Source organism: Ostrea edulis, chromosome 7, assembly GCF_947568905.1.
Source record: "Ostrea edulis chromosome 7, xbOstEdul1.1, whole genome shotgun sequence".
NCBI lineage: Eukaryota > Metazoa > Mollusca > Bivalvia > Ostreida > Ostreidae > Ostrea > Ostrea edulis.
The window spans coordinates 17619075-17691163 of NC_079170.1; the positions used below are offsets into that span (position 1 = coordinate 17619075).

A 72089-nucleotide genomic window follows, 5' to 3' on the forward strand; every position below is an offset into this window, starting at 1 on the left:
TGATTTTTTACAATTATTCCTAGCAGAATTTGAGCTTTTTTTAGAAGATAAGACTGATTTACAGATAGCTATTACAAAAAAATCTTTCATTCTTGGTTTTATTGAAAATAATAGTCTGATACAAAACACTATTGTCTTATGGCTTAAATACTATGTGTACACAGCAAGATGCACTGAGAAGTCCTTGAGTGTGCGTGCTGCAATTTCACAAATGAATTTTTTTTTATGAAACTCAAAAATTTATTTCGTATAAAAATGGTAAAAAGGAAAAGTTTGATGCCCAATGGAATCGATGGAACCTTCTGTTTTCTTAACTTCTCTCTCTTCCTCTTCTTCTTTCTTTCTCAAACCACACATACCTTCAGCTCATATGCTTTGTTTTTTTTCCCCTTCTTCTCTGGATATAATATTATTGTATATCTGATATACCGGTATGTGTACAAAAATTAAAAATTATAAAAAAAAAATTATTGTTGAATACCCCAAACCCTGGAATTGACCAGGTACGATCCCAGAATTTAATGTAAATACGTTACACTAGAGCTTGTTCTGCTTATGGTCAGTTTTGAAATCGAGGCAAGGCACTGACAAACAAGCTGATGGTAAAGGGGTTCCAAAAGTCTCGATTGAAGTCAACATTTCGCAAATTCTATGGTCGTTATAACGATCTAGTTCGTCAATACAACCTATCATTGGGTCAAATGCTGTCTGACGTGTTTCATACCGATTGTTAGGCCATTCTTGACACACTGATTTTGACTATCATGAAATAATGGAGGACGAAGTTTTGTAAAATATTTTTCTTCTTCCTGGGCTCTTGAGCTAAGAACATATTGAGCTCCTGGAGGCGCTTGACAAGGCGGCTGAAATCTTCTGTATTTACATCCACCGTTCAGTACTTGAGTAAACAATTATCTGAGAAAATTTTGATACAGTTTGACGTCAAAGTGGCAAAGGTTAAATGCACAAAGAGAATATTACACGTACTTTCGGATTGTTTGATATGCAACTCACAATGCATTGATGAAAAATATAACAACAGCGTGAATCCTTGGAAAAGTTCGTTTTTATATCCCATCTATGCCCGACTCTTCACTGGCACAATTAATTATACAATAAAATAGGATAAATCGAAATAAACAGAAAGCCACGTATCAAAATGTACACCACATCAAATACACATACAATATAAATATATATACACTGTATCATTTGAAACTTAGCAGAAAGGTATACCAATTGATATTCAAGCACTTCAATCACAATTTTTTATGAAGTGATCAACCGAATATGGTGTGTAAAACGTTGCTACCTAAATTGTTTATATTTAATAAATGAGAAAAATAAGTTTTAAGACAGTCTAAATAATACAACTTACCAAAGTTATGAACTTTAGACTTGATGTTTATTATTTGTAAAGTTGTAAGCTCTAAATCAAACCTTCTGCGGTGTCAGATAACAGCAATATAATCAATAGCGCCGACTGAAAAAAAACCAAAGAAAAACCCAACATACCCTGATGGCAAAATAGCTCCAACTATAACAACAAATTAGGTGTCTGAGCTCTTCAAACCCACTGGACAATATGAAAAAAAAAATAACCCTGGTCTAAAGTCGCATGACTATAAAACGCCACAGGTGCTTGTGGACAGGACTTCCGGTACCCCCCTTCTTTTATTTTTAAATGTTCAATTCCTTGGGTATTTCAGACGTATTTTTGATAAAATATGTAACTTCAGAGTTTATCTAGTTCAATGGAATACACAAATCTCGCATAGAAACCATTCAAAAATGTCATATCACCGATCATAATATATGATCATAGTCCTGTCCACAAGCACCTGTGTAAAACGCACAAAACCTCACCAAACCTCTTGGCGGAAAAATACTAATTACATCAATTAATTGGAAATTAGATAAAATCAAAGCTGCTTGCCATCGTTTTGGCATATGTTTTAATAGAAACTTTATTATACAATCTTATCAACTGCAAATTTAATTCATTTCAATCATAATTAACAATTATTTACAAAATTTTCACACGGCTACATAATTATATGCTTACTCAAAAATTGTTCATTCTCCATGTTTTTCTTAGAATGCAAGATACTGAGTATATGACCTTATATACAACCTGTCATTGGGTAAAATGCTGTCCGACTTGTTTGACTACGGATTACTTTGTTTACCCGATCGAGAAATAGGACTCACGGTTTTCTAAGCCCTTATCCCACCTCTGATATGTCCAGGGGTCCGTGTTTGCATGCCCAACTCTTGATTTTGTATTTATAGGACTTATGAGATTGATCACTGTTCGTTATCTTCACTTTTTCACCATAAATTTCAAAGGAAATTGCCAATTTAGGTTTTGGGCTACAAGATCAACGTTAATGTATTAAGTATAGTATTGACTTGACTGGGTCACAAGGTCAAAGTCAATGTAATATGTACATTGTATGCCTTTTTCTGTGTATTTATTGTTCTTTGTTTTAGTTTGTTTTTATTGTGTTACATGTATAGCGCTTAATTAGATAATGCGCTATATAAATGTATTATAATAATAATATATCATTGACCTGACCGGGTCACAAGGTCAAGGTTAATGTAAATAAAAAGTATATTATCGACCTGACTGGGTCACAAGGTGAAAGTTAATGAAAGGCGAAGATAACGAACAGTGATCAATCTCATAATTCCTATAAGCAATACAAAATAGATAGTTGGACGAACACGGACCCCTGGACACACCAGGGGTGGGATCAGGTGCCTAGGAGGAGTAAGCATCCCCTGTCAACCGGTCACACCCGCCGTGAGCCCTATATCCTGCTCAGGTAAACGGAGTTATCCGTAGTCAAAATCAGTGTGCTAAGAACGGCTTAACAATCGGTATGAAACACGTCAGACAGCATTTGACCCAATGATAAGCTGTATTGACGAACTAAATGTAATAAACACATTATTGACCTGACTGGGTCACAGGGTAAAAGTCAATGTAATAAGTTTATCATTGACCAGACCTTTCTGAGGACCGTGTTGTGCATAATTGTCAATGTATTATCTTTTTTATTGAATGAAATTATTTAATTCTGTTAATTTTATTCATTAATCATTGGATGTAATCAAAAGTTATATTCAGTAGAGCTCTACCGTTGAATTTAGATTTTAGAAATTCATTATATCAAACTTTGAGAATCATTTACTCTGGGGATATATTTAGTATCTGAAAGGGAAAACATGAATTCGGAAAGTGGTGCTATGACGCACAGAAAGCATTAAAAGCCCTTTGATTGGCAGGTACGAGAGCAGGAATTTTAGGTTATAGGATACCCAAGATTTTGGACGCATTAAATGAAGTAGAATTTTGCTGTGTTTACTTGGGATTTTCTATAATTTGATCAAAGAACTATTTTAAAAATCGGTCATAAAAGCATGATATGCACCAATAAAAGACGTTTCTGAATTATTTCAATTTTTAGGTAATTTTTTTCCCCATTAAATTTTCAAGTAAAGATTCGTGAATAATGCAAATTTCATTAGAAAATGTTAAGGTACACGTGGGTTTTTAGCAACATTAAAACTTTTTATAAATAGCTTTACAAAAATTCTATAACATTGGGGGGTTGGGGGTTGGGGGGGGGGGTTGTCAGGTTGATCCGAGGGCACCCCCCCCCCCCAAAAAAAAAAACCCCAGGATATTTCCACCTTTCCGTACGTGGGATGTTAAAAATGAGAAAATACATTCGCTATGAGATAATCAGTAGTGACACGTGTATATTTCAGGATGCTTATGTTTTTCGTTTATCTTTTAGTTAATAGTACACGTGGATTTTAATTTATTAGTTACCACTAAATATTGTACCCACACAGTGTGCACTTTAACGAAAAGATGACGATACTCGTAATTTTTCTCCCACCAAGACAAACAACTGACATCAGATTAAGATGACTTCAATCTGCTCATGAAGCGCGTAAAGAAAATTGATTCCTGTATGAGAAAATTCTATTAAAAAAATAAAAAACACAATCATTAAATCGCCTCAGTCGATTTAGTGCTTACGAGACACGGTGATAGAGACGGGTTTAAAAAGATTTCAATCTATAATAACATCACTTTCTCCGCGTCTATCAATTATTCTGTGGAGATAAACAATGGATTCTCTGTTATAAATGGCTGATTTGATAAAGGCCCACTCCTTTGACCAGCTCGTGTGCATGGGGTTTCATCCGTGGGTCAGTGAATTTTGGATCTAAGTTTAATGAGGTGAAATTGGGGAGTGGGGGATACAAACAAAATTTGTTACAGTTAGCATTAAGATTTATGACGGGCGATACAGAATGGACTACCTCAACCAAATTAATTTGTGTGTGTGGGGGGGGGGGGGGGTATCCCGCTTTCACCCGCCCTCCCCATATATCGGTCCAGCTTACCCGTTCCTCGTTAGTTACTGCAACCAATATTTCTGTCAGCAGAAATAAAGGATACGAATACATGGATTTTACTAGTGGATCTGACACGGGGTAAATGGATAATTACTTGCATAACCCCGAATCGCATAAGCAGTACCAAATAAGTAAATGATTCCTGTATACAGCTTCTGATCGCTTCCCCGACTGCCACTGATAAGAAATACAAAAGAATATGATGGATCGAGTAAAACTAATGGTGGGGAGGGGGGGGGGGGTGTTCTCCGGGGAATTGTACACGGCAGACAGCCCTTCAAAGTCCAAGACCACGATCTCTTTCCATGTGTGCGAAAATGCCGTAAGCAATGCAATGTATGCGGAAACAAAACTATAATGAATGGTCCAATTTGTCGACGGTGAAAACATGAAATATGTGCAGGGCACGATTTTTGTGTGGAAATTATCATAATGTTGAGATGACATGAAATCATGTAGAAATAGTGCAGCTTTCTATGAATTTGTGTAAGCGTTGTGTGGTAGAGTTGTTGCCTTGGTCTATTCTAAGAAATGTTTACTAACAAATACGTGACATGCAATTGCAAAAGATTTTTCTTTTTGTTCTCAGAATGCTGCTTTACTAGTATTCCTTGAATGAATCAACCACGCCTTCTTTTTCAAACAATAGATTGATCATTGGTAGACTAGCTGTTAATTGGCAATGCAATAAAGTCTGTGTACGCCGTCATTCATACCAGCTTATCAGCCCTGTAGATTACACGCGCTTTCCTGTGAGTGTTTTAATTCTTTAACAGCCCTGTAAATTACACGCGCTTTCCTGTGAGTGGTTTAATTCTTTAACAGCCCTGTAAATTACACGCGCTTTCCTGCGAGTGTTTTAATTCTTTAACAGCCCTGTAGATTACACGCGCTTTCCTGTGAGTGTTTTAATTCTTTAACAGCCCTGTAAATTACACGCGCTTTCCTGTGAGTGTTTTAATTCTTTAACCAATAAGAACACGACATGTACAGATCAAAGGACTAAGCTAACAAATTCAGAATCCACTTGAAAATTTTGATGATGAATGTCATCATCAAAATTTTTAAGTGGATTATGAATATTTTTTTTTCAAAAGGGATGGGTTTAAGAATTTAGAAGGTACCTTTTCCGCCCCAAACATGCAATGGAAAAATATCCCTTTTTTTCAGGGGAGGGGGGATTTCCCGCAGACTGGAGTAGGTTGCAACCTCCATATTTTCTCCCTTCTGGGTCCGTTAATATCATACACACACAAAATACACTCCATGACAAAAAGACTATTCAAGAAATTGATGACACCCCCTCCCCGCAGTACAAAGTCGATCCTTTGTTCACAATTGAGGTATATGGTCTGTTAGCCAATACAATAACAGGATATCTGCAATATGGAGCGCCAAATTAACATATATTCAAATAATTAAAGATATCTTTACTTATTTCACGATATCGCCAATTCATTAGATGCGCACGACAATCTCTGCAAATAATTCATGGAATCTGAATTATTGCGTGCATTTATTGAAATATTGATTACACTACTTATTCTGCTGAATTGATGCGCGATAATTCGATAAATGCGAGCATTAACTGAATGATTACTCTCTCGAATTGAATTCATGCGCGCATCAATTGAATTCATGCGCGCAATGATTGAATTAATGTCAATAGATGTGCACAGTAAATATTTTAAAGAGAGCAGCAATTTAATTTAACTAACATACCCACATTTAATGATTTCTTTAAAAGAGTTGCTATGCGCATTAATTCCTTATGCAATATCGTTATAAATGATCCATGATATCTTCAACTGAATAAAGAGATGAAATCATTTATACGGAACTCTAAATTAATGTTCGCGAGCAATATTTCCACCACATTGATGCGAGCAATAATAATACACGCATCATCAATTAAATTAATGTGCGCATGAAATCAATAATTGAATTGATGTGCATATCAAATGAATTGAAGAGAGCAATAATTGAGTTGATACACGCATCAACTCAATTATTGCGAGCAATAATTGAATTTATGATAGCTTCAATTATTTGACTCCATGTCAATTTGGTGTGCATATCACAGGAAATGCAAAGCGCAAGATAGACGACGTCCCCTCTCTGTGAATTTTCGTTTGAACTTGCAGAAACCCGTGTAGAGACACGTGAAAAACGACCCTAGATTATGACAATTTGAATGACCTAAAACCCTCATTTTTTACGTGACGGACAAGCTCTGTGTGTGGAGAATCTGCAATAATTTCATCAACATTTACATCTAAGCCACTGAGTCTGTCGCGGAAATAACAAACACAGAGGAATGTTTTCACTTTTTTGAAAATCTTTTTTTATTTTTATTGATTTTTGCATTTTATATGGTTTGAAAACAAAACAACGACGATAAAACAGCAAACTTCTGTTCTACGGGAGATAACTCTCCTGACAGAACAAACAAATCAGATTTGCTGTTAATAATGAAGACACTATATGCTTACATTAACTTACTGAACTGTAACATCTGTATTTTGTTTCTGTCCACTTAAAACTCAGATCTTTTTAATGTGAAATCAAATACTATGATTTGGTGAAAATTTCAACTGTATCAAGAACCCTCCATACCCTTACATATTTAAACAGAGATGTAAACATGCATAATTCCTAAACATGGTTCAGTTTGAAAATATGTTTCATCATACAAAAGTTCTCTAGCCTACGCCTGTATGTGTGGTCTTGGGTAGTTTTTGCACGATTCATATCCCTACAAATGTTTGAAATTGTTCAAAAATGAGGACATTCACATCAGTGACCCCAACTACACGTAAGGCCCTGCTGTCCTACACACTGTTCATCCTTAGTCCACGTGAAACATTCGCATCTTCTAAAAGATCAGAAGTTTTCAACTGTCCACAGAAAATGCTTTGCTTTTCACAGCTTGATGAATATGAATGAAAATATGTTGCAGTCACAAAAAAATTTCTATTAAAATTCTAGATGAACTGGATCATTGACTTGTTTGTGCCTGTGGACCAAACATTCCAAATATAGAGCCTATCGCTGGAGTTTGTGGCTGTGGAATCTCTGCATGAGGATCTTCAAATAGTTTCCGATTCGTATCATTTTCTGCAAAGATAAAAATCACCTCCCTTTAACACTTGTGTCTTCTTTTTTTTTTTCGCTCAGCAATTTTTCGTATTTTAGATTATACTTTTACTAAACAATAAAAATTACACTTAACCGAAACGAAAGAATTAAAATAAATGCACTCTTAATAGAGTTCATCCTGCCATATCATTTTCATATAATTTCTAAACAAAAACAAAATTATTAACAGAACAACAATATCCTTCATAAATTCAAATGAAACATTAACTGGAATTAAAATTGAAACGAGAAAGGGGAGAGAACATATCACTCCGTATCACCTATTGAAACTCGAATTTTCTGAAACAGTATAAGATAATTGTTATCTTGACAAATTATATAGCCATGCCAATATTTCAAATTGTTACATCATGTAAACGTTCATAATTATTTCCGTTATTGGTGCAGAACCAGTAAATAGTTACATTTCACCATACATTCACAGTTCTACAAAATGCTGTTCAAACTTCGTAACAATGTATGCATGGACCACACTAATATCAACAGAAAACCTGACCATTCTAGATTATCAGATTAATGTCTTATGAGAAACTCAATATTCTAGTTCCATCTACATTTTCTAAATTTCTGGCTATTTTCTTATAATCAGTCCCCCCCCCCTTACTTTAAGATTTCTTATGTATTCCTTTACAAATTTCCACACCAATTACTTGGAACAAACTAATCTCCCACTTTCAGATTATCAATATCATAAAATCTATGAATTTTGAACAAAGAAGTAAGCTATGAAGTCCTAGAATTTTGAACAAAGGCACATGGCACTAACACCCCCCCCCCCCCCCCTCCCCTTCCCAAATTTGACCCAATATTTACAAACAATTCAACATCGATTAATTGCCAGTGATTGTTATGTCTTTTGGAGGAACATTGGTTCCATGAAAATGCATATCCCTAGCAATTCTCAAGCATATTGTCTAATCAAGACATCAGAAACATGTCACTACACTAAAACTTTATCAATCAAATGCAAACACAGAAATTTACTGACAGCTTTCTGATATTTAACTGCATGTAAACAAAATGACAAGACTTTCAAAAGTCTCTTGCTTTTCATATTTGATATCTTTTGTAAAATTTTCCATTGTTGATTGGATGCAATTTAAATCTTACAGAAAAGGCATCAAATCTCTAGATTTTGAAGATTTTTTTTTAATCAAAGTACTATAAAGAAACTTAAGGTGATACCTCATGACATTATAATCTTTGTATTGCTCAAGGATTAGAAGAACTCTAAAGAAGATTCTTAGAGCTGAAAAGTGACTGACAATGCACAGGAGAAATCTCATCATGAAATGAAGAGTGAATTATTTTGGGAAAGACTTGCTTTTTTCTTGCCGATACTTCTTGATCCGGTGGGTGGTTACGACTTACCTCTGTAAGCTTCTTCTCCTGCCCAGCGGTTCATCATTATGCTGATTCCCTCAATCATTCCTAGCAGCATTCCTCCTGGAAAATTAAATCCCTCATTTAGACGGTGCCATTTAAAATTTAGACTGTGTAATTTAACATTTAGGCTGTGTAATTTAACATTTAAGTTATATAATTAATCTTTTTAAATTGTGTGATATAAAATTAAGGTCATGAAGTATGAAATTTAGACTGTGTAATTTAACATTAAGTCTGTGTAATATAACATTAAGCCTGTGTAATTTAACATTAAGTCTGTGTAATTTAACATTAAGTCTGTGTAATTGAACATCTAGATTATATGATTAAACTTTTCAATTGTGTGATATAAAATTAAGGTTATGAAGTATGAAATTTAGACTGTAATTTAACATTAAGTCTGTGTAATATAACATTAAGTCTGTGTAATTTAACATTAAGTCTGTGTAATTTAACATTAAGTCTGTGTAATTGAACATCTAGGTTATATGATTAAACTTTTCAATTGTGTGATATAAAATTAAGGTTATAGAATAAAATTTATGCTATGTAATTTAACATCTGGGATATATATTAATTAACTTTGATTATGAAACTTTAAACTTAGGCTATGTAATTCAACATCTAGGTTAGACAATTAACTTTTAAATTGTATGATAATAAAATCAAGGCTATGAAGTATAAAATTTCGGTAGTGCAATTTAATATTTGGGCTATATTTAAAATCTAACTTTTAAACTTATTTAAAATTAAGATTCATAAGATTATGAAATTTAGGCTGTGTAATTTTTCATTTTATAGGCTATTTAAGAAAGATGAAAGTTAGAAGGAATATTCCTTTTATATAACTCACGACTAGTCAAAGATTTACAATAAATGTGTGGAAATTCCACAAATCACTTTTAATTCCCATTATAAGTCATTTCTCTGACATATCTCAACCCCCCTCCCTCCCCCCATAATTAAACAGTTACTGTGTATAATTGCAAATATAAGTGTGTGGTATTTTTTCCACAGCATATTGGAGGAATTTGTCATTGACCCATGGTATAAGTCATACAAAATTGTCACAAGAATCCGATCGTTAATTTCAGATCAAGATTAATCTCAATTCTAATCCATTTTTCATTTGATGACACAAATTATGTTCATGCATGTTTTTCTTACTTTACCAAGAAAATAAATATTTCTTCATAGTATATTGTCTTTACTTGTAATTGGCCCCTCTCATATAATGAATATAAAGAGTTATATTCTCTTTGGCATATATTTTTGGACTATCAGTCTCAATCATATTAAATGACAACATATTCTTGGCAAGAAAAATACCTTTGGCAATAGAATGCGCTAAACTGTCAGACATGAATTTTTTGACCAAATAAATTCCCTAAAATCTTACTTATAAGTCATAAAATTACATATGACAAATATAGTTCTTACCAATCATTCCAGATCCTGTTGCAGCCCAATAACCATCTAGGATAGAAAATATATATGTTATTTCTGATGTTTTATCATTCATGATTATAGAGTGGTCACTGAAATAAGTATGTTGTAACAACTATGATTTATAATAACCACTCATACAATATAATAACCACTCATACAATATAATAACCACTCATACAATGTCATAACCACTCATACAATATGATATCCACTCATACAATATGATATCCACTCATACAATATGATATTCACTCATACAATATAATAACCACTCCTACAATATCATAACCACTCCTACAATATAATAACCACTCATACAATATAATAACCACTCATACAATATAATATTCACTCATATAATATAATATCCACTCATACAATATAATAACCACTCATACAATATAATAACCACTAATACAATATAATATTCACTCATACAATATGATATCCACTCATACAATATAATAACCACTAATACAATATGATATCCACTCATACAATATAATATTCACTCATACAATATGATATCCACTCATACAATATGATATCCACTCATACAATATAATATTCACTCATACAATATAATATTCACTCATACAATATAATAACCACTCATACAATATAATATTCACCAGGAATGTAATGGCATGTCATTCATTTACAGTTTGTCCATTCAGCAAAATAATCAAGTACCCATCTGTACAGTTATTAAAGATAGAAAGTCTTTCACTTACTTGGTAGGGCTAGGATAAAACCTGTGGCAAATCCACTCATAATGGAATTCCATGGGTCTTCTTTTCCTCTGATATGTGCCAATGAACAGTCTGAGGTTGTGAACAGTAAACCCCACATAGAAAAACTACCTGCAATGCACGATAAACCCATTATCCAAACTTAAAAAGGATATCATGCTTTCATTATCTCCACTATCTTTCACTCCAAAGGCTGAATGTAAATTGTGAGTGTATGTACAACGCCTAGGTGCCTACTCTTTCACAGATTGCACTAAATTTCATCCGACTGATTTTAAACATTACTAGCTTTAACACTGCACTTCCATGGGAATATGATGACAAGTTTAGTAAATGTGTGTGAATAGTTACTAAGGCCTCAGGTAAAGGTTGCAGGTGTAGGCCGAGTATGCAACATTCAAAAGGGAGGAGGGAACAGACTGTGAGACACCAATTTCATAGGTTTTCTATTTTCCCAAACTGTTTGGGACATATGAGAAAAAAATAAAAATTGATTTCCTATCTAATGGCCTGCTAGATTTTTTTTTAGATTTAACCCTACATTTTTTATGACCTTGTGGTAATGACCCTTATGTATGATCGTCAATAGCCAAGATGGTACACATGTACCACATGAACTAAAGATTTCCATCTGATTTATCCTGCTTTATTTTATTTTGACATTTGATATCCTCACAATAAGACGTAAACAACACACACACATACCTGCTGTCCTTGGACTGCTTGTTACAACCTTGGTAAGTGCACCTCTTAATTTGGTTCCTTTAGCCTAAGAAAGTTAGAGGACACATAATAATACAATTTAATGGAAAAGACAAAGAAAAGACAGAACAGACAGAACAGACACAGAACAATAACACTAAATAAAATTGGGCGCAAATGCAAGTGATGAAACAATGGTGCATATAAATTTAAGTGCATTAGTTTCATAATGTTTTCCTGCAGAAGTTTGTGATTTGATAACTGCTCGTCTTTGTCTCCATGGTCAGTTAAGTGTAAACATACAATAGTATTGATTTCCAACTCCAGTATTCATGTAAACTACTGCTACCTTTCCTTGTCATAGTGCAGTTACATCACAGAAGGTGCAATGCCGACCACGCCATGTATCCATGCCTAGGGTATATTGTATTACGGACAGTAAAGTGATACTAGTAGAGTCGTTTGAGACCACAAAGATTCTGGATGCATTGAAGAGATTTCATCATGTCCCTTGTACATTGGGTGAAACTTTTAAAACTGTGCATGAATATATACTTCATTTTCTTAAAATATTTCTTGCTTTAAAATAAGTCATGTAATTTAGTAAAATGTGTTTATAAACTTTAAACAAGACAGATGTCAGTATGTGAACCTAATAATGATATTACAGTCTAACACAGATGTTGACTAATGTGAAATCTGTAAACTGTACACATGTTTTGACACCAAACTTCCTTTTGTAAATCACAATTTTTTTTTTTTAATTCCAAATGTCATCTAAATTAAATCTGTATTGTATGCAGCATGTCTGGATTCATCAAGTTTCACAGTATAATTGAAATTAGATTTGATTACGTTCACACAGGCTACACATATCAAGAAAGTGTAACTATTGAACATTTTTCTGAACATTGGCCTCAGACTATACAGTCTTAGCATTTTAATCTAATAAAAACTTACTGCATTTCTGAATCCCTGGATAGTATGAAACACACTTCCTCCCACAGCCCCCAGGGCAAAAGCTCCTCCACAGTCATCCACTATTCTGTAGGGACTGTAAGAAAATACAATGATAAAATCCTACCAATAACATTATTCAAAAAAGGAACAACGAAGTACTACTTTCATCATGTTGACCTGCAACCAATCTTCGCAGTGAGTATTAACTGCGTTTCACTAAAATAAAAACCCTCACCAAGATTCCATATCCATTTCGTAAAACCTGTTACATATGAACTTCAGCTGATATTAAACAGAACTACCTGCATTTTGTAACGCAACAATCTTATGCAACAACACCCCCCCCCCTCCCCACTGATGTAACATGTGTATCTAACATGTTCGTAAATGTTTCCTCCACTGTAAATAAGCAATCAAACAATACAATGTGTAAAAACATGATTTAAAATTTTAAAATACCATGGATCTCGAACATATTCTTCCATAATCGTGCTCTCCCAGAAACTTCTATCACATTGAAGTTCACCGGAAGTTGAAAAAGGTCAATGTGTTGCTACGTCATGCTGAAAATATTCGTACCATGAGGTTCAAACATGAATAAAGATAAAGATAGAGTAAAAATAACAATAAGCTAACGTTTATTAATGTAAAAATTGTAACATGAATCTTAGATTTAATAACGCAATTTGCTGGTGGCTTATATTTATGAGAAATTAACTAGTCCGACTCGAATTACTATGAATTATCAACACCAGTCACCAAAACAAAATGAAAAATGAAAGTAAGGTTATAAAATGGATAGTCAGTTTTATTAAGTGTAAAACAGCAGATTTTCACATTTCTATGGATTGATAAGAGCGAAATGCCTTAAAATTCAGAGTAAAGCTTCATATGAATACAAGCTAGGAAGACTGGAGCGAATAGATGTTATCAAACTGACGTTGCGCTGGCTTTCAAGTGTTTGCGGATTCTGCAGGCTGAGCAACAAAAGAATGTGAGGAGGAAAAAAATGGAAACATAATTATTGATAACCTTTACAGAGAGAATACTGTATCAGCGATGGACAACAGGAATTATCTATATTCGGCATACGCTGATGGCATTTCTCATCCGAATCAGTTTCAACAAAATGAAAATAATTTTGTGAAGCAGGAGTACCAGGGCCCATGGGAAAATAATGTTCCATACGTACCAGACAGTTATTATTCCGGTCAGAATCAATTTCAACCCTCTGGATATGGAAGTGTGGCAAATAATTATTACGCTTATCCCACACAATACTCACAGCCAACACCCGAATATCACGAATACGGCACAAGTAACTTTGTGAACACCGCCGGCTACCCACACAACTACGGAATGGGAAATACTCCTTACCCTGGATCTGTGCCCATAAATATAATGCCAAATAGTTTCTCCGTAGACCAGTTTGCTTCTCATTACTATCCAAACACTGAGTATAGCTATAATCGTCAAGCACAAGTGTTCAACAACAGTTCTTACATGAGTGAACCCAGGGAAACAAATTCAAACTTTGGAAAGTATAAAACCAGCAATAAATCTTCTCTTGCCAAACCATATACAAAATCCAATAATCAAGAAATCTCCTTGCCACCTGATCCATTTTATGGCAATTGGTCAGCAATAATAACTCCTAAGGACTTGGATAACGGTGACAGTGGTGTTCCAGAGACCATTCTAAACTTTGAAAGAGATGACACATTGAGTGAAGTCGGAAATGCATTGTTACAAACGCAGAGAGTGCTGTGTGAAAATCTTCAAGGCCTTACTTTTGATGAGCCTGTTGCCCATGTTTACAGTCCAGCTGTTTATGCATTTCAAACTTTTAAAGAGTTTATAAGGAAATTTTGCAAATCGGAGAAAAAAGTTCTCTTTGTGGGGATAAATCCGGGGCCATGGGGAATGGTTCAAAGTGGTGTATGTTCAATTTGATATTGATTAAAACCTATATAAAAACCTATATAACAGGGCTCGAAATTAACATATGCCCGTCAGTCTGTGACTGGTTAAAAGTCTGGCGGACTGACTGGCATTTGTCTGATGGGACTGGTTAATTTTCTAAAGCATCATTTTGGAAAATATAAAGTTAATGAAATTTTATTTACACATTTGGCATGCTTCGATCTGTAGATATATGAAGATGTAATATATAAATCCCACATTTAAGTGAACATTGAAATATTGTCTGAGGCATATTGAGTTAAATTTCATTTTAATAACATTAACGAAATATGTTAATTATTTCTGGAAAACTCTGTTGGACTGGTAAATTTTTCTGCGGACTGGTTGAAATTATACCCTATCAGTCCGGCTGGACTGGTGACATAAAAAGTTGGCTTCAAGCCCTGTATAAATACCTTAATAAACAAAATAGTTTTAAAACCTTGTAAAATACTACCGTATGATTGTGTACTTATACATGTATTACTGATTTTTAAATTAGTATATATGCTTGCAGTAAATTTTCAATGTTAAAAAGTAAACATTTATAGTATTGTATCGGTTAAATTACCAGATCTTTTTTTGATAAGGTATATGCAAAGGTATGAAATTGCAATTTGATATTTTTGTACATTAAATTTCAGGTACCTTTTGGAGAGAGAACCTTTGTTTGTGATTGGTTAGAAATCCAGGGGCATATCCTGAAACCAGCATGGGAACATCCCAAAAGACCCATTCTAGGACTAGATTGCACCAGATCTGAGGTACAAACAAAATGATTTTTGCTGAAAATGCCCCACCCTGATGGCCAGTTTCACTCCCAATGCAGTCCCCTTTCATCCATTCCACCACATAAACAGTTGAATTCCAGGGGGAAAGAGTTAAAACCAACTCACATGTTGTGGTTTACTGCATCATTTTACCTCAGGCCAAAATAAAATATATGTTATGTGTTTGCTATATCAATGTATATCACTCCCATAAAAATTAGGTAGGGTTGGTAGGTAAAACAAAATTTGATGATTTTGAATCTTCTGAACTGTAGATAAAATGAGAAAAATAATCCTTCATTATTAACCTGTGTGGAATAAGGACATTCCCCTTTGGCGGACAAGATTCACTGTCTAGGATTCAGCGAAACCTCATCCTAGACTGTGAATTTTGTGCCCTTGGTAGAATTTCCCAATCCCACACTCATAATAATGAAGTCTTTTGGATACATTTCTAGTATGAAATGATATAGTTATTTCCTAACTTTGTGATCTAGGTTTACAATTGTCTTACTCTAGATCTGACAAAATCTCCATTGTTGTTGTACAGATAAAGTATATATTACTGAGGGAGTTATCAAGATTCAGTTCCCCCAGGTCAGGACTATTTCCCTTGGTTTTATATTAAATATATCAACTTTTTCTGTATCAAATAGTTTACCAATTTTTTCATGATACCCAGTGAATAGAATTCCTACAAAAGATATATTTCTATCATGTACAAAGTTTATTTAGATAAAGATTTTGCAAAAACCTATGATGTCACATGATGGCGCGGAGCTGCTGTAATGTCTCTCTATTATTTAACATACATGTGTAACTGACAATTTTATATTTAGCGTATGCCATTTATGCAAAGGTAAAAGGTCAGCTAAGAAATTCATACCTACCAGTTGTTTTCATTGGTTAAATTCAAGGAGGGAATTAGCACATGGATTTTAGTGAATCTGCTCTTTTTAATGATTTACATTTATACATGTATAGAGCAAAATCAATAAAGGTAATAGATAGTAATATGAACTGTTAAAATGTCAAAGATTTTTTGAATAATTTGTTTCAGGTCAGTGGCAAGAAACTGTGGACGCTAATCAAGAATTTATGTGGACATCCAGATAATTTCTTCCAGCACTGCTTTCTACATAACATTTGTCCTCTGTCGTTCTTGTCAAAAACGGGCAGCAATATAACACCACCTGACATCCTCCCTGCAGAGAAGAGGAATCAGCTGAATCAGATTTGTGATGCTTCTCTCACAGATGTGATTCGTCTTCTGAAGGTGGAAGTAGTCGTGGCAATAGGACGGTACGTTGAAACCCGTGTGAAAAACATAATGAAGAACGGAAACTTGCCGGAGTTCAGGGTGGAGTGCCTGGCTCACCCAAGTCCACTCAACAGGAAAGCAGGGAATCGGTGGGCTGAAATTGCCGAAGAGCAGCTGAGAGAGTTTGGTGTGTTGTCATATATCAAAAGAGGTAATGAAGTATCAGAAATAAAACCTGAATTTACAGAATCTCAGACTTCTGAACAAGACTCATTCATACAGAGCTCCAATGTTGGGCTATCTCCATCTCTCAAGACTTGCGCAGCAATAGAACCCTTGTCTGGTGGTAGACATTCATATTCAGAAACAGCCTTTGTGAAACAGGAGTCAAGTACCAGTTGTATTGAACAAAGGTCATTTTCAAGGTCAACCTTTGTAAAGGAAGAGCCAATTTTTGATGCACCCTGTACAGAACAGTTTTCATCTTCATTTACTTCCATACTAGGTCAAAACCCATTGCCAGAAGCTTGCTTTGGGGTACAAGAGCCGTATACCAAGACACCATTAGTGGAATCTGGCCTTCCGTGTGATGGCGGATCACTGGGACCAGGTTTAGCTTCAGAATTTGGCATTATCGATCAAAATCCCACATCAGAGACCGCCACTTCCGACCAAGATTCATCCTCAACTCACTGCTGAATAACATACATCTTTAGACACCCCTTAATAGTTAGCCTGTAGAGAGGTCCTCGGTGTTTTGACCAACATTATTGAGCTTGTTCTCGGAAACTACGCTTCGTAAGTCAACAGATTCTGTAGAGAGTACCTTATACATGTATAATGTTTCGCTGGACGATGTGAAAAGAAATTAGATGTCAATAAAATCTCATGTAGGAAAATATTGTCTATTGTATGATATATGATTAATGAACAATGATTATTTTGTATGCATAGAATGTGGTTTTTATCTTTGATTTTGTGTACACCTGACCAGAACCATTTCAAAGTTCATGGTCTTTTATGAATTGTAAGTTTTTTTAGTTGATAAGATTGACAAATTCACCTCAGGGAATACTGATAGTACTGTAAAGGTGATCAATAATTATTTATGTATTATTGAATTAAGTATTTTATTTTATTACAGTATTTCAAACTGAAATGGCAGAAAAATGGCCTACATTTTTAAGACTGGTATTGAAAATACTGACAATCATGAAGTGTAAATATATATCCAAAATATATGAATTTTGCTTTTTCATGAATATGAATGTACAGTGTTGGTTGTCAATATTGCAAATGGTTGTCTCAAATTTTTTGTAGGAAAAAATAGATGTAGTTTTGAGTGGTATGTTGTGTGTATCACTGTATATAATATGTATATCTGTATATAAGTGTATATACCATATTTCTGATCAAAACAAATGATTCTATATAATGTATGTAGTAGCTAGCTTGACACTGTTAGTGTTAATTTTGTTATGTAATCAAATGAGTATTTCTGAGCACAGAAAACTATAATTAGTTGTCAGTACATCTTTATGCGAAGGGGTGAATTTTGATCACTTGAGTTTTCGTACATGACCTAATGCAATCTGTTGTTGTTCGGCGTCTCTTAACATTATCAAATTCCCAAAAGGGATTAAATTTGTGGCCATGCCCCATTGGGGGTTGAGGAATGGGGGGAAAACTTTAAAAATGATGCAGTCTTTAAATATATATTCTTTAATACATAGACATCTACATTGCAGCAGAAAAAACTGTGTGTATAGTCATAATGAGAAAGATGCCTCTGCCAAAGTTGTAAAATTCATGAAACCAAGGTCTGCCATTATTGTGCTTATGGGGGATTGTATTACTTATATGATGAAGATGCTTTATAATCCTTTTCCTCGATTCTTGTACATCAATCAACCAAACCGAGTGTATGATAATAACGAGGAGAGACTTCTCATTTTATGAAATTCTTGGCCCCTAGGTCTGACATGGATTCTGGTGCTAGGTGGGACTCGGTGGTGTATACAGTAAAGATATATTATTTCTTTACAATCTTGGTCACCAGGTTAATGATTTGAGCAGGAAAGTGTCTAAAATTGTGAAAGCATTTGGCCCTTGGGCTATGGTTTCTGGTCCTGGCTTTAAGGATCAAATAGTGAAAATTGATTAAAGCTTTTAAAATCTTCTTTTCTTAGTAACATCTAGCCAACAAATTAAGTGTAGACTTCTTTGAAAACAGAATATACAGTGGTTAATAGGAATCATCATTCTGTCTACCTGTCCATCTTCTGTTCTTTTGTACTTGGTGTCTGGACCACATGTTTGTAATGGATAGACTTTAGAAAGATTGCCTATAACTGAAAAAAAAATATCATGATTCTGAAGCAAGTGTCACTGGGCCATGTCAAGGTCACAAATTATTTTTTTTTAAATATTTATTGTTAGGGAAAGATCATATAATATTTATATTTGAAAGATATTAGAGGGTTATAGTTGACACAGAAGGTCAAGATCACGCACCATTGACCAAGGACATTTAAGCTGAGTCCAAGGTCTGTAGTAAAAATTTCAAAGATATCTGTTCAGGCAACTTCAGTCTAATTTAGAAACGATGAACCTCATTGATTGAATAAAATTTCACCATGAAAACAGTCACCTGAAGTCACTCAGAAATTGATTAATTGATTGTATCTTGTTTAGCATCTCGAGAGAGAGAATTTTTCACTCATATGGAGATGTCACCAAGGCCGACGAAGGGCTTCAAATTTAGGCCTATGCTCGGCGCTTTTGGCCATTTAGCAGTGAGGGTTCTTTAGCGTGCCACACCTACTGTGACACGGGTCATCCGTTTTTAAGGTCATCTTTGAGGACCCGTGTTTTGATTGATGCAATACTTTTGATGTAGGTTTTGTTGTGTTATACTCAGGTTACTGTTAAGGCCCATGGGCCTTGAAAGTTTTGTTTTAAAAACTAATATGAAGAGTACTATAAATTATGCAAGTGCTTATTTCTTGTCTATTAGTGTTATATGTTGAAAAGTAAATAATTCAGTACCAGTATTGCATGCAATGAGTGTTTAAAGAAAACACTTCTATTTCCCATTTATTCTAGTCACTTACATATACCGATTTTTGGTATAGTCCTAATAAAAAGAAAAAAATATATCACGATTAAAAAAAAAAGTTTTTGCATTTAAATTATATAAATTTACTTTTTTTACAGTGAAATTTTTGTTAATGTTTTTGAGGTATTTTAAATTCGTTGGTAAACTTTTTAATTAAATTATTTTGTGACTTGTACTGAATTTTTAGAAATTTTTATGATTTATATTTTGCAGAGTTGTTCTCTGAATTACTATATGCTATAAGAGTTTAGTAAAAATGTATCTCTATGTCAGTCAAACAGTATCAATTTGACCATGCAATTGGCTAACAGAGAAACAAATAAAATTCAAATTGGAAGATATTTTGAGATTTGGCTCATATACATGTTATCATTAGAAAAATCTCCCAAAGGATGTTTTAAAAAAAAATCATCAAACTATAGAGCTCTTAATACAAAGAAATTTTCTCATGAATGTTATTTTTATTACTGTTATTTTTATAGCATTTGTAATTGTTAGTATTTATTTTTTCTTATCTTGCATGTTTTATGTTTAAAAAAAAAGAGTAGACTAATAATTCTGCTCCTCTACAAAGTATCAAAGCTAGGGGGTCAGAATAACAAGTAGATCTATATTTTAATTTGAATTTAGATTGACATACCATAGGTATCGTATATACTTTTATTTGAAATCAGTCAAACCTTTAATTTGTATATATAAATTATTCTAGCTTCCAGGAAAAATAAATAACGTATGCATTTATAGAACAATAAATTTAATACTTTATTTGAACGGTGTTTGTGTCAGTTTTGTAAATGATATCGGGATCGATATTCCTATGACTCTTTCGATAAAGGAGGTAGTAAAAGCATAAAGTACCGACTTCCTGTTTACGTATTTGAAGACGGACAAGTCCGACAACAGATAAATGGTAATAGACATGTAGAAGATGTCATTATATGTTATCAGTTAATCAATACACGAGTAGATCGTCGTCCTCTAGTCTTGATGAGAGGAAAGACATCACACACGTTATGTAAAAAAAAAAAAAAAAGTTAATCCAATAAGATGATGTCATAATCACAGGGGGTTGCTCCCGATAAAAATGTATAATTATACGTTATAAACGATTGTAGTTAGTTAAAATATAGTATTGTTTACAATGTTTGTTTTAAACGGTAGCAAGCCCATGTGATGATTACCTACGATATTTCATTGAAAACATCTACAATTTACATATTGGGTCTGCAGGTTATAAACTTTTTCAAGTTTTTGAGCACGGTTTACATACTCAAACTATGTACTGAGTACTACTCTAAATCGTACCCATGCTAAAAAATGATGGTTAATATGTCTTACGACGTGACCGTGTTTGAGGGCGAAGCAGAAAGTATTGGCATTAGTATCTAGATCCATAACAGGACAAAAAGTATCCCAAAGTTAGCACCTAACGTGTGAGGACAGAGCTCAATCAAAGTATTCTAACTTTAGACATTTTTGATCCGCCTATTCATTGAACATGGGAAACTATGCATCTGATGTAAACAGTGCATTGTGACATCATATTCAACGTCGATGTTTAGCAAATTCACAAACATAGGAGACATGATACAATCGCGTTAATTGAGGGATGATTATATATGATTAAGAAAATAAGATTGACATGCTTTAAATTTATGGATTTTATGTAACATCTCAGAATGACATGAACTTGGTTACATGAGATTCAAATTGGAGAAACATGTCCACACCAGGGTTGGGGTCAATTACATTGAAATGTAATTAATTAAATTACATTTTACTTTGCTATTTTCTTTAATTTAATTAAATTACAGTAATATATTTAGAGCATGTAATTAAATAAATTACAATTACTTTGCAAAAGTAATGAATTAAATTACAAATTACTTTCTCAAATTTTATTAGAAAACTAGTGGTAAATTGTATAATCATATGATGGATGAATAATAACACATTACAAATTTATCTCAGATTACTGTTTCATTAGGCTATTACATTTTACCATCATCATGCAGTTTGTCAAGGGTGCTATCATTTAAACAGCATCTGTCAGGCTGAAAAGACTTTGCCTGCAACACTCTTGAATTTTAAAATTTTAGATGTTAATTTTATGTATGTGTATATGTTTTAAAGCAGGACCACAATGGAAACTGAATATATGCTAAGTAATGGTTATCTTCTAGCATCTGAGTAATATTCACATTATCAAATAGATGGGTGGTCCTTCTGTCACGAGTGCGAGGATGCTAGAAGATGACCGACTTGTCACACATATTTCAAAAGCTTCTCATTTTACATTTATTGAACCATACATTCAATACAATGGTAGATTGCCATATACCATCGTCGGATGATGCATGTATATATTAAATTTAATACGCTTTACCCATAAAACAGCAAAACTAACTTAACGAAAACTGATTATCCCTGTCAGTATCAATCACATATTGGTGGCTTCATAAATTATTTTTCAGGAATTTAATTCTATCAGTGTATTTGTACAAATGTTTTAAGAAAACATGTATAACACAAATATTAAAGTAGGAAAAGGATTAAAGAATTGCATTAGCAAACAGAGAGAGAGAGAACTTCCTGTCTGCTTCAACGCCCCAGACATCGATCGGTGCACGCTTTACCCGTGAAACAGCAAAAGTAATTTCACGAAACCCTGTCTTGTTTCTATTGTGTAATTCTGATGTTAGTACCGCCCATGCGATAACAAGATGGGAGGAGCTCGTTTTATCACATATGTGATAACAAGACCCTGTTGATGATAACCAGATACAATTCCTGAACAACAAAAGAAAATCACTGTAAATATGTGACAATTTATGTTATCCTGGATAAATAAAGGCTATTATTATTATTATTATCATGATTATAAAATATCAGAATACTGGAGGTCTACTAGACATCTTCCTTGTTCAGGAACATTCAAGAATGATATGGCTTTGCCAATTATGTGAATTGTTTTATAGCAATTATATTACCTGAGGCTCTGAGAACAATAGAGGTGGCTTGAATTCACCTGTTGAATTTTGTCAGTGAGATTTGATCGACTTTTAAAAAACACACGCACTGCCCTTTGAAAGAAAGAGGCAGAGAACAGAGAGAGAGAGAGTTTGAGAGTTCTTTGCAAACCACAATGTATACTGGTCTGTGAGATTTGTACAGGTCAAGCTTGAATTTCACTTACTAAAGTACAGCGAGTTTGATCAGCTTATATAAAGACAGACTGGAGAGAGAGAGAGGAAAGTATTTTGGTTTTAAATACACATAATAAAAAATTGACTCAAATTAAGTGTCAAATAGACTTAAGCAATATTGCAATAATATCATGTTAAAACGAATCTAATGGTCCTGGATTGTAATTGAAAGTAATTATTAAATTACAGGGTGTTTTCCTCATGCAATTAATTAAATTACAATTACTTGTAATTAAAATATCTTCAATTACAAATTACATCCAATTGCTTAAAAAATGTAATTAATTGCAATTAATTACAATTACTTTTTGAATTACCCCAACCCTGGTCCACACGCTAGTATTCAAATCGACACCATTGGGACCAAAATTTTCAAGCTCCATTGGACAGGTATGGTTTAATTTTTCATTAGTTTTAATATTTTTCTTTTAAATATGTATGTACGTGTTACCTATAGGGAGAGCTCCGCCCTTTGGGCCGTGAGAGGGCTTTGCCCTCTGTAAAACTTTAAATTTATAAAATCATTCTCACACTCTGACTCATATGGAGTACATGCTCAAAATTTTTTGAGTATGCTTTGAGTTCAGAGTTGTACTCAAAACAAACATGGCTGGGTATGAGTACGGTAAAAGTTTTATAACCTCCAGGCCTGGTGCAGCACAATCTCCATAGTTAACTATGTACTAATAGCTTTATTTTTAGCTCACCTGAGCCGAAGGCTCAAGTGAGCTTTTCTGATCAAAATTTGTCCGTTGTCTGTCGTTGTTGTTGTCGTTGTAAACTTTTCACAATTTTATCTTCTTCTCCAGAACCACTGGGCCAATTTCAACCAAACTTGGCCAAAAGCATCCTTGGGTGAAGGGCTTTCAAGTTTGTTCAAATGAAGAGCCATGTCCCTTTTAAAGGGGAGATAATCACAAAATGCAAAAATAGGATGGGGTCATTTAAAAATCTTCTTCTCAAGAACCACTGGGCCAGAAGAGCTGAAATTTACCTGAAAGCTTCCTGACATAATGCAGATTCAAATTTGTTCAAATCATGGCCCCCAGGGGTAGGATGGGGCCACAAGGGGGGATCAAAGTTTTACATACAAATATATAGGGAATAACTTTAAAAATCTTCTTCTTAGGAGCCACTAAGCCAGAAAAGCTGAGATTTACATGAAAGCTTCCTGACATAATGCAGATTCAAGTTTGTTCAAATCATGGGCCCGGGGGGTTGGATGGGGCCACAATAGGAGATCAAAGTTTCTATTGGACCAGTTGAAGCAATAGTCATAAGATGACTGAAATGTGTAATACATATATAGTAATTAACATACTTACAATGGTTATGAATGTTAGCAATCAAAACATGAGCATTGATGTATATATTCTTGCAGATACCCAAACTATTCCAATGGTTGATAGGGGCTGGACTATTTATAGCAGTGTGGCTTGCCTTTGTTTTGGAAAAGGTTGACATTCAGTGCACAGAAATACAGAAAAGTGTCATTTTAGTTGTAAGTAACCGTCTTAGAGAAGTTAGCCACAGAATACAGAAAAGTGTCATTTTAGTTGTAAGTAATCGCCTTAGAGAAGTTAGCCACAGAATACAGAAAAGTGTCATTTTAGTAGTAAGTAATCGTCTTAGAGAAGTTAGCCACAGAATACAGAAAAGTGTCATTTTAGTTGTAAGTAATCGTCTTAGAGAAGTTAGCCACTGACCCAAAGACCAAGTCCAGTAAAATATATACAAAACTGTCAGGCTTGTCATGTAAAATATATACAAAACTGTCAGGCTTTGATGTGCTTTTCATCAATATCACTGATTAAAATTTTGAATATTACCATATATTAATATAAATATATGGATACTCTGAATAGCCAGAGCTCAAAGTTTTTGTTGAGACTGAAGTAAGAAAGAAAGAAAAAACCCCGGAAAGATCTGCTTATTTAAACAACAAAGGTAGTAGAAATGGTATTTTATAAGTTAGCTACTTAATGCAGAGGTTTCCTTTGATCAGACACATTGGAAACTATGACAACATTTCCACACAAAATGGACAGTGTCAGATTGATGAATTCTCCCGTCTTGTTTTTCAGTCTCCTGTGTTAGCAGTGGGAATATTTGGGGTAAGTGTACATATTGTTACTGTCGCAATTATCATGATAATCTACTCCAGAGAAATGGAAATTCACGAGACCGGATGATTTTCTTCTTCTTAAAAGTCCAACATTCAAAATATATGAATTTGACTCATTTGTCCATTTTGGAAATTAAGAATTTTTTTTATTTCAATACCAATCTAATAAATCTATGCAAACATGAGCCAAAGTAGACTCAGATTTACTATTTTGTAAACATATTGTACCTAAAATGAAGTTAAAATGAATGAAGTTGTCCATTTCAAATTATGTGTAACTATTACAAAGTTATATGAGCTATATGAATTGGATATTATTATAGGAGTAAATAAAAATTTATGCAATTTTTTCCACCAAGATATACACACTAATTGTGCAAACTATACAATTTTAACTTGATCAAATTAAAAAATAGTCAGGCTTACTTTCTGTTTATTTCTCTCCAAGTCGAATAATAAACACCCCATTTATGATCACATGACATCACAATCAGCATTTAAAAAGTAAACTACATGAGAATGCAAAAGCATGGATGGCTCACCTACATTCAGAGAGAGAAAGAAAAAGACAGATTATGAATGGGTTAGGGAGAACCACTTTGATTGATGGATGAATGATGGAGAGTTAAGTTTCATGTTTAACATAACGAAAAAAGGTGCGTGTCAATAAACATTTGAAATAACATAAAGTTGTTTCACTGTGACCTTTGGCAAAAAACAAAACAAAAAAGACAACAAATGTTTGGAAAACTACTTTCAAGATATCCTAACAATCCAATTATACTGGGCTAAACCCTCTTAGGGAGAGGGCTTACATAGGCTATGCCTGCTGCCCGATCCCATTCACTTTGTGAATAAAATATAGTTTAAATCTAAAAATACTGGGCTCATACTTTAAGTTAACAAAATAATATGCAAAATTACGTAAATATAAGAAAAGGCAGTTCACACAAAATGTTCTGGATAAATTAGATCATCTTAATGTAAACCACCCAAAGGAATATTGGGATTTGGTGTCATTAATCAGAGAATGATGGCAACAGAGAAAAGAATGAAAAATGCATAGATGGGGGAACATGGTATAATTATTTCAGCAATTTTTTCAAATCTCCAGAGAAGCACACAGATAGGCTTGAAGCTATTTGAACTAAAATCAAAGAAATTGAAAACACTTTCAACTTACTCTCATTTACTAAACTTGACAATCAAATATCCTCTAACAAATTAAAATGGCAATTTCAAGTCTAAAATCTGGGAAAAGTTCAGGATTTGACAATATCACTTACGAAATGTTAAAAGCAGCCCAAATTTACATGACCCCATGTTGTATAAAACTGTTTAACAAGGTTTTTACCTCTGGATTCTATCCACAGAGATGGGAAGAAGGGTACATAACACCTATATTTAAAACAGATAATCCACGTCTACCCCCCAAATTTATAGAGGTATAACTATTACTAATAACATCGGAAAACTTTTCAAAATGATACATCACAATAAATTAAATAACTTCCTATTAGATAATATTGTCATACATGAAAGCCAAAACGCAATTTACAAGGAAAGCCAAAACTTTTGATCATTTATATGTTATGAAATGCTTAATTGATATTAAATATATCAATACTGGACAGGTAATAAACGCCTGTATGCCTGCTTTGTAGATTTCCATAAAGCATTCGATACGGTAATACACGAAGGTATATAAATAGTTTATTTTACAAAATTATATGCAACATGAGAATTGCTAATCAATTAAGTACGTTGCAATTGAAAATATTGATATCATGCCAGCCAAAATCATGATCGTGGTCATCTTTGATATCATGGTGGCCAAAATCATGATCCTGGTCATCTTTGATATCATGCTGGCCAAAATCATGATCGTGGTCATCTTTGATATCATGCAGGCCAAAATCATGATCGTGGTCATCTTTGATATCATGCCGGCCAAAATCATGATCGTGGTCATCTTTGATGCAATTAATTTATGACCGTGGTCATCTTTGATGTAATTAATTTCAGGTTGTCTCTGCTGTGATAGTTTTATACAGAGTGGCCATATTTAATAATTGTGACGATGCTGCAGAAGAATTAAAACAGGTAATGTAATATTTCTATTTGGCTAAGAATCAGTTCCAGGATTTCTTCTACCTTTTCTTGCCTTCTGATGTTGTTATCAATGTTAGAATTACAGACAATAGTTATAAATATGCACATGTGAGCCTTTTAACTTGGATAATGCTAAACTAGACATTAATTCACAAGTCACTTCAATCCATTTTCTTGTTTGAATATTATCCCCATTAAGCACAGTTGCACACAGTTGCAGTTTGGATATGTGTAGTAAACTTGTCCTTGGTTTTTTGTTTTTGTTTTTTGTTTTGGTATGTTCAACTTCATGTTCTATTCTTAGCTTTCCTATACATTGAAAGCTGAATTTCCTAATCAAAATCTGTCGTCTGTCTGTGAACTTTCACATTTTCAACTTCGTCTCGAGAACCACAGGACCAATTTAAACCATTTCTTTGCATAAAAGGGGTTCAAGTTTGCTCAAATGAAGGGGTATGCTCCGAGTTTTACAAAGGGAGATAATCAAGAAATAGAGTGACTGACATGTTTGAAAAAAATCATCCCCTCAAAAACCAATGAATCAGAAAAGCCAATTGAAAATGTGTATGAATTTTTCCTCAAAAATTTGTTCAAACCCTGGGTGGGATCACAATAGGATTCTTGGAAAGTTTTCTATTTCTCTTCTTCATTTAGAATTTAAGGTAAAGTGTACAATTTTAAGCATGATTGTGAAGAGTAGATATAAGTTTATTCACACCATGCTCTGTGTGGACATAGTGGATCCATAATTGGAATTAAATGTTTTACATTGGAAGATGCAGTTAGTCAGGTGAGTGATGTGGCCTGTGGGTCTATTGTTATCCATTGATTTGGTCTTGTGTACAAGATTTGTCATAGTTATCAAGCTTGAATGGTACCTTGGATATTCAAAAGATCCTTGTTTGCAGAGGTCAAGATCACTGGAATGAAAAATATGAAATTCCTTATGTGCAAGATTTCTTATTAATCTTATGTACCAGTATTTAATTTCAAGTACACAAAGATTTAGATTTCCTTTTCGTTTTCATGGTAAGATTTAGGTCAAGGTTACTGGTAGGGAAATTACAGTATTTTGGGTATACAAGATTTAGTATAAGTGGCATGATCTATTTTTAATGTCATATGCAGGCATAGCTAGGGTTTTGGCCAGTCTGACTGTCTGTGGTAAGAAACTTTTACCTTGGTCATATCTTTTACATGTGTGTTTCTGGTGGCAGGACCTTTCCATTGATACCAAAATCTTTGACCTTGTGACATTAACATTGACCTTTGACCTACTTTTAGAAAATTCGAATATAAGCCATATCTTTCATATCGTAAGAGGTAGTGCTTTTATCTTTAGCATGTGCATTTCTTGTGAGAAGACATTTCCAACAATAGCAGATTTGTTGATCTTTTAACATTGATCTTTGACCTAGTTTTTTTTTAATTTTCAAAAAGCTTTAACCTTGGTTTTATCTTTTACACCATAAGAGGTAAAACTTTCATATTTGGTATGTGTATTCCTTGTTACAAGACCTTTCCATTGACACCATAATCTTAGACCTGGTGACCTTTGACATACTTTAAGAGAATTCGAATATAAGCTATATCTTTCAAATCATAAAAAGTACTGTTTTTGTAATAAGCATGTGCATTTTTTATGAAAAGACCCTTCCAGCAATACCAGATTTGTTGGCCTTGTAACCTTGACCTAGTTTTTGGAAATGCTAACAAAAACTACAGTCTTACAGTTCCAATTTGTAGTAATCCGGAGGCATCTGTGTTTTACAAACACATCTTGTTGTGCACTCAAATAGACCATGATGAAAAGAATTAAGGAGCAGTGAAAGTACCTTGTATTATTTTTTTAAATGTTTTGTTTTTTACTATTTATTGATTATTTGTAATAATTTCTTAACAATCCTGTTTCACTCTTTTCAGCAAATAAAGGATGCTAGGGAGGATTTATCAAAGAAAGGACTAAAGTTCAATAACACATAACAAACAGAACAGGAGCCTCATTCCCAGTCATTCGCTTTGTTACCTTCCATCAATAAACTAGAAATCAGTCTGAGGTGTGTCGTTTTTTGCCTCAGGTGCTGTAAAGTCTTGCCATGAAAAAAAAATGCTTTGTGAAATTGCTTGAATGGCCACTGTACGTATATATATATAGATGCTTAACAAAATGTTAGAACACAATCCAAGCATTGCATAACCTTTCTTTCTGGGCAGACAGTCTGTCGACTACAAGGAATCTCAAGTAACTTTCCAAAGGGAGACAATTCAAATATACTGCCACACTGTTAATGTAATATAGCTGTGTGAGGAATGATAGAATAGAATGTGTTTATTGAAACCAAGTTAGGGCCCTTGAGGGCATACAAATAAAGAGCAACATACATGCTCGTTGCCTGGGTCAGGAAGCATGACCATATACCACCGGTGCTTGTGTCCTTGCACTGGCTTCCAGTTGATTCCCGTGTTGAATACAAGATTTTACTACACACATACAAGGCACTAAACGGATTGGCACCGGCCTATATCAGCGACCTCATGACTGTTTACGAACCAAAATGATCTCTGCATTCATGCAATTCATGATTGCTAGAAAAACCCCGCGTTCGTACAAAGACCTATGGAGATCGAAGGTTTGATGTAACAGCTGCCACACTATGGAACAGTTTACCAATAGACATCCGTTCGTGTGGCACTGTCAAAAGTTTTACGACAAACCTCAAAACATATTTTTTTAGGAAATCTTATAGCCATATTTTGTAATATATTCTTTTTTAAAGTAAAGGCTGGTTTGTCGCATGAACTCGTAATGTTTAAATTGTTTTATTTTATTTGGATGTTATATTTTATGCTCTGATTAATCTTATCATGTTTTACATTTTACATTGTTAAAACACTTAGAGTAATTACAAATTATATAATGCGCTTTATAAATGCCGCACATTATTATTATTATTAAAAAGAAAGTCAAATTGATAGTAATAACATGTCGACATAAAAAAAGAAAGAGAAAGTATTGTTTTCTGAGGTGTAAAGTGGATGATTCACGAATGGGTTACACTCGAGTTTGGAGCTCTTCACAACAGGTTGGGCTGTGATGCGATGCAGATTTTAAGTGCCTTGCTTAGTGCATACAGTAAATTTGGGCATTTTTGCTGTAGATAAATTTTTGGCACTTTTGTAGGTCTGTCAAATTTGCAAAAATTAGTAAAAGTATTCTTAGAAAATATGTATCTCATTTAGAAAAAGGTAATATGATATGCAAAAACAAGATTGTAACAAAATTTTTCGCATTTACAGTATTCAGCATGAATGCTCTCCTGTTTTTTGCCACGATGTGTAACTGATGCTTCAGGAATGTCCTAGTCTACATGAACTGGTATCTCTGGATTACCATCTGAGATCAATTAAATGAGAGTTGGACAACGTATATGCAAACACAACATTAAATCACATGATTGAAAAATTTCCCACAACATGCGAAATGAATTTGTGCTTTCTGCTACAGGGAAAGTTGGAAAGTATTAATTCAAAATGGTCTGGCTGATATTTCAAGTCTTGTTTGAGCTTCAGTAAAGAAACCTCCCACGAAAAGTATCATTAATTACAAAAGGAAGGACCTTCAACCTTAGAAGGGTCGGGGTCACCAGGTCACATACTCTACGAAATGATTTCTGGAGCACATCTTGTATACTGTATAAGCAATAAATTTTTATATCTCACATAAAGAGTTCTTTCATTAAAGAAATACCCTATTGTTCATTGGGTTACAGGGTCTGGATCAAAATGGTTTCTGGAGAGTGTTTTGGAAACTACAATGATCATTTTTCATAACTGGATTACCCCAGTTTTTCTGAGGTCATCAAGTCAAACAGTAAGAAATGCTTTCTGAAACATACATCACAGATGCCTAGCAGTAAACAAAGTTCCATGTCACAGTGGACACTGTCTAGTAGTAAACAAAGTTCCATGTCACAGTGGACATTGTCTAGTAGTAAACAAAGTCCCATGTCACAGTGAGTACTGTCTAATAGTAAACAAAGTCCCATGTCACAGTGGACATGTCTAGTAGTAAACAAAGTCCCATGTCACAGTGGACACTGCCTAGTAGTAAACAAAGTCCCATGTCACAGTGGACACTGCCTAGTAGTAAACAAAGTCCCATGTCACAGTGAACACTGTCTAATAGTAAACAAAGTCCATGTCACAGTGGACGCTGTCTAGTAATAAACACAGTCCCATGTCACAGTGGACACTGTCTAGTAGTAAACAAAGTTCCATGTCACAGTGGACATTGTCTAGTAGTAAACAAAGTCCCATGTCACAGTGAGTACTGTCTAATAGTAAACAAAGTCCCATGTCACAGTGGACATGTCTAGTAGTAAACAAAGTCCCATGTCACAGTGGACACTGCCTAGTAGTAAACAAAGTCCCATGTCACAGTGAGTACTGCCTAACAGTAAACAAAGTCCCATGTCACAATGAGTACTGTCTAGTAGTAAACAAAGTCCCATGTCACAGTGGACACTGTCTAGTAGTAAACAAAGTCCCATGTCACAGTGGGCACTGTCTAGTAGTAAACAAAGTCCCATGTCACAGTGGATACTGTCTAATAGTAAACAAAGTCCCATGTCACAGTGGATACTGTCTAATAGTAAACAAAGTCCCATGTCACAGTGGACACTGTCTAGTAGTAAACAAAGTCCCATGTCATAGTGGACACTGTCTAGTAGTAAACAAAGTCCCATGTCACAGTGAATACTGCCTTGTAGTAAACAAAGTCCCATGTCACAGTGAGTACTGCCTAGTAGTAAACAAAGTCCCATGTCACAGTGGACACTGTCTAACAGTAAACAAAGTCCCATGTCACAGTGAGTACTGCCTAGTAGTAAACAAAGTCCCATGTCACAGTGGACACTGTCAAGTAATAAAGTCCCATGTCACAGTGAACACTGTCTAGTAATAAGTCCCATGTCACAGTGGACACTGTCTAGTAATAAACAAAGTCCCATGTCACAGTGAGTACTGCCTAGTAGTAAACAAAGTCCCATGTCACAGTGGACACTGCCTAGTAGTAAACAAAGTCCCATGTCACAGTGAACACTGTCTAATAGTAAACAAAGTCCATGTCACAGTGGACGCTGTCTAGTAATAAACACAGTCCCATGTCACAGTGAGTACTGTCTAGTAGTAAACAAAGTCCCATGTCACAGTGGACATGTCTAGTAGTAAACAAAGTCCCGTGTCACAGTGGACACTGTCTAGTAGTAAACAAAGTCCCATGTCACAGTGAGTACTGCCTAACAGTAAACAAAGTCCCATGTCACAGTGAGTACTGCCTAGTAGTAAACAAAGTCCCATGTCACAGTGGACACTGTCTAACAGTAAACAAAGTCCCATGTCACAGCGAGTACTGCCTAGTAGTAAACAAAGTCCCATGTCACAGTGGACACTGTCAAGTAATAAAGTCCCATGTCACAGTGAACACTGTCTAGTAATAAACAAAGTCCCATGTCACAGTGGACACTGTCTAGTAATAAACAAAGTCCCATGTCACAGTGAGTACTGCCTAGTAGTAAACAAAGTCCCATGTCACAATGGACACTGTCTAGTAGTAAACAAAGTCCCATGTCACAGTGAACAATGTCTAATAGTAAACAAAGTCCCATGTCACAGTGAGTACTGCCTAGTAGTAAACAAAGTCCCATGTCACAGTGAGTACTGTCTAGTAGTAAACAAAGACCCATGTCACAGTGGACACTGTCTAGTAGTAAACAAAGTCCCATGTCATAGTGGACACTGCCTAGTAGTAAACAAAGTCCCATGTCACAGTGAGTACTGCCTAGTAGTAAACAAAGTCCCATGTCACAGTGAGTACTGCCTAACAGTAAACAAAGTCCCATGTCACAGTGAGTACTGTCTAGTAGTAAACAAAGTCCCATGTCACAATGAGTACTGCCTAGTAGTAAACAAAGTCCCATATCACAGTGGACACTGCCTAGTAGTAAACAAAGTCCCATGTCACAGTGAGTACTGCCTAGTAGTAAACAAAGTCCCATGTCACAGTGGACACTGTCAAGTAATAAAGTCCCATGTCACAGTGAACACTGTCTAGTAATAAGTCCCATGTCACAGTGGACACTGTCTAGTAATAAACAAAGTCCCATGTCACAGTGAGTACTGCCTAGTAGTAAACAAAGTCCCATGTCACAGTGGACACTGCCTAGTAGTAAACAAAGTCCCATGTCACAGTGAACACTGTCTAATAGTAAACAAAGTCCATGTCACAGTGGACGCTGTCTAGTAATAAACACAGTCCCATGTCACAGTGAGTACTGTCTAGTAGTAAACAAAGTCCCATGTCACAGTGGACATGTCTAGTAGTAAACAAAGTCCCGTGTCACAGTGGACACTGTCTAGTAGTAAACAAAGTCCCATGTCACAGTGAGTACTGCCTAACAGTAAACAAAGTCCCATGTCACAGTGAGTACTGCCTAGTAGTAAACAAAGTCCCATGTCACAGTGGACACTGTCTAACAGTAAACAAAGTCCCATGTCACAGCGAGTACTGCCTAGTAGTAAACAAAGTCCCATGTCACAGTGGACACTGTCAAGTAATAAAGTCCCATGTCACAGTGAACACTGTCTAGTAATAAACAAAGTCCCATGTCACAGTGGACACTGTCTAGTAATAAACAAAGTCCCATGTCACAGTGAGTACTGCCTAGTAGTAAACAAAGTCCCATGTCACAATGGACACTGTCTAGTAGTAAACAAAGTCCCATGTCACAGTGAACAATGTCTAATAGTAAACAAAGTCCCATGTCACAGTGAGTACTGCCTAGTAGTAAACAAAGTCCCATGTCACAGTGAGTACTGTCTAGTAGTAAACAAAGACCCATGTCACAGTGGACACTGTCTAGTAGTAAACAAAGTCCCATGTCATAGTGGACACTGCCTAGTAGTAAACAAAGTCCCATGTCACAGTGAGTACTGCCTAGTAGTAAACAAAGTCCCATGTCACAGTGAGTACTGCCTAACAGTAAACAAAGTCCCATGTCACAGTGAGTACTGTCTAGTAGTAAACAAAGTCCCATGTCACAATGAGTACTGCCTAGTAGTAAACAAAGTCCCATATCACAGTGGACACTGCCTAGTAGTAAACAAAGTCCCATGTCACAGTGAGTACTGCCTAACAGTAAACAAAGTCCCATGTCACAGTGAGTACTGCCTAACAATAAACAAAGTCCCATGTCACAGTGAGTACTGCCTAACAGTAAACAAAGTCCCATGTCACAGTGAGTACTGCCTAGTAGTAAACAAAGTCCCATGTCACAGTGAGTACTGCCTAACAGTAAACAAAGTCCTATGTCACAGTGGACACTGTCTAGTAGTAAACAAAGTCCCATGTCACATTGAGTAGTAATATATATAATAAAGCCTTTATTTATCCAGGATTATATATTTAGTGATAACGCTAGTTTTCAATATGGTCCTGCATATAACATACATACAGACAGATATTAGTAAAATAAACACAGATTAAAAGAAGTAGAATACATATAAACTTAAGAAATAATTATGAATGTAAGATAAATAGAAACAAAATGAAGCTTAAAAAGTATGGTGATAATCTCTAAGATAATTTCTCTTAAAACACGCAACACTCGTTCAGTTTCTTATATTTTGACTCAAGGCATTCCACACTGTGCTCCCTGAAATGCTGAAAGATCTTCCATAATATTCTGTTTTTGTCTAGTAGTAAACAAAGTCCCATGTCACAGTGGACACTGTCTAGTAGTAAACAAAGTCCCATGTCACAGTGAGTACTGGGAAGATGAAGAAATCTTTCGTGTGTTAAGATTACCGGCGTGTCACTGTGACAGTCTTGTGATGCTTCACCAACAGCTGGTGACGTCCTTTTATGAATGCAAAATTCAAATTATAACAGAAGTTTTAAATGCAGTGCAGTTTTCATCAACTGCACAAGTTTTACAAGTAGTGGAGTAATCTTCAACTGCACAAGTTTTACAAGCAGTGGACTATTTTTGACTATATGAAAGGTGAAGATAACGAAGACTGATCAATCTCATAACTCCTATAAAGAATACAAAATAAAGAGTTGGGCAACCATGAACCCCTGGATATACCAGAGGTGGGATCAGGTGCCTAGGAGAAGTGAGCATCCCTGTCGACCAGTCACACACCCACCACGAGCCCCATGTCTTGATCAGGTAAATGGAGTAATCCATTGTCAAAATCAGTGTGCCAAGAACAGCTTAACAATCAGTATGAAACATGTCCGACAGCATTTGACCTAATGATAGGTTGTATTGGCAAACTAGATCACTTTAACAACCACAAAATTTATGAAATGCAGACTTTAAATGAGACTGTTGAAACCCCTGTAACATTGTACAAGCAGTGGACTATCTGCAATTATAAATTTTACAAGCAGTGAAGTTATCTTCCACTATACTAGTCCTACAGGCAGTAGACTAATCTTTGACTAGAAGTTTTACAAGCAGCAGAAGGAACTTTGACTGTGTGTCTTTAAAAAGTAGTGGATTATCTTTGACTGTTAGTTTACAAGCATTGGAATTATCTTCGATTGGATGATAAGTTTATCATGCAGTGAAGATATCTTTAAAAACTGTATGATAGGTTTAACATGCAGCATAGTTGTTTTCAGAGGGTTTCTAAATAAAAGCGCCATTCAACCAACTTGCATACCTTTCAACATCAACTATAATCAGGAGAATTGGTCAATATCTAATTCCTTTACAGTTGAATACAATCTCCTAATACTTCTCACCACCAATATGATCCTACGTGACATGAAGAAAAGTACATCAGTCAGATGTAGTAAAATGTTTTATTTTCTAAAACTATCTCTAATGATCTATGCTATATATATAAATGGGAGCTATTTTTTTTAGCATTCACATGGTCTTTGTCCCAAGTACATTTACAGAAGGAAAAGAATTTTTTTTTTTTGCACAAACATTAAGTTTACAGCATAAAATTTATAATAAAAAACTTTAAAGGGACATAACTTAACAACATTCACATTTTTTTTTTGTCTACTATCAAACAACAAGCAGAATTGCCAATAACTATGTATATATATTATAAATATTTATATAATGATAATGAATGTATAATATATATCGCAATAACAACACAAAAAATTCACACAATAATATATATAATATTTACAAATAAAACATACAGTGTATACAAAAAAAACAAACAATTCAGCAGATAATATCCTACATCGTTAACCTAAGAAAATCAACATGGAGAGGTACAAAAGTAACAAAATTAGGTAAAACTGACGGTCTTTACAGCCAACATAATAACAGATAAAAATCATTTAAACTAAAGCATTTTAATAATAAAAAAAAAATTCTAGAAAAAAAAAAGAAATGTGAAATCAACCTTTTCTGTCTGAGAGAATTTATTTTCTGATGACTTGCATTTTACTCAACAAAAGCAACCCCCCCCCTTCCCAAAGTGACAAATTCTCATAAAAAAAATAAAATTGTTTTCTAACGAGTATGTACGTAACTTTTGGTGACTACCCATAATGCCTTTATGATAAGAGAGGTAACCTAAGAAATAAAATACTGGTGATAAACCCTGAGAAAAAAATATATGATGTGAAAATATTTACTTTTCAGTTAATTGGATTCGAAGACCATGTTGCAAGTAAAACAAAACAGTTAAAAGCAAACCTAGCATTCCATACTGCAGGCCAGTTTTTGGTGATCATAAGGATTCAATGTGAATTTTTCCGAGTGCAAACAAACACCTACAATACCTTTTTTGCTTCCATGATAAATGTGAGAAGTGTACATTTGAAATTCAAGATGGGGACACACTAGATTTAAGAACAGACACATGCATTATGACTAACATTTTGATTAACAAAGTACAATGTAAAAACCAATTCAAAAAGATATTTTGCTGAGAAAAACTATTTTGAACCTGGCAGGTGATCATTGTTCTAGTTTGTTCAAATAAGCAAAAAAAATAAAAAATAAAAAAAATCCACCTGCAAAATGATAAAACACAGACAAGACTTATCCATTAACGGTGCTGTTTTGTTATTATAAAGATACAAATTTACATCAACTTTTCACGAATAAATACTTGATGTGTGTGTATATATATAAAATGTATTTCTTACGAGTCACCAGGATACAGTCATGTCACAAATGCACACACTTAGACAATACAACCAGTATAAATTGGAGATGGTCATTTTGTACACATGAAGAGTAACCAATCAAATATGAAATAGTGAAACAAAATATTTTTTGTGAGCGTGAAAAATGATGAGCTTTAAAATGTGTGTATATGGATATAAAACAATTTGTTCCAAGATTTTCCGACATTATGCAAATAAAAAAAAAAAAAATGCTGAAATGATTTCTAACATTGCACAAAATTATGCACCAAAACATAGTATGTACACCCCTTACTGTTGTACTAATACGTACAGTCTTAAAATTCTTTAGACATTGTTTTTACAGTAGCCTTAGCACTAAAGCTTTGTGTCTGACTTGCAGCACCTGATGATAAACTGTACAGAGTATGTCATGGTTTTAAATGAATAAGACAAGCATTCTGATAGGTCATCACATGATCACAGAGGTCACATGATTCCAAGAACCTACAGACCATATGAACATCACAAGACAAATAGTTTTCCCCATTAGTTCAAAAGCTGATTTCACATACTTGTACAAAAATAGATAATTTAAAGCCCATGAAAAGATGAATCAGGATGAGATCGCACTGTTGATTAACATTTTGAATTTGCAATAGTAGTATCCACATAAGACTTTAAAATAATTGACCTACTTTTGCTACCAGAGGCACGTAAATGTGCACACATATTCTGTGTCTACACAGATTTCATAAAATACTGAATCTATCCTATATGCAATGGATACAAAGGTTTATTGCAGATAAATAGTTGTATACAATTCACATATCTACCTTTTTAAGTACACACTTTTATGCTGCTCCCGCAGTAATAATAAGCATATAACAACACCTACTGAATGATAGGATTTCACAACACATTTTTTATACAAGTCTAGGGGGGGATTTCACTTACACACAAATTATACATGCACTTTTTAGATAGGCCTTGGGTATTCTGTACAATCCACACGGTCAATTCCTCAGAGATACAATAATAATTTATACACTCTATCTACACTGTATCACAACACAAACTGAAATTTTTGTGAAACACTTATATACACAACATCCTTTGTTTAGGTCAACTCGGACTTTCTCTGACAGCTCTATCGTATCATATAAACCGTCCCTGTTACTTTTCCAAAGAGAGGAAAAATCAATGCTTTTCTTGAACTCCATTCACTGCACTTTTTTCCCCAGTACACTTTCACTAAGTATTCTGGCCTCCAATCATTTTGAGAATTCTCCAACTGAATTTTTGAAACTACTTAACTATGTCTCATGATTCAAAGTACCGATTCATCATGTTATAGAGCATTGGGTGTCGATACGGATCCTGCATAGGTATCTGACTGTCAGAAGCAGCAGCTGCAGCAGTGTTGGGGCGTGGCACAAAGTCTCTTTCCTGTCCCATCCCGGGGGTGGAGGAGTGGGTCAACTTGGCTGATGCAGCGGCTGCAGCAGCAGCATAGGGCTTGTCATTCATAAAGCTGTACGGACTGTTTTGGTGATAAAAGCCCCGAGTGTAGTCCCTCTCGAACATTGCATGTTGTGACGGAACTCCATGAGTTAAGAACGGGCTGTTGGTAGTGTCTCCCACGTGTTGTGGATGATATACAGGGTCTCTGCTATACATGTATTTATCAAAGTTAAAAGATGGATTCATGGACCTGAACATGTCCGAGGAGGAAGATGGAGGCAGAGTCCTGAAGTCTCCCATTCCTGTGGCTGTCTGCCTATATCTCTCATCAAATGTCTTCTGAGCCGTTTGTGAAGAGGAGCGAGTGTAATCCAGTGGAGGGGCGCCAGGATAACCGTGGCTCCCAAAGTATCCAAACTCAAATCCTGGAAACGTCTCGTGAGGGAGATCTGGTCTCTGTGTCTGTGATAACCCTGGGAACATGTTCCTCTCTGCCACAGTACGCCTAGATGTGTCGAACATGAAATCTCTTCCTGGGAGGTAGTTGTCTTTTGGAAAGAGAGGGTTCGTAGTGGACCCTGTCTGTCTCTGCAAGTAAGACGCCTGAGTCCAGTGTGGGTGTCGGACATCTTGGGTCCATGAGGTATGAAAGGGGTTACGGGCCATGGTTTGAGAGACAGCTGACGGTGGAGGAAAAATCTCCTCCCTGGAAGGAACTGTAGTCGGGCGTCTAAGGAGAGATGCTGGGTTGTTTGCTGTGAGGGCAGAATCAGCCATTCTATGAAGGTTTTGTAAAGCATTTGGGTCACTTTGAGTTAGGAATGGGGTTGTCATTCTTTGTCGCTGCAGAATAGAGTCACTCTCAGAGAATGCATATGATGAACTAGTTGTTGGAGGAAAGAGTGATGGATTTTCTCTTGATCCAGATAAGTAGGAGTTCATCGAGGACAGGCTGTCATATACATTATCAGGGATTCGCTCTGATGAACGACTTGGATTTTCAGACCTCTGCTGGAAATGCTCCTCTTGTTGTCTATCACATGCCAAAATCTCCATCCTCTTATTTGACAAGTCTGCTCCTTTACTATGCATGGAGTCACGATCAGGAGTGGTGGTAAGGTTCAGAGGTGGGACTGAAGAGCTCAAATTCAGGGGAGGTAACTCTTTGTCTTGGGGCGATGTGGGAATGTTGATATGTTCAGTAGGTCTTTCCACAGACGGGTTGAGTCGGCTATTGTCATCTGATGACCTCCCACCAGAATCAAACTGCTGGAGATACTGTCCAAGATAATCTTTGTCAACCTCAGGCATGGCCGATTCCGATTGTGACCCATAGCCGGTGTTGGGTTGTGATGCTTGAGGAGGATTACTGGCCACTGATGGTGGGAGCTCCACAGATCCCGCCTGTGGGTAGCTGATGTTACTAGGCACAGGATTGGACATCTCCCGATCTTCATTTTGAGAGTCGATGGAAAGATCCCGTTTAGCTGCTTCAACACTGGAGTATCCCTTAGATGGTGGGGACATGACATCATTTTTGTTTTCATTGCTGCCATAATTGGGAACACTATCTGGTTGCACAGACTTGGGGGGAGTAGATTCATAATCTCTTGGTGTGGATTCATAATCCCTGCCAGGAAGACTCTGCACACTGTGGTTCTGCACTGATTTAGGTGGAGTGGATTCAAAATCTCGGCCAGGAGTGTCTGTATCCTCAGGCCCCGATTCAATATCTCCCTCATCACTTTCTACCACAGGGGGAGGTCTAGGAGCAGGCGGTGGTTTCAAATCATCCTCAAAATCGGTATCAACCCCACTGCTCATTCTGTCACTGTCTACCTCACTTGTCCTCTTTTCTTCATCTTCTTTCACTGGCTTTGTTTCTACTGGCTCCTCCACTTTCTCCTTCTCCTTTTCCTCTTCACTCATTGGCTTTTCCTCTTTACTCATGATTACCTTTTCCTCTTCACTCATTGCCTTTTCCTCCTCGATCTCTTTTTCCTCTTCCACAAACTCTTGAGGGGAATCTCTTCTGAAGGACTTGGATGAACCTGGACTTTTACTGCCTCCTTCCTCTTCATTGAAGCCTTCAATTTCTGTAGCTTCCCCATCATCCTCGTTAGCAGTATTATGTTCCAGCTCACTGTATATAATAGTATCTTCCGCTTCTGTTTCCTGACTCTCAGCACCTTCTGTTTTCTTCCCACCCTTCGTCTTCTTTTCTTCCGTCTGTTTTTCTGTTTTCTTTTTGCGTACGTATTTGCGTTTTTTCTTTTGTGGTGACCTTGGCTCCTCTTCTGGTAAGTCTTCATCTACCGTTGGTTTCTTCTTTTTGGGTCCACGCTTCTTTGGTATCTTCACAGCTTCTTCTGGTGATTTCAATTTATTTTTAGGTTTCGGACCTGAAAGTAAAAGAAAAGAAAATCACTATAAACTACCAGACTTTTAAATGGCAATATCAAATACACTAACTACCTGTAAGACAATCTTTAAAACAGTGGGGCCCATGAGCCATAATGCTCACCAGGGTTGTCCTCAATTTGATGTAAACAAATTCTTAAAAAGTTTAAATACCATTTTCTGACCCCATATTGAATAAAATGTCCTAAGGTGCAAGATCAAAAGATCGATGTAGAATAAAAATCTAAATTCAAATAGTTAGGAGGAGGGGGATAAAATCTTCTGTAAATTTCTGTCATCTTACATCGATTAAACTTTAGTGGAAAAATAAAAGACAAGCGACTTATAAAAACCACATAATAAAATTACATTTTACTTAAAATTTAGACCTAACAGTTTTAATGTACACTTTCAGTTGTGAATAAACAGTAGAAAAGTTACACAGAGTATTACTCATGTTTTTACTTGTTAATCGATTAGTTTCAACATTCATCATATTTAGTTTAAGGGGAGGGGGGAGGTCTTGGTGAAAACTATGCGAATGTAGGTTTTTGTCAGACATTGAACTTTTGATCTCGCCCCTAAGAAACTACCACATAAGGAGACTTCAATACATGTTAATTTGAAATATCTCCTATTCTATTACTTGTATCTTCCAATGTAAAACTCTTAACCCTTTCTGTTACCCCACTCTAACCCAGAGGCTGTGCTTTAATTGACAAATTCTAAATCACATTGACCAATTAACACAGTCGACTTTCCTAAATTTCAACCCTTTTTGTGGTCACACTCTGGTTCAGATTCCCTAAATTCCAACCCTTTTTGTGGTCACACTCTGGTTCAGATTCCCTAAATTTCAACCCTTTTTGTGGTCACACTCTGGTTCAGATTCAGGGTTTCAACAAACCTGAGGGTTCTGACCAAGCAATGTCATCATCTGATTATTTCCCCAATGATTCAAGAAAACTCGACATCCACAGAACCACAATAAAAGTTTGAGAAATCTCAAGTCCGGCAATAGGAATTTCAACTGACCAATCTGAAGTGTTGCACTAAACAGATATAAGTGTTATTTGTGTGTGTGTGGGTGGTAACATTTATTATTTTGTTTTCCAAAGTAACTTATTTAATATGAAAACTATTTCATCTGAAACAAAATGTTTTCATTAGGATTTATTTATTTTAAAAATTTAACAAAAAGTATCACTCCCAAAATAAAATCACTTGCTCTTATTTTTATATTGCTGAATTTCATGTAAAAGCTTTTGATCAACAATCCATTCACAAATTCATGTGCTGGTGATTTGAGGTTTCCAAGTCACATCTCGAGATCAAGTACTCAATTAAAATAAGGAATCTACTGCAGTTTTCTCTTGGAAAGTATCCGATTCCCTTCTACTAATGAATGCTATGTGCAAATTCTAATTGAAATTAGTCTACTGCTTTTGGAAAAAGACTGTAACTTTGGAAAATTTGACAAACAACATAAAAAAAGCCAATAAACTATTGCATAAGTTACGATAATTCAAAAAAAAATATCATTAAGTGTTAATCTGAAAATTGAATACTGTACTAAATAAATAACTAAAAATGTTTAACTATGTTTATAACCATGATTACTTTATTTTTCGCATGTTTTATATCCCACATTAGTGACATAATCAGAAACTCTTTTCCCATACAATTATTTGTTTACCTGGTTTTTTCCTTGGAGGTTTGACAGGGGCTTTCTCTGAGTCAGTCTTCTCATCAACAGTGTCTGCGGCTGAAACGAATAAAATAAATTCTTGAGTCATGTATCACTTTCTAGGTTATGGAAATAAAGATTTTTCATGCCCCTAAATTTAGTTTATCCCTCTGCATCTTTAAAACTTTATCATGACTTCTGAACTACACAAGAATCTGAAACTTCGTATTTCATTAATTGAAAAGTCAAAGTAATAGCTAGGCAGCTCAAGTTTTTAGTTAAAAGATCAATTTTGCCAGTATAGGACTTGGCAAAAAGTTAATTGTCATACTATTTCATGAACATGTCTCTTTTCTTCTTTGCTTCACTGTATGAACATGTTGTGAATTCCAAAACAGTGATTAACATAGAGCTCAAGTTGTATCAATTGGGATCCCAAATCTCCATCATACTCATGGAATTGAACATAACAGTCTTCAATTTTTTATTGTATCAAACTAACTTAGTGTATTTTAGTCTCTGATTGTTTAAATTCAAATTAGGGAGTGCAAGTTATTTTTGTATAATATGGTTTGGTATGGGGATGACTTCAAAGTCAATCTTTAAAGGGCAGCGAAAATATGCGGTGCATGCATAGCCTATACATATTTTTTGTTATGAAGTTCATACCAAAATTCACCTTTAATAACTATGTTTACCATTTTGATCAATATGCTCTGTAAAACTAAGATGTCTGCCTTCAGAGCTTGACGCTTCCTTGTGGTTACTAGGTGAATCATTGCACAGAGCAAGTGATTTGCATTTTTCAGTATTTATGTACATTTTGATAAACACTTTTGTCTTTTTCAATAAAGTTCAAACCAAACCAATATCCAAAAACATGCTAGAAAAGATTACCTGGTTCAGGCTTGGGTTTGGGCTTCCTTCCACGCTTGGCCTTTGGTTTGACGGATTTGACTGATTTCTCATTGTTTACCTCCTCCCATTCCTCTGGTTTGGAGTTCTCCTCATCCGGTTTCGATACGGAAGATTTGGTTTCGGTAGCTTTCACCTTTTTCTTCCTACCTGGTGATTTCTTCGGTTTCTGGGTTTTGGCAGTGGTTATTTCTGGTTCATCCTCCTCCTCTTTCTCATCCTTTGTAGTTTTTGGCTCCATCTCATTTTCATCTTTGAGTTTTTTACTGTCTTTCTGAGTATCAATATCACTGAGTTTGTCCTCATCATCAAAGTCCAAACTCTTTGAAGTCACATCTAAAAGATCCGATTTTGATGTATGTGATAAATACGAGATCTTCTCATGACGTATTGGTGTGGATGTTTTATCTTGTCGTAAAGGCAGCAATACTGAGTCATCATCAAACTCTTCATCAGACCGGAATTCATACAAGTCCATAGGATTTTCCGGTTTTAGTTTAGGAGTCAAAGGTTTAGTATCAAAACTATTTTCAGTCCTCTCCAGCAGATCTGTGTGGTTTTCCTTGAACTCAGAAGACGAGAGGATTGGCTTGCTGTCTGTCGACGATGCAGTGACATTTGTATCCACCGTCTTTTTAGCTTTCTTTGGTTTTGGAGCAATTCCATGAAACTTGTGTAGGTGATACTGGAGCGAGCTTTTCTGTCTACAGGTGAAGCTGCAGAGATGACAAGCCACTGGCTTTTCATTCGTATGCTGCCTCATGTGCACTTTCAAGTTATCTGCATGCCTGAAACCCTTCCCACACACCGAGCAGCCAAACTTTCGCTCCCCTATAAAACACAATCCATAGAATGATTACTGATAAAGAAGACAATAATCAGAAAAAGACAATGTTTCCAGTCACTCAGTGAAATAAAACAAGCCCCTGCTTTTCATACATAAGACACACACTTGACATTTCTTTAACAGATGTATCATTCTGCAACTTACATTTTCTAATGGAATCTTAAAATGTTTCAGAATATATGCAATTTGCTAATCTTTAATTACGTAGTATTAACTCTGACAATTAACAAGTTTTGAACTCAGAAAATTCCATTCCATGGATTAATAGCATTACTTTAAAGTCATCAGATTCTCTATTCCAACAACAACAAAAAAAAAAGCACATCAAATCCATGGCTAACTTCAGATTTATGGTGGAAACAAATTGTACGAACTGAAGTATTAAATTACAATGAACATGAATATCAGCTGTGGGTGTCAGAATTCACACCTTTTATGTACCGTACAGTATCAAATCATGGCAACTGCTTAAATATACTGACCTGTGTGGGAAATTTTGTGTCTTTGCAAATGACTCCTTTTAAAGAAAGTAAATTTGCATCCCTCAAAATCACATGGAAATTTCTTATCAGTTAGGTTGTGATATTCTTCCATGTGATTTTTCAAGAGTTTTTTGGATCTGAAGTCTTTTGTACAATCATTGATATTGCACTTAAATGGACGAGCAGGGTCGTGCACAATCACATGACCCCTTAAAGCTGCCGAAGTTTTGAAACGTTTAGGACACTGAGGACACGGGAAATTCCTCACATCCGAATGAAATTTCAAATGCCGTTTCAAATTGTCTTCCGTGTGAAATTTCTTTTCACAGTTTTCAAATGTACAGGGGAACTCTTTTTTGACACGTTCTGTATTGTGAATGTTTTTTAAATGCTTTTTGAGATTGGCTTTGTAATTTGATTTATATGTACACTGTGGACAGTTGAAGCGTTTGGGTGCATCTGGATCATGGCGAATGATATGAGATTTTAATGACGATTCGTACTTAAACTCTTTCTCACAGAATTTACACTTAAATGGCACAGGTCCTGTACACTCCTCCATATGTTTTTCTAATGATATTTCATGACAGCGAATATACCGACTGCATTTTCTACATAGTTTATAATCTGCACGATCTTTATGCTCTTTTAAGACATGCTCCTTGAGAACCTCCTTGGAATCATAAACCAAATTGCATCGAAGGCAGACGTATATCCCATGAGTCCTTAGATGTCTCCCTAGCATGGCTCGCTTGGGAGTGGCATACTCACAATGTTCACATTTAAAAGTGGTATCAGGGCTTTGTTTTTTCATTAGAGTTTCTATGTTTATTGATTTTTTGGGACCGGACAGTTTTAAGTCCATCATATGCTTGTCCTCCCCTTCATCCTCATCCCCCGATACATCAAAACTAGAATCCAAATGGTCTTTTTCTTCATCGCCCTCATCTTCTTCCTCTTCCATTTTTGGTTTCACTTCCAGACTTGAATTTTCGGTTTCTTCCTGGACATTGATACTGTCTTTCTCCTGCTGGTTCTCCTTTTCATCCACACTTTCTTTTTTCTCCTCATCCTTATCCACTTTATCCCCTGTGGTTTTTCCCACCACATTGTCTGTTCTAGGAATATCCACACACCGTCTGATGTGCCGTGTATTTGCACTCTTACTTCGTGACAGATGTCCACACAAAGGACAAGCAATCAGCACCGGATCCTTTTTCTCTTCAATTTCAGCACCATCTTCTTCCTCTTTGATATCCTCAAGATTTTCTTTACTCTCCAAATTTTTCTCCACTTTTTTCTTTGGTGGTCGCTTTTTCTTTGGAGGTTTCACTTCACTTGTAGCACTATATTTTTCCTCAGTGTCTTTTTCTGTCACAGTATCCACCTTCCTTTTCTTTGTCACTTTCTTTTTCTTAGGAGGACTTTGTTTTTCATCGTCCACCTTTTCTATATGATCAGTCTCTACATCATCACCATTAGTTTTGGTTTTGACTTTTTTCGATCCCTTTATTTTTTTGGGTTTCGGAATTAAATCAGAAGTGACCATAGTATTATTGTCTTCTTCTTCATCATCAAATTCACTATTCAACTCCACCTTTCTTAATTTCTTTGGCGGAGGTTTTGACTTTGGCATCTCCACTTTCTCAGCAGAAATGTCTAATTCAAAATCAAAATGTTCATCCTCAAACTCGTCATCATCATCCTCATTAAAGTTGATCTTCCTCTTCTTCACTGCTCTTGCAGACCTCTTGCGACTTGGGCTACCATCTTCAAGATTCTGGAATAGTTCGTCTTCATCACTGTGATATTTACGATTCTTTTTGGGTGTCCTTTTTGATGCTCGAGGAGAGACTGACGATCCACTTTCATCAGTTTTGCTGTTATCACCTAAGGATAAATCAATGGCATTACAGTCATTTGCCACTGTTGCATTTGCTTTCTTTCTTCCTTTAGCAGTCTTATTTTTGATAGTTTTTACTTCAGGAGAATTTTGTTTCACTTTCTTTTTCACTGGAACCTTCTTGACAGTCTCCTTAGGAGACTTTTTCTTAATATTGTCTATCACTGCTTTCTTTTTGACAGGTTTTGACACCTTCTTTTTCTCTGTAGTTGTGAGAGCAGAATCCTTCTTCTCAGGCACTGGCTCTTCAGGATCACTTTTCTTTTCTTCTTCATCCACTCCATTTTCTGTGGTTTGCTGTGGTGAGAGTGGAGGATCATGGGTAGAAATTCCTGAGTTGTCAAGGTCACTGAGTTTACCATCAGATGAGATGTAAGAGTCTGTCGGGATGGATGAAAGAGATGAAGAAAATGAAGAATCTTTATCATCTGCTTGATTTTTTGGCTCACTACTAGGGAGTGAAAATGGCTTGTTAGCCACTTCTGTGATCGTAACTGTTCCTGTTGTCAAGGAAACCTCTGTTTTATAACTCTCCGTCTGACAGTTGATGACAACATTTCTCTCAGCACTAAAGTCTTGGATCACATGATTATCACATGATCCACTTGGACGGTCTTCTTCTATACATTTTCTGGCATTTTCTTCGTCTTCTCGCAAACTGATAGCAGCAGAATGAATTGCAGCAAACTTTGCAGCGTCATTTAGCTGTCTGATAGCTGAATCCCTGATTCGTGGCTTATCAATTCGCTTGGGTTCTTTGTATGTTCTCATATCTTCTTCCTTCTTTATCCCATCATACAAGGCAGTGACTCAGATATATATCAATTCGTCTCTTCAGCTGTAATACAAAACAAATACACACTATAATCATTAGTGTTAGGTAATATTTTGATAAGTGCTAGTCTCCTGCTGCAATTAAACTTTGTTGCACTACTTGATGCATAAAAGATAATGAAGCAACTCATGTAGTCTATCTTCCAATAAGGGAATAAAGTGATCTAAGTATTTAATACATAATCTAGGTTTTCTCCCTTAAATGTTCCTTTATCAGTAAAAATTTCCAAAAACCAAAATGGGGCCTTAGACTTCAACCATGATCCTTAAAATTAAATTTCCTCCCTTCGTTTATACCACTTTGCTCAAGAGACAAAGGAGATTATCATAATCGTATATCATACTGAATGGTTTCCAGTATCCCCCATCACTTGTAGTGATAAAAATAGAATAAAACATAAAATTTACCATTCGCTCATTTAAGAACTTTCCACTTATACTATAAATATGGTATATTAAGGTTAATGTGTGGTTTTTGTAGTTTCTCAAATTTTAATTGCATTCATGTACACTGTACACTGAAGAGAAAATGTAGAAATAGATATTTTTCTGTGTGGTTAAAAACTCTGAATGTTAAAGTAATGTGTTTTTATTCACAACTATTTCTGATGAGTATCAATCAAATGATGTATAATAGGGATTTTCTGTGGTTGTCCATATTTTGCAGAATTTTTCAGATAGGTAAAATCCGCAAAAATTACAATCTAAAAAAATATATATCAATACTGTGTATAGGAATAATACAAACGCAGAAATTCAAAATGCAGAATATAATTTGATATCTAAAATCTTTTAGGGATCAGATTGCAAAAATTTCCTACCACAAAATAAACGTTATATTGTATATAATATATCAAATAACAAAAGGTATCAATTCATTACAATATTCCTTACATTTTAGGATATATCCCAAATTAAAGTGGGAGAGAATCTATTGGACAATTCGCAAAGGACAATTTACTTTAGATCCTTGGTACATTGGCATGTTATAAGAATTGAATTGAGACAACACATCTACCATTTTCCAGCTAAGGATATCTTAATAGGTAAATGGAACTTATGCAGCTGACCTACGAAAACTCCTAGCATGTAAACTTTATGACTTACACTTTAGACCTTGAAATTTTTCAGAGAAAAGTTAATGAAATTTATGTTATTTGATAAAAAAAAAAAATCCCACCTCTTATATCAAAATTTAAATATGATGTTGGGCAAGGTCTGTATATAAATACTACATAAGCTAGGAAATCAAAGATACTCAGATACTTTAAAATTGATTTACAGCCCCTAAAACAATGCAATGAATCTAAGGTTAAGAGAAAAATGGTTGCACAATTGCAGAAGAATTATACCACTGTGGCAGATGCACTCAACGTTTAACAACCAGAAAGAGCCAGTGATACAGCTATTGTACAATACAAGTTAGTTCTCATGCCATTTATCTTATTCTAAAAGTTATGCGAACAATGAAATAAAAGAATATTTTACGAAAAATCCGAGGAAAGTTCCATTAATATCTGTGTTATGTATTAACATCCTATCAAAACATTTGAATATTGTCAATATATTTATATCAAATCCATCAAAGACAAGAACTCTTAGATATGCATTGTAAAGCACCTTTGAGCGTACATAGTGTATGAAAAGGGTGCTATATAAATATGGTATTATTTTAGATATCTCAAATACCATAGATACGTCAAAGTGATTCGGGAGTCCCAACCACATATTCTTTAAGTATTTTACCCTCAATATCTCGAATCCTCGGATACCTTGAAGTTTTTTTCCTCAGTCCCATCGAGTTCAAGACAATGCGGTTTGACTATTTCAGAAATAAAAAACTATTACCTTTTTCATTTTAGAAAGGATTTTGGTTTATTTAAGGTTGTTCGCATTTGAATTCTTTCTTCTCCATCCTGGAAAATAAAAAAATATATATAATTTATGTACTAATGAAATAACATCACGAACATTTTCATATATTAACAAAATCTTAATTAGTATGGATTAATAGCAACATTTCATATATCAAATGTAAGAAACTTACTACTGTAAATAGCAGAAATTCAATACTTTAACTAAATGATTAAACCTTAAATACATTTGCTTGATAATGTGTCCAAAAAGCACCACACCACTCACTTTAAAGCATTGTAAGGGATGAATTCATTTCATCAATTTAAATGTATTGAGTAATTTAATTTTATGTACTATAATCCCAGTAATGATGTGTAGCTATTCAAAATTTATTTCAAACTTGAAGCTTGTAACAGTGACAGATTAACAGACTGAGAGATTTCTGACATGGCAATCTGACTTACATTTTGACTTAAGTTAATAAATTCACATGTAAATATTCACTATTGTTGTGATATAATACAAATACACACAGGTGAATTTCTATCCATGTGTACATCAGTGACCGGCCACCTACAATACTTTAATGCTGCATCACTCTAGACAACATGAAAGTAAATTCTACAATGCAAGTTTCACACTCCGCCAGGCATGTCAACATGCCTGCTTATTGTTAAAATATTTATCTAGGGCAATGATGTTTTGACGACCAAATTCTCTATTTTTCGAATTATATATCGTCCGTGCGGAATGGTGATACGGAGAAACAAAACGATGCACATCAAACGCATGCAATCAAATTTTGTATGATATCCATAATCATAAATTTGTTGGTCGATATTCGAGTTCGAGTAAACATGGATAATTAGTTACAGAGTGCATCCCTGACATGGATTCGGAGCGTGCATATGGAATTCAGGTCACGCGGGTATCATTCTCGGCTCATCATGGTTGGAACTACGATATCATAAAAGCAACCAGTTGCAAAATAATAAACATTTTTCAGCATTATTACAACAGACATACCTTCTCCAAACGGCTAAATATAGCAAATTCTGGAGTGCATAAACTGAAAATCTTTTTCATGATTGGCCAAGAAGTCACAAAGTTTGACCAATGAAATTAACCAACACAAGGGTTAAAATCGAGGCTAAGTCGTTCTTAGTTTACTTTATACCCATTTGATTTTTATAATGGGGTAGACTCTTGTCCATACCAACACATGAACGACTTTGTAATTTCGGCGATATAGGAGAAATTGAAGATGAATTTTATTTTTTATTACGCTGTCAAAAATACAACCATCGTAGGGTAATTTTTGTTGAAAACCTGGTTAACTGTTTTCCGGGGAAATTAGATATGAAGCTAATTTTTATTTTATCATTAAATCTCAAAACGTACTTAAGATATAGATACGTGTGAATGTAATTTATCCAGAAATTACTCTTCAGCTATATGTTCATGTACTTATATGCAATTTACGCATATCTGTGTGAATGATATCTTGATGAATATGTTGGGCCTTTGTCATATCATTGTATTAATTTGTAAAACTTGATATTAATGGAATACATTTCGTTTTCATGAAAATCAAATGTGCCATAAAAATTACCTTTTCAACAGCCAATTTCTCATATGTTGAGCTCTGGAGAAAAAAAATCATAAGTGAATTACGTTCTTATGTGAAATAAATTTGCTATGTGAAGGATTTGAACATATAGGGGTGTCGATAAGATTTTATGGGAATTTTAATACTAGATGATTTATCTTTTAAAGTTTATCTGTAAGAGATTTTATTTCCTTTTGGGATTATTCATCATATATATATATATATATATATATATATATATATATATATATATATAAGATAAGATAAGTTTATTCCAATTTTGGGACCAGAGGGCATAATAACAGTAAGACAGTTTAAATAAAGAAGGAAATTCGAGGGGAAAAAAAGTTTACAACATTAACTACACACACACACACACACACACACACACACATATATATATATATATATATATATATATATATATATATATATATATATATATATATATATATATATATATATCCAAATTGTGTTTTTAAAAAAATCACAGTGTCCGGTATAAAATATTAAAAGAAATAGAATAAACAGTACACAAAGTTAAAAATTTAACGCAAGCGCTTTCATTTTATAATCCTCAGGCGTTACATTTTAAAATAGTTTTGAAATGGTTTGACGTCATAAAGTCATGAGGATTATAAAATGAAAGCGCTTGCGTTAAATTTTTAACTTTGTGTACTGTTTATTCTATTTCTTTTAATTAATATATATATATATATATATATATATATATATATATATATATATATATATATATTCTAGATCTTTAGATTTTTCTTAAAAGGATTTTTATTTTTGTTTTAGGGGAAACAAAATATACCCCCCCCCCCCCCAAGAGAATTCTATATTATATAAAATTCTCTAAATATTTCATTCAAAATCTACAGGAAATTCATTTCAAGGGTTATATATCAATTAGTTACAGACGCACGATTAGAAAACACGCAGGATCCGCGGGCACTTGATAGGAAATAGACTTGAAGAGGTGATCCTTATCTGGCAAGTGATCCGTCGTGAATGTTGGAGTCTGTTATCTAAACAAAAACTTCAATAGTATGCGAAAATCGATAGTACATGTATCGTGCTCTCTCTCTCTCTCTCTCTCTCTCTCTCTCTCTCTCTCTCTCTCTCTGTGTGTGTGTGTGTGTGTGTGAACAAAACGTGGAATTCTTTCTTTTTTTAAAAGACCTCGCTTGAATATGTTTTTGTTAATTGTTTCAGGTATATATATTTGATCTTTGTGTGATGTAGAAAAACCTGCAAACGTATATACCAATCACCGATACAGCGTTACTGGTCTTCCACATTTGGCTTCTAGAAAATCACTTTATTCCGAAACAGGAAGAAAACTTTTCAAAAATAGACGCTATTTAAGGAGGTTTACTACATTGTCATAATGGCTGACTTCCTTTTGAAACACGAGTGAAAATAAATATCAACAATATTTATATATTTCTTCTAATCAAATCGCCTATAGGTGGGTAGTTCAGGCAGTTAGCGTGTCGAATGCAGAACTATAGATCGCGGGATCGAGTCCAGTAGGGTTTTAAATTTTTTTTCCAGATTACTTTCTACTAATATTGTATTTTTGGACTAAATAAAGTATATTTTAAAGTTTTCAATTTCAAAATATATTGTTGTACATATCCTCCACTTTTCATCCATATCAAATGTCTCTGTTGTAATATTCCTCCTTAAAAAAAAAAATGATTACCATGTTCAAAATTCATACAGGTGAGATACCAGATGATTTACAAGAAATTATCTCAAGCAAACGTGCTCCAAAAAAATCAAACCGCAGGGCCTAATACTCTTAACAAAAAAAAATATACTATTTCAAAAGGCAGGCCAGAATCAAGGGTGGATGTATCCTGGGATTTCGTTGGGGGGGGGGATCCCCAGGGCCAAGAGGTCTGAGAGAAACCTTTAAGCCTGCAGTGAGACAAGGGCAAAGCTTGTGGAGGGGGGGGGGCACAGAGGACCACCCACCCACCCCCGGGAAATTTTGGGTTCTTAAGTAATTTCATTTCAAAATATAGCATAGAATAAGCTGTATTTTGATACGCATAATTCTAACTGAATAAAAGGTCTACAATACACAAATGAAAAGAGAAATGGTTACACTTTATTCCATAAAGGTGTCAATATTGAGTTTACTTACTTTATTTTCAACATAGGATGCATGTTTTTCCGCCTTAGAATATAAGTACTATACACACGCTGCATGAATGTAACAAGAGGCCCATGGGCTACATCGTACACCCGAGTAATCTTGGCCATGTCGTTGTTCAGCTGCTGTGATTTTTAAATGGTTTTTTTTATCAATCTTTATTCCCATAAAAAATGTTGACCGGCCCCTACCTAGCTTCAGAACATACATAACTGAAAACTAATTTTCATAACACAGAGATACCTCAACACCAATATGACAACATGATCTTGCTGTTCTGGATAAGACTAGGGTCACGGGGTCATTGATCGTGGTATGATGTCAATACCCTGCCATAAGAAACCCAGTATATACAGAATATGAAAGCTCTGTCTTAAATAGTTATGGGGATATTAAACAGGTATAAGAATTTATTTATGAAAGGTAGGTCAAACTCCAGGTCAAGGTCAAGCTTTGCAAAGTAAGAAGGTCTTGCCATGAAGAACCTATATATAAAAAAAATATGAAAGCCCTATACCTCAAATAGTTCAGGCCAAACTACAATGTCAAAAAATCAAACACCATTATGTACAAGGTCTTGCCAAAAAGAATATATATACAAAATGTGAAAACCCCACCTGAAATAGTTCCAAATATATTTAATGAGTTATGTTTTTTTAAAAGTAAGTCAAACTCCGAGTTCAAGGTCACAAGGTCAAAGATCATGGTACCAAATGAAAGGTCTTGCCATAAGAAATATATATACAAGATATGAAAGATCTATAGAATAGTTCAGGACATATTTTATAGGTCAGATTTTTATTAAAAGTAGGTCAAATTTCCAGGTCAAGGTCACAAGATCACACACCATTGCATCACATGAAAGGCCTTTTTGTAAAAAATGTGTCTACAAAATATGAAAGCCCTAACTTGAATAGTTCAAGAGATTTTAAAAAAGATTTCCCCCATATATCAGCATATTTAACACTTTGATCCCTCATTGTGGCCACACACTACCCCCAAGGACCATGAATTGCACAAACTTGGATCTACTGTATGTCAGGGAGCTTTCCTGTAAAATTAAACTTTTCTGTACCATTAATTGGTTCTTGAGAATAATAATTTTAAAGATTGTCCCTATATATTCACATGTAAAAAGCTTTCACATATCTAAACTTTTCTGACCCAGTGGTTTTTGAGAAGAAGATTTTCATAGATATGTGTATGTAAAACTTTGATCCCCTATTGTGATTCTACCAGATCCCAGGGAGGGGGGGGGGGGGGCATGATTTGAACAAACTTGAATCTGCTCTATATCAGGAAGCTTTCATGCAAGTTTCCACTTGGGGGAGGGGGGGGGGCATGATTTGAACAAACATGAATTTGCACTGTCGGGAAACTTTCATGTAAATTTGAACTTTTTAGACCCAATGGTTCTCGAGAAGAAGTTCTTAAATAACCCCACTCTATTTTCGTGATTATCTCCCCTTTGGAGGAGGCATGGTCCTTCGTTTGATTAAACTTGAATTTCCGTCACCCATGAATGATTTATACCAAGTTTGAATGAAATTGGCCCAGTGGTTTTGAAGAAGAAAATGAAAATGTTAAAAGTTTATAGATAGACGGACGGACGACAGGTGATCAGAATAGCAAGTGACCTGAGGTCATCCCCCATCATTTTTATTGGTCAAACATATTTAAAATGGTTGAGATGCCAAATATAGTCCTGTTGCACACGACACGATGCATTGGGCACCAACTTTTCCCACCCACTTGCCCCTCAAGGTGAAGAGGAAAATACCGAATCTGAAGGACACCACCTATCATACTCCAAAAGATTATTTGATATGATAAAAAAAAAAAAAAGAGTTTGAGGATGTCACAATTTGTGATAATGGTATGGAAATAATCCCTCGCTGCAAACCGTTCTTTGAAGATAGATCAAGAGTATGTGCAAATAAGTTTATAATCGTGCTCACTAATATAGCAAGTAACATCTACACTCATACACACAACAACACTCATACACACAAAAACAAAACAAAAATATAACAAAACAAAAAATATGAATTTACAGACGATTACACGTGTACCCGCGTAAAGCTAAATGTTACGTTATGTTGCCTTATGTAAGAAAACCAGCAGACTTGTCTCTCGAATTCGAAATATGTTACACAGGATGGCGAAACAAAATACGTTGACTAAAGAGTTACCACACTTTACACAACAGTCGTTGGCTGTCTTCAGACACGTGGTGACACTTTGTCCATCACTCGCTCAACGTTTCTGTAGCCGTGAACGTATTTTCTGTATTTCTATAGGTCGTTCTCCAACGCTGTTCAAATATCTCAGAACGCCATGTTATACATGTTGCGAGCACCTGCTCGAGCCATACAATAGCACACACAGCTGGTCACCTATAATTACACAGTAACAGTTGGGGTTTTTACATATACATTATATACACTGAAAACTTGCATATGTCGGATATATTGTGTAATACAAATAAACTGGTTACATAAATTTAAAAAGAGTAACAAAATTTCCTAAAGTAAACAAAAATAAACAGTTCACACTTACCGCTGTCGAAATGCTTAAAATTGTGTTCTCACTTTCCACACAGGAACATCATTCGAACACCCGTTCTAAATGTACATACAACGCAGGCCCAGTAAACCACACAGGTAAAACTCTCGACCACACAGGTCTATCATTTTCACACATTGGGCGGACACACCTTCCCACTTCCACGGCCTGGTCAGAACTAACACGTAAGCATTTACAAACCGGTCTGACAGCCGTGACCAGCTATCCGTAACGATTATATACATACATATCCTCTCTGGTCCCTATGGACTCTTGAGGCCGGCCAACATCCCTCGCCATCTTGACCTGTCTGCTGCCACGACTTCAGCTCTCTGCCAAGTGGTCCATCCGAGATTGTTCCTTTCGCTTTCAACTGTCCTTCGCCAGGTATTCCTTGGTCTTCCAGTTCTCCTCTTCCCTTCTGGCGTCCATGTTAGTGCAATCTTTATATTTCTGTTGTTGTTCCTTCGCAGAACATGGCCAATCCATCTCCATCTACGGACTTCGATGCTGATTGACAATGGTATGGTATTTGTCCGTCTATAGAGATCATCATTTGAGATCTTCTCTGGCCAGTAGGTGTTGAGTCTTCTACGAAGGCATTTGCGCTGGAAGGTATCTAATCTTTCCTCGTCTTTTTTAGTTGTTCGCCATAACTCTGCACAGTACAGGAGGACAGATATTACATTGGTGTTGAAGAGGCGCAGTTTAGTATCAGTTTTGAATTTAAACGACTTCCAGATCTTGTTTAGTGCACTGAAGGCTGATCTTGCAAGCCCGAGTCTTCTGGTTATATCAAATTCGGTGCCACCAGTTTTGTCCATAGTAGCTCCAAGGTATAAGAAGGAATCGGTGTCTTCTACTTCCTTGTTATCGATTTTCACCTTTTGATTGGTTTTGCAGTTCATTCTCATTGTCATTGTTTTCTTGGCATTGATGTTTAGGCCGGTGTATTTGGCTACTGTGTGCAGTCTTTCAGTCTTTTCTTGCAAATCAGCGAATCGGCTGGATAATAAGGCGAGGTCATCAGCATAGTCGAGATCTTCCAGTCTGCTGGTGAATTTCCATCTGATGCCTCGATTTCTGTTGTTTGTATTTCTCATTATCCGGTCAACAATGATAATGAAGAGGAATCCTGACATGACACAGCCTTGTTTGACCCCAGATTTTACCTCGAACCAGTCCGATGTTTTGCCATCTTCTAGCACGCAGCATCTGCTTCCATCATACATGTTCTTTATGATATTGATGAATGTTTCTGGTATGCCATAGTGCTTTAATATCATCCACATTTTTTCTTGAATGATGCTGTCGAAGGCCTTCTTGAAATCTATAAAATTAATATACAGAGGGGCGTTCCATTCCTGGCATTGTTTTAGGATGTTTCTTAGAATGTAAACTTGCTCTGTTGTGCCCCTCCCACTACGGAAGGCAGCCTGCTCGTCTCTCAGTTCTTCAACACCTTCCCTAATTCTATCAATGATGATTCTGGAGAAGACCTTGGATGGTACTGACAGCAGGGAAATTCCTCTATAGTTGTCACACAGTGTCAAGTCCCCTTTGGGGGGGGGGGGGGTAATTTGACAATCAATGATCGTTTCCAATCCAATGGCACTTCCTTTTCATCTATAATTCTATTGAACAGTTTAAGTAGATGTTTGGTCGAGGTCCCAATGCTTTCCTTAATAAGTTCTGGATTAATGTTGTCTATGCCTGGACTTTTTCTGGTTTTAAGTTTCTTAATAGCTTTTTTGATTTCATCTGCTGTTATATGTGAGGTGTTGATTGTCTCGATAGCGGGAGAACTGGCTATTTGGCAGTCTTCTGGTAATCTTGTATTCTCTACAGGAACATTTAGCACTTCTTCAAAATGCTCCTTCCATCTGTTCAGTGTATCTTCTTCTTGTATTAAGAGTGTGCCATCTTTAGATCTTACTCCGGTAGCTTTGTTTCGTTTGTTATTAGTTATTTGTTTGGTAAGTTGATATAGCTCACTTAACCTGTTCTGTGATGCTGCTTCCTCTGCCTCGAAGGCTATATCGTCAAGCCATTTCCTTCTATCAGCTCTAGCTTTGCGCTTGACCTCCTTCTCCTTCTCCTGATATTGCTCTCTCTTTCGTTCTTTAATTCTTTCAGAGCTAGCTTGATTAATTTCTTATTTTATTTTCCTTCTTTCTTCTATTGCTGTTATTGTGGTATCTTGAATCCACTCTTTCTGTTTTCGTTTCTTATACCCAAGGATGTTTTCAGCACTCTCGTTGTATGCATTTGATATTTTTGTCCAATGACTGTCTACGGAGTCTTCGTTTTCGCTTAAATTCTGAAAGCGATTTTTCAAATCCAATTGGAATGCCCTACATACAGTGTGAGACTTCAGCTTGTTGATATCATATGCTTTTTGTATGCTCTTACTTTGTTTTCTGTTTCTGTTCAGTTTTAGTTTCACTTTGCAGACAACTAGATGGTGATCGCTGTTTGCGTCTGCCCCTCTCATCGCTCTTACATCCTGCAATGATTTTTTATATCTACCATTAATGATGATGTGGTCAATTTGGTTCTTATCCCTGCCATTTGGTGACTCCCATGTGTACTTGTGTATGTCTTTGTGCTTGAAAAGTGTTCCACTTATTACACAGTTGTTAAGTGCACAAAATTCTGCAAGTCTAGCTCCATTTTCATTCATAATTCCAACTCCATTGCAGCCCATTACTCTTTCCCAACCAGTATTAGATGTTCCGACTTTGGCATTTGTGTCACCCATGATGATAATCACATCATGCTTTGGGACTGCATCAACTTCTTTTTGTAGTTACTCATAGAAAGTGTCCTTTTCATCGTCATTGCTATCATTTGTTGGACTGTAAATTTGTATAACTGTTAGTTTAACAAACTTTGAGAAGAATCGTGCACTTATGATTCTGTCATTGACTGGTTTCCATGTTATCATGCTTTCTCTGCTGGTTTTGTCTAGTATAAGGCCTACTCCATGATGGTGTGAGTTGTCAGACCCTGAATAAAGTATTGTTTCCCCAGTTGTTGTTTTCACTTCTCCAAAACCAGTCCAGCGCATTTCACTGATGCCCACGACATTGATATTGTAGCTCTTAAATTCCCTCACAATGTTTGCTGTCTTGTCTATTTGATACATAGTTCTTACATTCCAGCATCCTAATTTCAGATGTTGTTTAGGAGTTGTTAAGGACGGTCTCTGCAACTTCTGACGCATGGCTTCCTTGCGGCTTTCACCAGGTGTCGTCATTTGTTCAGGTTCCCAATAGAGGCATGCTTCATCAGGAATCCTGCATGTTACATTGGCACATCCTTCGATAGCGTTGAATGTTGCTTCGGTTTCCGCAATCAGGTTCTTTTTGCGGAAGGGGGTGATTAACCTCAAGTCCAACCCCCTGCTCAATGTTTGGAGGACCAACACGGTTTAATTCAGGTTTCCTTCCCTAGGTAGATATCATGATGACTGATGGACTCCACCAAGACCAGGTTTTTATATCAGAGATGTCCTTCTCTTAGAAGAGTTGCCAACCAAGGTTAGTGACCCTCATCTGGCCATCTATTTAAACCATAGACGGGGCAAGGTTGATGAGTGCTAGGGCGTGTCCACGCGCCGGTGGGCCTACACACTACATCTCTGGGGTCCTTGCTGCTCCGAGATCCCCTTCCATTTAGCCTTGGGTGCTAGTTCCAAGTTACCATGTGTTGCCCCGGGGAGGCACATTAAGGAGTCTTGGTAGTGTAGAGGCTATGTACTGACAAGACAAGATTGACGCTTTTGCTACTCGTCCTTTCACCTACAAGTAGGCTAGTCAGCGGCAGTAAGGATCTAGAGACGTTCGATCCCGGCTGCACTAGACGCGTATCACTACCCTGTGTTAAACTACCAACACATGTAACGATTATATGGTGAGAACAAACTATGGAATGCCAGAACAAGCATAATAAAACAAACTCAAATTGTGACAGAGGAAAAAGAAAAAGCGACAGATCGACGGACTAATCATCAAGGGTAACAACAAGGAGGAGTAAGCATCCCCCTTCGACCGGTCACACTCTTGTAAAGGGTCAACTGAATATAATTATAGTTTGTCTGGCGCCCAGTTTTTATTGGTGGAAGAGAGAACCCAGTTACAATGTACCTGGGAAGAGACCATCGACCTTCTGAACGTAAATTGGGCAACTTTTTCACTTACCGGCGCGAGCGGGATTCGAACCCGCGCCGAGCAGAGGTGAGAGGCCGTGTGATGCTCTAACCACTCGGCCACGGGACCCCCTAATATAATTTGTAGTAAAAATAAATATGTAAAGAACGGCCTAACAATATTGGTATAAAACGCGTCAGATAGCATTTGAATTATACTACTACGAAATATATTGCTCGTGTTTCTGTATCTAGTGAATTCTCGATCTCTGATATCGTCAAGTACGAGTGGAAAATTTAGAGGGGGTGGTGGCACAAATCACCTTCGAACTTTCAAAATTTTCTCCAGTATGGGAGAGGCACCCCATCTCGACCCCCGCAATCCTGTTTGGTTCAGTCCTTAATTCCAAAACCAACATACGTTGTCACCGGGCTTATATATCACAGTTGGACATTTTATTGAACAACGGCAAACTAACAACACAACTTTATGACAGACGAGATGACTTTAGCTTCTCCATCGTCAGCTTCCCATATATCCGTGTAGCAATATTCCATATCACTTGTATATGGTGTTCATGTCTCTCAAATGATTCTATACTGTAATACGTGAGAGTATGTTCTGCATATGATCAATTTTTTAATCGCGGGACAGGCTATTGACAAATAAGTGGAAGTAATAGGATAAATATATACCTCCTGTTGAAAGTGAGTAGAGTACATGTAATTTATCATATATTTCACCATTTCCATGAACGATATTATTTCATGCTATTATCTTTTTTCCAAACTGAAAAATATAATATAGTAATTCTGAGCATATGTAAATCCATAAATGTAAAAGAAAAACAACCTTATCAGCTATATTATGATTAATATCATGTAAAGTATATTTCTAAAATATGCATGTACATGTACAGTGTATAATTGACACATGTAAACACCGATTCTCTCGGCCAGCTCTACACACTAGTGAATACATCTTCACTTTCCAATGTAGCAGTGCACGTGGAATTGGAGAGACTGGAAAACCTTTCTCTCCACTTATTACCGATCGAGCAGTTAAAGGCAGAAGGAAATACCAGCATTTCCGTTTTACATCAGAAGAACCATGGAATGGGGTGTGTCCACTCTGACGAGAAAATGGTTTTCTTGAAAAGGAATGGATCGCCTTCATTTAATGCCACAGCTCTACCAGAAATTCTTCTTCCTGTCGTCTACTATAAATTCTTCTTCCTGTCGTCTGCTATAAATTCTTCTTCCTGTCGTCTGCTATAAATTCTTCTTCCTGTCGGACTGACGAGGGAAGGGCAGCAGTATTTGTACAGAAATGTACGGCCTTATGTACGACCCGCACACCAAGATAGTCTGTGCCCTACATTGTCGGAAGAATAGTCACTTGAAACATCCCTGTATCAATCGGCAGCCATATTGTATATTTATCTGAAATTTTGATAAATCACGTGTATGTGTGTTTGTATGTGTGCGTGCGTGCGTGTGCTAGTAAACTTATACAGTGTATTTTTCAAATTGGCTGTCTTATGATTGACTAAAAATGGGAAAACCTAATGTTCCTTTAAGCCATGAATATCAAATAGTCAAGTATTTTCATTTATTTGCAATGAAAACTTTTTAAAGTGCCTAAAATTTGAGTGTTTTCCCCCCTCAAGTACATGTATATATATAGGTAAAAAATAAAAATGAAACACGAAGACGTTTAGTAAAGCTTTAGCGCTTTCATTTCAAATCTTCAGAAGCTTTACATTTAGTAACATAGCGACGTTACTAAACGTCTTCGTGTTTCATTTTTATTTTTTACCTATACTTTTACCGATCATTGCGAAAAGTATCTATTATCTATCTATTTATCTATATATATATACATGTATATATATATAATTTTATCCAAATTGTGTTTTTAAAGAAATCCCAGTGTCCGGTATAAAATATTAAAAGAAATAGAATAAACAGTACACAAAGTTAAAAATTTAACGCAAGCGTTATGTACGTGAAATGTTAGGACGCCTTTATGACGTCAGACCATTTCAAAACTATTTTAAAATGTAACGCCTGAGGATTATAAAATGAAAGCGCTTGCGTTAAATTTTTAACTTTGTGTACTGTTTATTCTATTTCTTTTAATATTTAATTTTATATATATATGGCACCCTAGGTAAGGGTTATTTAGGGGTCTCTGTGGAGACTTTACTCCAAATATCAAATGTATGTCAGCTAAAAAATAAAGAATTGATATGGGGGGGGGGGGGGGGGGGGAGAAGCTGAAGTGAAATGGGTTTCAAAAGTTTCGTTAAAAAGTCAGCAACCCGCAAATTCCGAGGTCGTTATAATGCTACGAAGTACCGCTCATCGTCGCAAACCACGGACAATATGTACGATCCTCTCCCATCCGGAGAGAGTTATGTGCGGACTCCGGACCGTGACTTTCAGAGATGATGGGTACCACTGGGTAGAATGCGGTCTGGCGTGTTTCATACCAATTGCTGACCGAGTTCTTTACATACTGCATACTGATTTTGACTACGGGTTACTCCGTAAAATAAGATATAGGGCTCTCGGTCGGCGGGTATGACCGGTCAACAGGGGATGCTTACTCCTTCTAGACACCTGATCTCACCTCTGATGTGTTTAGGGTTAATTGCGAGTTTAATTGCCCTTTTCTCAATTTTGTATTTTCTCTCTAAGATTTATAAGATTGATCACTGTTCGTTGTCTTCACTTGTAAGTTATCCATAATCCATAATTCAAATTTGATATTTATCAATACAAGTTTATAGAAATTCTATTCAAAACGCCTTTTCATTGGTATGAAAATTCATTCAAGAAAACTTTACAAAGATGAAACAATGTTAGAAACATGGATATAACATAAATACATGAAACAACTTGAAAGATGGTAATATTGTTACATACTTAGTTTTGAAATCAAGTTCAAGTTGCATGTTCAGAATATTTTACTTCAATTATAATAATTATAAATAATAGACATAGCGGTCTCATGTAGTTATCCATGATGTCACCACACAGACTAAACAAATTTAAATATTGAGACCGATAGATCAATGCAGTGTTTCTAGAAATTAAAGAATCTGCCAAAATTTTACAAGCATCCTTATTAGATTTCAAGTTATAGTCAGCAAAGAGAAAATACTGGAAGTTGTATATACATTGTCGAAAGCGAAATATCTTATAATTTTGCTCATTTATCTGATAAATAATAATCAAAAACAGGGACACAACGTATGTACATACTCTGTTATATATGCCTCTGTCAAAAAAAAGAAAAAGGAAAAAAAAAGAAATGAAATCTTTTTTGACATGGGCAAATTCTTTTATAACAATTAAATAACAATAAATATTATATGATGTGCAATGACCCCTTTTCCCTTGACGTAAATTTGTCTATTGTTGGACAACGTATAGACCTGTTAAAAAGCTAGGGAGGAAACAGTGGGCCCATTTACACCTCTAAATCCGTCAGTAAATATAATAGCCCATGTCGTTCCGGATGAGTAATTTCCCCTATGTAAACATCAAAAAGACATCGCCTCGGTTAATTCTTCTCAGACTTCACATTTGATTGGTCGTTAATTTTACTCAGCCAATGAAATCCATTCACAGAACGAGCTTCATGGCGCCAACTTGGAAGAGGGAAATCAGATCTGAGAAATCTGTCAATGATTAAATTCGCCGATGGAGTGGAAATACGAGAGTAACAAAGATAAATATTCATCTAGTAAGTATATTATAAATATGTACTTGATTTTACTTTCCGATCGCCAATACTGCAGCGATACTTGGACATAAAAAATGTTGACACCGTTGCCTTCAACAGCTGGTAAACAAAAGTAAATGACGTCCATCCAAGGTTTGGTGATCATATCATGAATCTGATAACCCTTGTAAGATGAGATAACTTTATTATATAAAATCTATAATATGGTTTGCTGTGTTTTCTGTTTAGTTAGGAAATTTTTATAAACAAAGAAATGTGCCAAAATGTTGATCTTTCAATGTAGACATCATTATTGAATGTAGTGTATGATCTCTTGACAGCACGGAGTGAGTTCATCTTAAAATACACACGATACTGAACAAAATGGTAGTAAAAATTGTCATATCTTGAATATAAGTTGAGTTTGGTGAATATTCAGCTTAAATCTTGTCACTCGAATGTAAATTGTTGATGACCAACCCCAAGACACATTTATATCATTCCTACTATCACATGTATAAGTCACGGCGTGTGTACATAATTTTTGGGGATCAGATTTAAGTGTCTGATAGCAACCAGGATGTCTTAAAGAGTTATAAGTAAATGAGAATCATATGAATATGATATGGAAATCAGTCAATTTAAGTGAATGAATTTTCAATTTAAAACTTTCCCTGGTGTATTTGGCATTCATATTTTTATATATTGTGAAAAATTTGCTGCAAGGAAACATGTTGATAAGTTTATTGTATAAATAATGTAAAACATAAATGACATTGTATCCTATTTATTTATAAATAAGCATTACATTCTGCTGTTTTTTGGCATCCAGAGGGGTCATATTACATAGTGTAACATTGGAGCACTTCTAACAAAGTGACCCCAGGACTCCGTGGTTGCGATTAGAATAATTAGTATCTGAACAGGTGCAAGAATAGGAGTACCTCATGATATTTGTCACCCCGTAGCTTGAAGTGTGAAATTGATTGGAAAATGTTTATTTTTCAATCATTAATTGAGAATGTATATATCTGAAGACTTCACACACACTTATGAGTTTATAAAATTCTATTCAGCAATATGATTTATTGTCTTTTAAATTTTTTGACTATCATGATTTTATTTATCATGGAAATTAAACTACAGTCATACCAGAATGGTTTTTGTATGTAAATGTGTAGTCATACCAGAATCGGGGCTCGAAACTAACTTTTTATGTCACCATTCCAGTCAGACTGGTGGGGTATAATTTCAACCAGTCCGCAGAAAAATTGACCAGTCCACCAGAGTTTTCCAGACTTAAACATATTTCGTTCATGTTATTAAAATGAAGTGTGTAATTTAACTCAATATGACGGAGACAATATTGTAATACTTATGTGAAATTCATATTTACTAATCAGGTTTTTCTGATATCTAAAGAGGAATGCCAAATGCACGTTTAAGATTCACATGTATATTTTCCAGAATGACGTTTTAGAAAACTGACCAGTCCCATCAGACTTGACTAAAACGAATGTCAGTCAGTCCGCCAGACTTTTAACCAGCCACGGACAGACAGGCATATGTTAATTTCGAGCCCTGAGAATAGTTTAAATTTGTAGTCATACCATAATAGTTTTTTGTATAAGTATGTAGTCATACCAGAATAGTTTTTGTATATAAATGTGTAGTCATACCAGAATAGTTTTTGTATGTAAATGTACTTATATTTTGCCATTGATTGTGTCTTTAAATTGTAATTCCAGGTTAGACTTGATGATTTTTGTGAATAAAGCGTTCTAAATCACATCAAGATGAATCCCATGCAGGAAGGATCGTTTGACAGTGGCTACTTCTCTCCCTCTCGTGTCCAGATCAAGGTCGAACCAATGAGTCCAAATCAACTTCCAATGTTGAACCCTGACCTTAGTGTTAGTCCCCTCAAAGCAGACGTATCAGAAATGGATGTCGAAAGACCACTGGAAGATGTCAGTATTTCTGGCGATTGGGAAAAAGATTTCTTTTCAAACTTTGAAGAGAATTTGTTCAATTTTGACTTTGATGACAAGTCATTAAATGATATTTTAGTGTCGCCAAAAGGAAAAGAGGTGTTAAATGACTTAATGAAATCTCCAAAGGGGAAAGCTATGTTGAATTCTCCTAAGGGTAAACTGTTGCAGAATAAGTTGAAATCTTTAGATACCCCGGAGAATGTGAAGTTACGACGGACAAATAGTTCCGGGTTTGATACCAGTCCTAAAGTGTTGTCGCCGTGTGATCCGAATAAGATGTCCGCCACTCCAGGACCTTATAATGTGGATTCAAGAAATGCATTGAAATTATCTCGGAGAAAGCTTACAATGGTACTCTCTGGAAAAGAGGACAAAAAACCCACCAAGAAAGTTCGAGAAGTTGCAATTGCACCTAAGATTTTTAATGAAAATTATGAGCAAAAAAAACCCACCAAAAAAGTTCGAGAAGTTGTTCAGCCAAATAAAATCATCACAAAACACGTTGCAATTGCGCCTAAGATTTTGAATGAAAATTATGAGCAGTGGCCAGCGAAAGAAAAGCTGAAGTACGCTAGGGATCAATTCAAGCGCACATTAGAACTAGCTGTAGAGGCCTCGAGGTCACAGAAAGAAGTGAAAGAGGAGTGTGTGTCACCTCCACGGAAACGCAAACGAAATTCTCAGAAAGCTGAGAATTATCCCGAGCTGAAACAAGCCTTGAATCGGCGACCGCAGAAAACGAGTTCACGAAATCGAATGCCCAGCATAAAATTGAGAGAAAGTAAAGAGTCAGAAATTGAGATAAAAAAGGAGTTGTCTTCCCCTGCATCACCCTTTTATCCCGACTATGAGGAGGACATTGAATACAATGATGATGAAGAGGACTATGAACATTTTTACAAAACCTACGTTCCCTTCACAGGACTGAAACAAGCCCAGAGGAGAAAAAAGGCGTGTGATTATTGAGCACAAGCTCAGAGGAGAAAGAAGCCGTGTGATTATTGAGCACAAGCTCAGGAGAAAGAAGCCGTGTGATTATTGAATGGTAATCAATTCAGGATGTTGTGATATATTGTTGTGCAAAAGCTTACATGCATTTCATGCAAACTGTAATAATGGTGGCAGAAATCTGCAGGCTTTGTTTTAAATTTTAGATGTGCATGTGAGAAACTAGAGAATATGTCTTTTTTGAGTTATTGCAGTACAGAATTTGTGGTGTTCAAAAGAGTTCAGCATCATTTTATTTGTTAAAATTTATATGTGTTTGGTAGATTGTTCCAAGCAGAAACAAATAAGAAAAACTTTATTACTGGCCACATGATTGACAGGATACTTTTACAGTGTAATTTAATAAGTGATCATAACTGTATTTTGTTTACAATGAAACGATATCCCAATATCTGGCCATAGACCATGAATATCTGAATATTGCTCGTTTTATTTGCCAGATAAGGTGACATTTGACAGTTTTGTTTGTAAATACAGTTATTGTATATCCTGACATTATGCAGTATTATATAGTGTGAATTTTAACCCACAGAACCATGCTAGCACTCAGCTGACATTTGATGAATTCAGACCGTGTACTAAATCTTGACGTTTGTTGACGGCATGTTGTACAGTCATGAAGTATTTATACCTGTATGTCACTAGTCATGTATTAACAAAGCTATCAAAACAATAACAGGGAATATAATGTTTGAAAATTTCCAGCACAGTGTATATTGAATTTCAGTGAAACTTGTTTTTTATCCACATGTTGTGCAATCGGAAATGTTGTGTAAACATTGCAGCTGTATCAGCACCTAAGTTCACCACATTCTGGATTCAATCCAAAAACCATTTCTAACATCCAGCCTGTCGAGATCTAATGAGACAAGTTTCATTTTATGTTAATTTGAGATGAGCAAAGAATGTCATACCCTGGTTGTGTATGACTACAAGGAATCTGTGCTTCAATTCTCATAAATTATGCTTTCTTTCAGGGTCCATTAAATCTTCCCACTAGAAATTGCTCAGTAACTGAATATTATAAACTTTTGCTTTCTGTATTATTTTCTGTGCAACACCTTCCCAAACAAAATACAAATATAAATGTTGATCCTTACATTGTGAGGAAGTCCTTTTTTATCAGTTGTAATTTTCCGTTTGTAGTCTTTCTGTTAGCAGTCTGATGTGTTAGCATGTGGTATATTTTTCCGTAGTGCTTTGTTTTCAAGGAATAACATTCTGTATTTAGCTGTGCACCCCCTCCCTCCCCCAATGTGATATGCTGTTTATGTAGTTTTGTTTCAAGATTGTACTTGCAAATGGGCATCTTTTTAACAATAGAAAAGAAGGAAAAAAATTGTAGTCTAGTATATGTAGTATTTATTTTGTTATTTATCTTTTTGTTATTATCCAGTTTGAAATTCATGCAATTATTTTATCAATAGGGCTGGACAATACTATCAATATATTGCAAATACAATAATAATCATTGAAATATCACTAATATAGTTATTGTACATAAGTATTGAGAACTATTCATATATGTTACATGGATCATAGTATGAAAAAAACTGTTGTTTCCTTTTCCGACACCATGGAATTATTTAAAATAATGACATTTAAATGATAGCACTAAAGGGACAGACTCATGATTTTCCCTCAAATTTTATTTTTCGCTTAAAATGAAGAAAATCTGTAAGTAAAAAAAAAAGAAGGTTTCACCGCCAAAAAAATTTAAGGTTATACATTATGACAGAAACTGATTATAGCAAGTTAATTATTTGTTGTGTAAACATAGATTTAGGTACATGTTAATGTTTACAAGTATTGAAAAGGTAAGGTTATCGATCACATTTCAAGTATTCTTTAGGTAAAATGTGCCATTTCAAAGTTAAAATCTGTGTCTGCAAAATGAGAATACTTTAAATTACAACATTAATATTTTACTAGTTTGTTTGTAAACATTAACAAGATTTGAGTCTTGTTTATGCAACACAGAATTAATGCCAAGATATTGCTCTTACCCTTGCATAAAGAAGGTCCAAAATTTGAGTGTCAACTTTCAATATAAGGAGTTATATTTTTAATGTTTAACATTAAAAAAAAAAATTTTTTTTTTTCAAAAAATGTGCACCAGTCTCTTTAAGAAACTTAATGAACTTGAAGTTCATTAAAAGAAGTTTAAGAAACTTAATGCACTTGAGAAATAGCTAAACATGCGTTTTTAAACTTTTTAATAATAAAACAAAGTATTAAAATACCTTAAGTCTTTGAAATTTTCTATAAAGGTGGTATCTTTATGTTAAGTACTGCAGTGCATTGTAAGATACTCCTTACTGTTACATTGCAATTATTCGGAAACCCCATGCCTTATTCCTCGTCTCTTTAGGTGTCTTATTTTTGTGATCCGTAATGGATAATTACAATAGTTTAATTTATTTTTATTGTGTCTTGTATAAACATTCAAAATATGAAGAAAAAAAGTCCAGAAAATGTACAGAACCATAGTTGTGCAGTATGTGTTAAGATTTTTTTTCTGACTCGGTTCAAGATTGTAGATACATAAAAATGCCTTGCGTTGATACCAAGAAAGACATTGAATGTTGTGTTACTTCGATGGAGTATTTAAAGGAATAAATACTTAGAATGTTTGTATTACGGGGTTTACATGAAAATGATTAGCATGGAATATTTCGTGTCATTAGACCACACTTCCATTGATTGTAGATCTCCATGGTATAAAAGAACTAGATATTTAATCCTAATATGTATGTATATTTTGTAATAAAACTATGTTTTAATTGCAATTTATATAGCTGGGTGTGTTTTTTTTTTAAATGTTGAGTTGAGAAGTCACTTGTATGTCACAGTGCCTTTATCAAGGAAATAACTAAGATGAAGAAACAATGAAAATTTATTACAGACAAAACATTGATGTAAATTAAGTCCAATAAAGCTTGATAATGCTGCGCTTTTGTTGGTCTGTCCCATGTGTACAAGATTCATGTGAAGGAGATATAGAAGTGCTCACTGCCGTAATTATTTCACAACACACCTCAATGGATTGATACATCTACACAAGAGTTGTCATTCCTGGTCCAATTCTTTAAGGCAAACCGACAAAACAATTGAGGCAGAAATCTGCAGGATTAAAGTTTCACAAATTTTAGCTTAGATGACAATACTGAAGTAAAATCTTGCTCAAATCCTCACCCCCAGGTTGGCCTAAACAGGGAAACAGATTTATGGGCCCTCTACACAGTATTATACCCCACGCAACAAAGTTGCGGAGGGTATGTTTTTGACCCGTCAGTCTGTTGGTCCCTTTTTTTGTCAGCGCAACTCAAAGACCGCTCAACAGAATTTCGTAAAACCACTCAGTAATGACACTGTAGATGTGCATATTCCCAGGAAATTCTAATTCAATAATTTTTCTGGGAGTTGTGCCCCTTTTGAACTTGGGAATTCAATTTCGAGCCCGTTTGTCCAGTTCTTGTCAGCGCAACTGCCCCCCGAGACCGCTCAACAGAATTTTCTGAAACTTTGTAGTCTATAAGGACACTCTGTAGATGTGCATATTCGCAGAAAATTCTGATTCAATACTTTTTCTGGGAGTTGTGCCCCTATTTAACTTGGAATTTTGAGCCCATGTCCCGTTCTTGCAGTAATGCATAGCATTACCATTCATTATGTGAGGCATTGTCAAGCAATGTTGGGAGTGTGGGGAATGTGAGCTTGCTCACTTCTGCTTTCTTCATTTAAAAAAACAGACAACCAGAATATCTTTTAAAAGCAGATATATAAGCAAGAAATATATTACTATGTCTAGTTTGACCCTTGACCATATGAACCCAAAATTGATAGGGGTCATCTACTCCTTATGATGTACCAGTGTACCAAGTTTGATGTCTTTCAAACAAAAGATTCTCAAAATATTGAGCAGACAATATCTTCCCCAATATGTTCAGGTTGACCTTTGACCACAAAATCAATAGGCGAAATGTACTCCCTACGATGTAACAAGTTTAATGTCCATAAAGCAAAGGGTTCTCAAGATTTTGAGTGGACAGTATATTCTCATGTCCAGTTTGACCATGTGACCTCAAAATGAATAGGGGTCATTTACTCCTTACAATGTACCGGTGTATTAAGTGTAATGTCTGTCAAGGAAAGGGTTCTCAAGCAATATTTCCCGATGTTTAAAGTGGATTGACCCTTGGACCCAAAATCAATATGGGTCCTCTTTTACACATAGCCAACCCACATATGAAATATTTTGATAAAGTGAATGTTTCTCAAGATATTGAGCAGACATGTGCACTACCGGCCCAGATACTTACTGACAGGCCCCTTTTCTTGGAAGGGGGGCATAAAAAGATGCCTATAGTATTTTTATCAAGGGGTATGAACCCTCTAGTTGGACAAGTGTAGTGTATCTATAGATCCGAAAATTATAGGTCTAAAGCAGCAAACTTTATTTACTTGTGTTGTATCACATTTAGGAAGCTATTACAGGGGGGGGGGGGGGGGGGGGGGGGGGCTGGTTCGAATCCAGGTCTGGTCCGTTGCATTTTCTCCCTTCCTATTACATTTGATGCCGTATACCAGCCCCTGAAACTGACAGGTGAAAATGTCTGCCTGGGGATCAAGATCCTGGGTTGATGTCTTCAGGTGTGAAGACATTTAAGGAGGGAGGAATGTAGCGGTCAGCCGGGTTCAATCACCATTGGCCAGAGAGCTCAGTTGGTAGAGCACCTGACTGGGGGCCTGGGTTCGAATCCTGGTCTGGTCCGTTGCATTTTCTCCTTTCCTGTTACACAATAACCTGTTTATCCCCCCCTTCTTTCTCTGCCTCCCTTCCTCTTACCCTCTCCACCCGTAACATTTATACATACCAGGTCTGGTCCGTTGCATTTTCT

The 72089-nt window shown here is 35.5% G+C and overlaps 6 protein-coding genes across 8 annotated transcripts; 3 read left to right on the plus strand and 3 right to left on the minus strand.

Moving 5' to 3' along the window:
• Nucleotides 1–6760: 6760 nt before the first annotated feature.
• On the minus strand, nucleotides 6761–13419 carry LOC125655731 (mitochondrial import inner membrane translocase subunit Tim17-A-like). Its single transcript, XM_048886175.2, has 7 exons — nucleotides 13308–13419; nucleotides 12849–12942; nucleotides 11892–11955; nucleotides 11169–11297; nucleotides 10426–10461; nucleotides 8971–9045; nucleotides 6761–7557 (listed from the first exon to the last, which is right to left on the minus strand). Exons 1-7 carry the CDS (start codon nucleotides 13331–13333, stop codon nucleotides 7439–7441), a joined length of 543 nt encoding a protein of 180 aa, XP_048742132.1. The 5' UTR covers nucleotides 13334–13419; the 3' UTR covers nucleotides 6761–7438.
• On the plus strand, nucleotides 13407–20730 carry LOC125654498 (uncharacterized). Its single transcript, XM_048884460.2, has 3 exons — nucleotides 13407–14786; nucleotides 15455–15574; nucleotides 16641–20730. The coding sequence occupies exons 1-3, from the start codon at nucleotides 13908–13910 to the stop codon at nucleotides 17538–17540; spliced, it is 1899 nt and encodes a 632-aa protein (XP_048740417.1). The 5' UTR covers nucleotides 13407–13907; the 3' UTR covers nucleotides 17541–20730.
• Nucleotides 20731–20775: 45 nt separating this feature from the next.
• LOC125654499 (dolichol-phosphate mannosyltransferase subunit 3-like) lies at nucleotides 20776–30412 on the plus strand. The gene is made up of 5 exons (XM_048884461.2): nucleotides 20776–20869; nucleotides 24547–24666; nucleotides 25250–25279; nucleotides 27316–27393; nucleotides 29326–30412. Exons 1-5 carry the CDS (start codon nucleotides 20867–20869, stop codon nucleotides 29383–29385), a joined length of 291 nt encoding a protein of 96 aa, XP_048740418.2. The 5' UTR covers nucleotides 20776–20866; the 3' UTR covers nucleotides 29386–30412.
• Nucleotides 30413–36255: 5843 nt separating this feature from the next.
• Nucleotides 36256–51077, minus strand: LOC125654356 (uncharacterized). 3 transcript variants are annotated; one of them, XM_048884299.2, is made up of 6 exons: nucleotides 50986–51077; nucleotides 49951–50018; nucleotides 45366–48106; nucleotides 44019–44867; nucleotides 43131–43199; nucleotides 36256–41436 (listed from the first exon to the last, which is right to left on the minus strand). In XM_048884299.2, the coding sequence occupies exons 3-6, from the start codon at nucleotides 48037–48039 to the stop codon at nucleotides 38894–38896; spliced, it is 6135 nt and encodes a 2044-aa protein (XP_048740256.2). In that variant the 5' UTR covers nucleotides 48040–48106; nucleotides 49951–50018; nucleotides 50986–51077; the 3' UTR covers nucleotides 36256–38893. The 3 variants fall into 3 exon arrangements, with proteins under 3 accessions (XP_048740256.2, XP_055999524.1, XP_055999525.1); XM_056143549.1 differs by having other exon boundaries at nucleotides 50833–51012; XM_056143550.1 differs by having other exon boundaries at nucleotides 45366–50018; nucleotides 50986–51035.
• Nucleotides 51078–59112: 8035 nt separating this feature from the next.
• LOC125656672 (craniofacial development protein 2-like) lies at nucleotides 59113–59562 on the minus strand. The gene has a single exon (XM_048887271.2). It carries the CDS (start codon nucleotides 59560–59562, stop codon nucleotides 59113–59115), a length of 450 nt encoding a protein of 149 aa, XP_048743228.2.
• A 4467-nt stretch (nucleotides 59563–64029) lies between these two features.
• Nucleotides 64030–70139, plus strand: LOC125654633 (claspin-like). Its single transcript, XM_048884624.2, has 2 exons — nucleotides 64030–64207; nucleotides 65935–70139. The coding sequence occupies exon 2, from the start codon at nucleotides 65983–65985 to the stop codon at nucleotides 67144–67146; it is 1164 nt and encodes a 387-aa protein (XP_048740581.1). The 5' UTR covers nucleotides 64030–64207; nucleotides 65935–65982; the 3' UTR covers nucleotides 67147–70139.
• The last annotated feature ends 1950 nt before the right edge of the window (nucleotides 70140–72089 follow it).

Coding starts and splice junctions, on each gene's coding strand:
- LOC125654498 (XM_048884460.2), top strand. CDS start 13,908: ATGGACAACAGGAATTATCTATATTCGGCATACGCTGATGGCATTTCT. Junction 14,787..15,454: donor GGGGAATGGTTCAAAGTGGT/GTATGTTCAATT, acceptor ATTAAATTTCAG/GTACCTTTTGGAGAGAGAAC. Junction 15,575..16,640: donor TAGATTGCACCAGATCTGAG/GTACAAACAAAA, acceptor AATTTGTTTCAG/GTCAGTGGCAAGAAACTGTG.
- LOC125655731 (XM_048886175.2), bottom strand. CDS start 13,333: ATGGAAGAATATGTTCGAGATCCATG. Junction 11,956..12,848: donor TCCAGGGATTCAGAAATGCA/GTAAGTTTTTAT, acceptor TAACTTTCTTAG/GCTAAAGGAACCAAATTAAG. Junction 9,046..10,425: donor AACAGGATCTGGAATGATTG/GTAAGAACTATA, acceptor TTAATTTTCCAG/GAGGAATGCTGCTAGGAATG.
- LOC125654499 (XM_048884461.2), top strand. Junction 24,667..25,249: donor AGAAAAGTGTCATTTTAGTT/GTAAGTAACCGT, acceptor CTTGTTTTTCAG/TCTCCTGTGTTAGCAGTGGG. Junction 27,394..29,325: donor CTGCAGAAGAATTAAAACAG/GTAATGTAATAT, acceptor CACTCTTTTCAG/CAAATAAAGGATGCTAGGGA.
- LOC125654633 (XM_048884624.2), top strand. CDS start 65,983: ATGAATCCCATGCAGGAAGGATCGTTTGACAGTGGCTACTTCTCTCCC.
- LOC125656672 (XM_048887271.2), bottom strand. CDS start 59,562: ATGACGACACCTGGTGAAAGCCGCAAGGAAGCCATGCGTCAGAAGTTG.
- LOC125654356 (XM_048884299.2), bottom strand. CDS start 48,039: ATGAGAACATACAAAGAACCCAAGCGAATTGATAAGCCACGAATCAGG. Junction 43,200..44,018: donor CAAACCCAAGCCTGAACCAG/GTAATCTTTTCT, acceptor TATTCGTTTCAG/CCGCAGACACTGTTGATGAG. Junction 41,437..43,130: donor ACCTCCAAGGAAAAAACCAG/GTAAACAAATAA, acceptor TTTTACTTTCAG/GTCCGAAACCTAAAAATAAA.